Below are 72,089 nucleotides of genomic sequence, written 5' to 3' on the forward strand. Positions count from 1 at the left end.
TGAGCATGTGCAGATTGCCAATAATTGGAATGATCACACTTAAATAAACTTGATGACCAGACAGTACTGGCTCTTGCTCCTATACTGTCATGCTGTTATGTAAAGAAAAAAAACAGCTTAGTCAAAAGTTCAGTCATTACTAAACTTCAAACTACATAGGTGCTAATCACTTTAGCTATCACAGACGTAGGAGAGAATTTATTCATTTAATAACACAAGTTTAACATGATTGAAATATTGAACAGTAGACTCACAGAGCAGAAAAGCACGTTACCAATACAGAAATATCAGACAGAAATAACAAATATAAGGTGGAAAAAAGTGAAACATTGATAGGCACAGATGGAGGATAAGCCACCCATAGGCTTTATTATTCCACTATACTTAACTAAATGAATAAAGGCTTGGACACAGATGTTTTGGAAAAATGAGGTCACAGCCTAATTTACTGATCAAATTATGATTGAATATTTAATTAAGTTTGGCAACAGGAAAAAGCAGTGTTTCCTCAGCCCAGTAATGATATTTAAATAAATGGTGCAGAATTCCACCCCAGTGCAAACCGGATTGGGTAGTACCACATCCCTTTAATTGGTCTAGTACTGGTTCCACCCTGAGATGGAGACCAGGTCCTTCCCTGCGGTAGTGCCCCATTAGCCGCTCTCAAAAAGAAAATGCCACCCAAACACTGTTGCACCAAAATAAGCCATAGAAGAGTACTGATATCCAAATTACCGGGTTCATAAAACCCGGGCCGCCACCATAAACTAAAGAAACAATAAAAGAGCCATAATGAAAGGATTGTACCCACTGAACCAAGTAAAAATAATCTCCTCAATCTGCAAACCAGGGTGGCTGATAACACACCCGTTTTAGGATAGGACAAACTTGAAAACTGCAGCATTCACTTTAGACCCTCTCCGAAACCACTCCCCGTTGTGTACACCTCTGAAATCTACACAAAATTTTCTCAGATGGATCTACAAGTGTTCTAGGCCTACGTTCCTAGAACACTTGTAGATCCTGCTTTATAATATTACAAAGCTCAATGTCCTTACACATTTCCAGTTCATTCCTCCTATGTAAAGCACTATTGAAATCAGGGGCCCCTAACTTCCCTTCAGCCATCCAAAGACAGTCTAAAAGACCACCCCATCTCATCCTCCTCATGCCAAACCACTATACTTCAGTGAAACCAAGAAAAAATAGGGCTCTATGAACGAATGGATGCATATTGGCCCAATATATATAGGAGTGACCTACAAACCATACTCAACAAAACTTCCCGTATAAGCTTGTTAGAAAAGAAGGTCCCTACATCAGTAATAATTAAGACATGAAAAAACCTAGCCAAGGAAGGGAAAACAGGTGTTGGGTGACCCAGATGAAGGTGAAAACCACAAAAAACTATTGTAGAGCAACATTGACAATAACTTAATTACCCCAAAGTGGCGGGAGGCTTAAGACTTTAGGTTCCCCAAAACAACTCGTAGGAAGCACCACTAACAAGATAACTTAACTCCACTCAAATAGCTCTTATAGGCTTATGACTTCCAATGATCTTACTGCTTTATGGAGTTTATAGAAGAACCTGCTGGTGCTGCACAATTCTCTGGTTCTATTCTAAATGAATGAGTGCCATACTGCTCAACTGGCAAACCTAAAGCAACCTAAGACTTATTAAAATACTTTCAAACTCAAACCTGGACAGTGTCAGAAGGTTTTTATAAATAAGTCACTGAGCCCACCTTTTGGTGACAACTTGTAAAAATCACTTAGCTAAAACTATAAGACAAACTAGCAGCTCTGTATGTGCAAGATCTGAATTTCAATGGCCCCTAGCCAACTGTAAATTATTTACCTATGCATTTTACATAAAATCAAATCAGACCTAACAATAACATTGTCAAACAAAAGTCCAGTGATTGTTGAATTTTTATTAATTGCCACCAACTCATCTACCAAAGAGGCCCCATAAAACTAGACAGCACAACTTTGTACTCCCCTTCCATACTGCCAGATACCACAGTAATCAAGCCCCTTAAAATTTCTGTCAATAGGATTTGTGGGGATCCCCTGGACCCAACCCTTCAATGCCTTTGAAAGAAAGAATGACTTGGTCTGATTGTCCAAGCTGCATAAATTAGTAAAATAAGGTATAGTATGCAAACCAAGACAGCAGACATTGTCACCTTGGAATAGCCCAGTTCATGCCAACCCCAAACCTGCCTTATCTCTTGATGCGAGAAAACTCTGCCATTTATTCCAAGCTGCAAATAAGGATTCAGCATACCCGGAGCCAAGGCCGTCAAGGCAAGTCCTTCGAAGCTAGTCTGATAACCTACCAGACATGACTGGGACAAGATAAGTAAGATGAACTAGCCGAGAGTGCAAGTGACCTAAACCTAGCTCATTGAACATGAAACAGAGCATCAGATATCTCATTCTCATTCTCAACACCCGGAATGTGACAATATTCCTAAGCAGACAAAGCAGGATTAAATGCCTTAGTAACTTTAAGGTCAGCATTGATCCCATTCTCTAGTTATTGATTACTTGCATGACACCCAAGTTGTCAAACCAAAAAACATGTTGCTGGTTGCTAAGCCTAAGTGCCCAAGAATCAACCACCATACAATCGGAAAAAATTCCAACGGCATCATGTTTGCGGTTAAACCATCATCCCTCCAGGAATCCGGCCAAAGCTCAGCGCACCATTCACCATCAGAATATGTGTCAAAAATGACAGAGCCTGAAGCATCTGTATATAACTGTAACTCAGAGTTGGCAACTGGTTGAAGCATCCCAGGGGAGAGCTCCAGGCACCAAAATGGACAGAGGGCACAATTCAGGTTTCCGGAATTCATGGGGCGCTGCACAGTATGACTGCCGCCTGTTAGTTTTATCTCAGTTTGTTTGCTCTATATCCTATATAAGTTACTGATCTGAGATCCGTTTTTACATTTCATGCTCCCTCAAGCTGCCCAAATTGCCGGCCCCTCCTTCCTCTGTGATCATCTTGTCACCTCCCCTTTTCTGTCAGATTGATTACATTCACTTCTCACCTCTTTAATTCCCTCCCCTATCTACCATGGGATCATCTCTTTACCCCTGTCCACTCCTTTCTTATTGGCTTCTGTCACCACCCCTCTCTGATCAACTCTTTGCCCCTCAACCTTCCTTTCTTATTGGCTTCTGTCACCACCCCTCTCCTCTCCTTTTCTTATTGGCAGGTATGAGTTAAAAAAAAGTCACTGTTTTGCTAGTTAAAGTAATGAGGTGTTCCTAGGCATGACCAGAAAGTGATATTTGAAAGGTCTTTTAAAAAATACTGTATTAGGAGACCTGAAATAATGGTGGTAGACAGAGCATGATTAGTACTCACATTAATATAGGTGCAATGTATATTTGCAAAGTAGGAGCATAGCTGAGAATGCAGCTTCCCATAGGTGTTCCCACTCCAGTGATAGCTGTTTAGGGCAGTAATTGCAGTAATAAGCTGGGTACCCTGGTGAATCTCACTCTTGCACATGTACTCTGTCAATTTAAGTTAAATTATCAGAATATATAATACAATCTGCTCTATTGACTAATAACAATGATTCAAATGAGATAAAAGTTAGATCCTAGGTGCTATACATAAATAAAGCAGTGCCAAAGGAGCTACCCCTTAATGTCAGATAGTGCATCACCGAAGCATTCCATTCCCCCAATGGGACCTCAATGGCCAGCGTGATATTGCCACTGTTTGCTGTTTTTCTCTTGATTTCAGTATTCCCCTACAGCAGGGGTCTTCAACCTTTGGCCTTCCAGCTGCCGTGGAACTAACATCCCAGCATGCCCTGCCACGGTTTTGATATAACAGTATTCTAAAACTGTGGCAGGGCATCCTGGGATATGTAGTTCCACAGCAGCTGTAGGGCCAAAGGTTGAAAACCCATGCCCTTCAGGCTGGCCATACCCCACAGGCACAATTGCTGCAGGCTGGCCATACCCCACTGGCACAATTGCTGCAGGCTGGCCATACCCCACTGGCACAATTCCTGCAGGCTGGCCATACCCCACTGGCACAATTGAGTACAGAGAGGGGGGGCGCTAAAACACACACTGTCTCCGGGCACGAGGGTTCCACGCTACTCCTCTGGAACAGCCATATATACAAAACCTTGTAAAGTCACTTAAGAAAGCCAAACAAATGCACAAATCCTCCTTTAACTCAAGAAAAATTGTAATCAAATAATGAGTCTTCTTAACACCCGCAGTGACCTTTTCTAACCGACGACAAGAAACCTTACACATAGGAATTACATGATGTGTAATATTAAGCAAACTTGACAATGGGTCTGATTCAGAGATGGACTGCAATGGGGGTGACGACTGAAATGCAAGCATGTCGTGGCTGTTTTCAGGGAGTGTCTCTGTCTGCAACTGCAATCCCATATGGAGTAGGGGTGTGCACCGGACACTTTTCGTGTTTTGTGTTTTGGTTTTGGATCTGGATCTTTCTTCGTGTTTTGGATCTGGATTGGTTTTGCCAAAACCACCCTTCCGTGTTTTGGGTTCTGGGTTTTGTGTTTTGGATCTGGATTTTTTCTTAAAAAATAAAAAAAAAACGCTAAAATCACATAAATGGGCCTTTTTTTGTTCCTACGCTATTAATAACCCCAATAACATTAATTTCCACTCATTTCCACTCTATTCTGAACACCTCACACCTCACAATATTGTTTTTAGGCCAAAAGGTTGTACCGAGGAAGCTGGATGACTATGCTAAGCGACACAAGGGGGCGGCACAAACACGTGGCCCATCTAGGAGTGGCACTGCAGTGGCAGACAGGAAGCCAATCAGCGTTATGGTGCCCATTTGCATGTAGCACGAACCCGGGAGATCCGTGCTACATGCATCTGTGTGATTGGCACAGAGCAATGACAGGTCCGTGAGACCCGTCTGTGCTGCTGTGGTAAAAAAAAAAAAAAAAAAACCTGTGTAAAAAAAGAAAAAAATGGCGTGCACCCCCCCAAAAAAGAGCAACCAGCCCCGGGCATTAGTAACCCAGTGCTGGGTGTGCTTAAATACAGGGGACAAACGACGTAGGGGTCCCCTGTACTTAAGCACAACCAGCACCGGGCTAGTCAGAACCAGCGCTGGTTGCCAAAATACGGGGGACAAACGACGTAGGGGTCCCCTGTATTCTGCGCAACCAGCTCTGGGCTCTGATCCGGTCCTGGTTCTGGAAATATAGGGGACAAAAAATGAGTAGGGTTCCCCTGTATGTTCCAGAACCAGCACTGGACTTTTTCTAGCGGGGGGCTGATGCCACAGCCAGGGGAGCCCTTTCACCGGGCCCCCCAGCCGCAGCATCAACCCTGACCGCTAGTCAGCCCAGGCCGGGGATCCCTGGAGAGCTGGGGAACCCCCCAATAAAGGGGTCACCCTCTCCAGGGCACCCCAGGCCCAGGCTGATAGCCCGGGGCTATCCCCGCCACCCCTGGTGGCGGTGGGTGGCGGGTTGATTGTGTGGTGTGGTGTAAATAAAGAATATCAAACATTGTCTTTACAAGTAGAACTGCAAGTCCCAGCTAGCCTGCCCCGCATGCTGGTACTTGGAGAACCACAAGTACCAGCATGCAGGGCATTAAGGGCCCACTAGTACCTGTAGTTCACCTGTAAAAAAAATGTTTAAAAAAACACAGGACACACACACCGTGACAGTATAAGTTTATTAAACATACATACACACACACACATGTACACATACTCACCTATGTAACCTGTAGCATCGGTCCACTTGTCCGGTAAAGTATCCCTAGGGGACCTGTGAAAAAAAACATACTCACCATCTCCTATGCGAGGTTCTGTCCTCTTCGTTCCAAAGTAGGCATCCCCGGACTTGGCAAAAAAAAAAAACGAAAACGCGATCCACGAACTTAGTACCGTTCTATAGAACGGTACTTCCCGAATGAGAGCTTAGCGGCGGGGTATCACCATGGAAACCCCGCTGCTAAGCGTTCATTGGCTGAGAGAGGTCATCTCCCGTCTCTCAGCCAATGAACGGCTCCCTCCATTGTAGTCAATGGTGGGAACCGCAGGGTAAACTTTAATAACCTTGCGGCTCCCAGCATTGACTACAATGGAGGGAGCCGTTCATTGGCTGAGAGAGACGGGAGATGGCCTCCCTCAGCCAATGAACGCTTAGCAGCGGGGTTTCCATGGTGATACCCCGCCGCTAAGCTCTCATTCGGGAAGTACCGTTCTATAGAACGGTACTAAGTTCGTGGATCGCGTTTTCGTTTTTTTTTTTTTTGCCAAGTCCGGGGATGCCTACTTTGGAACGAAGAGGACAGAACCTCGCATAGGAGATGGTGAGTATGTTTTTTTTCACAGGTCCCCTAGGGATACTTTACCGGACAAGTGGACCGATGCTACAGGTTACATAGGTGAGTATGTGTACATGTGTGTGTGTGTATGTATGTTTAATAAACTTATACTGTCACGGTGTGTGTGTCCTGTGTTTTTTTTAAACATTTTTTTACAGGTGAACTACAGGTACTAGTGGGCCCTTAATGCCCTGCATGCTGGTACTTGTGGTTCTCCAAGTACCAGCATGCGGGGCAAGCTTGCTGGGACTTGCAGTTCTACTTGTAAAGACAATGTTTGATATTCTTTATTTACACCACACCACACAATCAACCCGCCACCCACCGCCACCAGGGGTGGCGGGGATAGCCCCGGGCTATCAGCCTGGGCCTGGGGTGCCCTGGAGAGGGTGACCCCTTTATTGGGGGGGTCCCCAGCTCTCCAGGGATCCCCGGCCTGGGCTGACTAGCGGTCAGGGCTGATGCTGCGGCTGGGGGGCCCGGTGAAAGGGCTCCCCTGGCTGTGGCATCAGCCCCCCGCTAGAAAAAGTCCAGTGCTGGTTCTGGAACATACAGGGGAACCCTACTCATTTTTTTCCCCTGTATTTCCAGAACCAGGACCGGATCAGAGCCCAGAGCTGGTTGCGCAGAATACGGGGGACCCCTACGTCGTTTGTCCCCCGTATTTTGGCAACCAGCTCTGGTTCTGACTAGCCCGGTGCTGGTTGTGTTTAAGTACAGGGGACCCCTATGTCGTTTGTCCCCTGTATTTAAGCACACCCAGCACTGGGTCACTAATGCCCGGGGCTGGTTGCTCTTTTTTTGGGGGGGGGGCACGCCATTTTTTTCTCTTTTTACACAGGTTTTTTTTTTTTTATTTACCACAGCAGCACAGACGGGTCTCACGGACCCGTTAGTGCTCTGTGTCAATGACACAGATGCAAGTAGCACGGATCTCCTGGTCCGTGCGTGCATCTGTGTCATTGAAATACACAGCAGCACAGACGGGTCTCACTGACCCATCTGTGCTCTGTGTCACTGTCAATCACACAGATGCATGTAGCACGGATCTCACGAGTCCGTGCTACATGCAAATGAGCACCATAATGCTGATTGGCTGAGAGCCGTGACAGACGGCTCTGTCAGCCAATCAGCACTTTGCCCATTAAAGGCAAAGGCATTTTTTTTTAAATAGCCGCTCGAGGCAAAACCTCGAGATCCGACAGCAGATCTCGAGGTTTTGCCTCGGGAGAGGGATCCGGGGCAGACAGGGAGATCCGAGCTTGGGCTCGGATCGCCCCGGATCCCCGAAGTTCGGGTGGGTTCGGTTCTCAGGGAACTGAACCCGCTCATCCCTAATATGGAGTAAAAAATAACTTCACATCTGAGTTACTGCGGCCATTCTTCGTGATGGTAGGGTTACCTAGAAGTCTGATAATCGACTGATCTGCAACTGAGCTGTGCCTTTGTATGCAGTTGCTTTGATTTGTGAAGCCGCCAGTAAGTGTCTCAATACAAATCCGAGCAACTGCAACATTTGCAGACTTTCACACAGCCGCTGCATAACAATGTGCAGCTGCGGCAGCATTAGCGTACATCTCCGAATCAGGGTTAAAAACTGCAGCTGTTTCAGCAAAACAAAATAATTGAACAACTCATCCAAAAGATGTACCTTTTCACAAGACAAATAGCATATTCCTAAAAAATATATCAATCTTGATACTCAAATTGCAGGCCTTCAGTGTTTTCTAGTGCAATGGGAACTCCCATGACAAAGGAAAGTGCTTTTACCGAAAAATGTTGCTTCCCACAGACTTCACTATCAGCTGGCCCCACCAACAACAACTCAACTAAGTACCAGTACTTGCTTTAACTGCTGAAAAAGCCACAAGAGATTGAACAACCCATTGGTAGACACTAATCTAAGTAATAGAGGCCATCAACCCTAAAATCATTGCATTTAAAGGAATCTGGATGTAAAGGGAGTCAACAGGTGGATTCAATATCCACCTTGGCTTAAAACACCACCCTCCCAAAACCCCATACAATACACATATCCTACTCAAAAGACTGATAAACAATGGGGGAATCCACTGAGTCCTACATGTCATTTACTGCGCTCCCTTCTGGGTAAGACAGATGCTGTATCAACCAATACTTACCCAGCTCTTTCTTCGGCACAACCCATAATGAAGAAATACATAAACACACTAAACAAGGAGAAAGGAACATACATGTGCCCGCGCCAGACTTCTGCCTCCACTGTACCCTTAACAATGTCAGGAAAATCCTAAGCCAAATTAAGATTCCTCCTAGCTATTACCAAAACCAGATGAGATAATGGCAATGAAAACCATCATTAAAATCCTGCAACAAAAAGGCTGCCTGGGGGGTGGTGACTCTCAGGGACAGAGAGCTGCTGGAAGCGGGGGAGGGGACCACCACAGAGTGGGGAGGGGCAATGGGTAAAGGCTGTCACCAATCCCAGTATTTAATGGCGGCCAGGGAAAAAAAAGATGGCTGCATAAAATGTCACTGGAATGCATTATTGCCACACTCCTGTAGAAGAAAGGAGGCACCAGAATAGCTGTGAGTCCATCTCAACTTCTGAAGTTGTGGGGGAAGGATAGGGCAGCCATGCTCTATAGAGCTCAAAATGGCCTGCATGGGGGCTGGGCTGGCCTCAGGCACAGAGCAGCCTGGACATGGATGATGATTACTGGGAGGCTGGAAGAGGGATGCTGGTGTTAGTTGCAGCACCTCTTGCAAGCCAGGATTGAAGCCCACACTGGGAAGCTGTGGATCACAACGCAATCCTGACAACCCCTGTCAGGGGCAGATTGGCCATTACTTTCTGCAAGAAAAATCCCTGTGGGCCGATTGGTTGTGGGGCTGCTTTTCAATTGAGGCCCTGCTCCCTGATTCGCATCACCTGGCTCCTGTATGGACTGTATGTGTTTTACACAGGCAACTCAGCTGCCTGTCAGTGCCTGGCCATGGCTGAGCCTCTCACGAGAAGAGAGACCAGCCTATTAAAGCCCCACCCTCTCAGCCTGCCATTGGCATCATCATGTGGGACCGCGGGTGACTGACGGTGGTGGTTGGAGTGGCCACGGGGGGTAAGTTGCGGGGCCAGGGGGCTGCTCAGGGCAGTCTGTCAGCCCGATTGTCTCCTCTCCACTCTCCCATCCCCAGGCTGTGAAGTGTCAAGTTTAAGTTTAATGTCATAGCCTGAAAGGCTCTGAGTCTTAAATTAACTTCCTGGGGAGGGGGGAAGGAGACAATCAGGCTGACTGCAGCAGTCTGTGCAGTGGTAGGCTAGCTGGGGTTTTCTTTAAAATGAAATTTAAAATTCATGATGAGATGAGGGCAATGGGTCTGGGAGATGGAATCTGGAGAAGATGTCTGAGGTGGGGGCCCTGGGGAGAATGAATACTGATTACCTGAGGGGAGGGCTATTCTGTACTTATTAGAGAATAGAGATGATCTGTTTGTGGTGGGGAATGGTCAGAGTGAGCTAAGGGGAGATGATCTGTCTAAGGAGGAATGGGTTCTGTTGAGCTAGGGGGAGATGATCTTTCTGTGGGGGAGTGGGATTCTGCTGAACTTGGGGGAGATAATCAGTCTGTGGGGGAGGGGGTTATGCTTAACTATGGGGAGATGATCTGTCTGTGGGGCTGGGTCATTTTGTGCTAAGGGCCTGCAGGGGACTATGCTGTCAGGGGTTGTATTCTGAGGGGGGCTTTCATATGAGGGGTACTGTGCTTTGAGAGGGTCTGTGCTATGCTGGTGATTTTGCTGTGAGGGGATGTGATGATGTGTGGTGAGGGAGGCTGTGTTATGAGGGGCTAAGCTGTGAGGAGCTGTGCTGTGAAGGGGGCTGTCATATGAGGGGGGTTGTGGTGTGAAGGGCTGTGATGAGGGTGCTGAGCTGTGGAGGCTGTGCCATTAGGGGGAACTGTGATGAGGAGGGCTGTACTGTGAGGGACTGTGCTGAAGTGGGTTGTGAGGAGTGCTGTGAGAGAAGAGGGTTTTGCTGTGCTGTTAGAGGATGCTGTGATGTGAGGAGAGGGTTGACACTGGGGGCACAGAGGAGATGTGCTGGGGCAAAAAGGAGATGGCCTTGGGGGCAAAGAGGAGCTGGAGCTGAACATTGGGATGTATTAGAGAGACCCAGGCGGATGGTATTGGTGAGTGACAGGGGGATGGTGCTATCAAAATACAGGGGGATGGTACTAGTGAGAACCTCTGATGCATGTTGATGACATTGGCTTTATTCCTACGCTAGCAGGCGGCTTCTGGATCATGTGATCTCCTGCATGAATAGTGAATACCGACAAGACACTGCCTGTCCAGGGAGGATCAATTTCTTCAGAGGTTCCTTGTTGCATAGAAATCATATACAGTAGGTAACAAAATACTTATCACATGCTGTATTTATTCATATCCATCAGCTCCTGGAGCAGTGGGCATGCCCCCAGCATGATGGACACAAGGGGAGCAGCTTGCGGGCATGACATTTCACACGGGGGCACACCCCTTGCAGCAAGGCCACACCCACTTTTTCAGGTGCACATCTTTGGCGCATACATAGGGCCATTTTCAGGATTTTTTCCAGGGCCACTTTAAATTTCCAATCTGCCCTGACCCCTGTAGTACCCTACTGAAGCACTGCTCTGCATGTCGACAGTGGCTGTGCACCATGCAGACAGAGAAAGAGCGAAGACTAATTGGTTGGCTAAAATAGATTGAATACTGACTGCCCTAAATCAAATATTTAACCCTTAACCATCCTAAAGCAGTAAGATTACATAAAAACTGTATGCTTACATCTCCTCAAACTTAATTCACTTTTGAAATATTTTACAGAGCAAAAGACAATAGAGGAGTGACAGAGTAATTATACAATTCTTACTTCACATGTTACCTTTTCCTCTACTCTGCATCATAACCCATAACATCCTAAAGCTGACGTCCGACTTTTTAGGGAAACAGATGCAAATACATCACCCTCTATACTTTGTCATTGCCAGGCATAATTTATGATTTCCTTTAAAATACTAAATTCCCTTGAAATGAATGATTACAACAGATTTTCTTTAATAATTCTATTTCTAGTTTACTTTATACTTTTCTTTGGAGGAAATACCTGCAGCATAGAAAATGAAAGGATTTGCATGAACTTAGAGCTAAAGTATGAGGCAAATGTTGCTCTACAGATTGCTATGAATGGGACTTGTCTGAATAGCAAATGCAGTGCTTTAGTTGAGATACAAAAAAATGTGTCTTGCTTGGTGGAGGAATGAAGATAACTCCGTGTGACTAGGTGGCATGTCTTTGTTGTTACAAGATGAACAGTAGTCAACCGTGGCTAGTAATTTTAGCCAGACAAAGCATGTGTTAGGATTAGGGGTGTGCACCGGCCACTTTTCGTGTTTTGTGTTTTGGTTTTGGATCTGGATCTTTCTTCGTGTTTTGGATCTGGATTGGTTTTGCCAAAACCACCCTTCCGTGTTTTGGGTTCTGGGTTTTGTGTTTTGGATCTGTATTTTTTTGAAAAAAAGCATAAAAACAGCTAAAATCACAGAATTTGTAGGTTTTTCTGTTCCTATGCTATTATTAACCTCAATAACCTTAATTTCCACTCATTTCCAGTCTATTCTGAACACCTCACAATAGTGTTTTTATGTCCAAAAGGTTGCACCGAGGTAGCTGGATGACTATGCTAAGCGACACGAGTGGGCGGCACAAACACGTGACACATCTAGGCGTGATACTGCAGTGGCAGACAGGATGGCAGTTTGAAAAACTAGGCCCCAAACTGTACATAATGCAAAGAAAAAAAAGAGGTGCAAGATGGAAATTGTCCTTGGGCCCTCCCACCCACCCTTATGTTGTATAAACAGGACATGCACACTTTAACAAACCAATCATTTCAGCGCCAGGGTCTGCCACACAACTGTGGCTGAAATGATTGGTTCACTTGGGCCCCCACAAAACAAGCTGGCAATTAATCTGTCCCTGCACAAACTGGCTCTACGGAGGCAAGATGTCATCCTCATCCTCCTCATCCACCGATTCCTCACCCTCTTCAGTGTGTACATCCTCATCCTCACAAAGTATTAACTCGTCCCCACTTGAATCCACCACCACAAGTCCCTCTGTACGTTCTGGAGGCTGGTCTCCCTGGAAGAGCTGATAATTCATTTTGATGAACATCATCTTCTCCACATTCTGTGGAAGCAACCTCCTACGCCTTTCGCTGACAAGGTTCCCGGCTGCACTAAACACTCTTTCGGAGTACACACTGGAGGGGGGGCAACTCAGGTAAAATAGAGCCAGCTTGTACAGGGGCCTCCAAATTGCCTCTTTTTCCTGCCAGTACAGGTATGGACTGTCTGACATGCCTTCTTGGATGCTGTCACCGATGTAATCCTCCACCATTCTGTCAATGGTGACAGTATCATATGCAGTGACAGTAGACATGTCAGAAATTGTTGCCAGGTCCTTCAGTCCGGACCAGATGTCCAAACTTGGTCCTGCCTGCCCTGCATCACCGTCAGCGGGTTGCTTAGGATACCTAAGTTTTTTCCTGGCAGCCCCAGTTGCGGGAGAAAATGAAGAAGGAGCCGTTGACGTGTCACGTTCCGCTTCAGCTGACAGTGTGTTCACCAGCAGGTCTTTGCACCTCTGCAGGCTTGTGTCAGCCGGAAAGAGAGACACCACATAGGCTTTAAACCTAGGATCAAGCACGGTGGCCAAAATGTAGTGGTCTGATTTCAACAGATTGACCACCCTGGAATCCTGGCAAAGCGAATGAAGGGCTTCATCCACAAGTCCCACATGACGAGCAGAATCGCTCCGTCTTAGCTCCTCCTTCACTTTCTCCAGCTGCTTCTGCAAAAGCCTGATGAGGGGAATGACCTGACTCAAGCTGGCTGTGTCTGAACTGACTTCACGTGTGGCAAGTTCGAAGGGCTGGAGAACCTTGCACAACACGGAAATCATTCTCCACTGCGCTTGAGTCAGGTGCATACCCCCTCCTTTGCCTATGTCATAGGTGGATGTATAGGCTTGTATGGCCTTTTGCTGCTCCTCCATCCTCTGAAGCATATAGAGGGTTGAGTTCCACCGCGTCACAACCTCTTGCTTCAGGTGATGGCGGGGCAGGTTCAAGAGTGTTTGCTGGCGCTCCAGTCTTTGGCACGCAGTCGCTGAATGGCGAAAGTGGCCAGAAATTTTTCGGGCCACCCAAAGCGTCTCCTGCACGCCCCTGTCGCTTTTCAGAAAATTCTGCACCACCAAGTTTATTGTGTGAGCAAAACATGGGACGTGCTGGAATTTGCCCAGATGTAATGCCCGCACAATATTGGTGGCGTTGTCAGATATCACAAATCCCCAGGAGAGTCTAAGTGGGGTAAGCCACTGGGCGATGATTTCCCTCAGTTTCTCTAAGAGGTTGTCGGCGGTGTGCCTCTTACTGAAACCGGTGATACACAGCGTAGCCTGCCTTGTAACGAGCTGGCGTTTCTGAGATGCTGCTACTGGTGACGCTGCTGCTGTTGCTGCGTAAGGTGATACATCTACCCAGTGGGCTGTCACAGTCATATAGTCCTTAGACTGCCCTGTTCCACTTGTCCACATGTCCGTGGTTAAGTGGACATTGTGTACAACGGCATTTTTCAGGACACTGAGGACACTTTTTCTGACGTTTCTGTACAGTCTCGGTATCGCCTGCCTAGTGAAGTGGAATCTAGACGGGATTTGGAACCGGGGACACACTACCTCCATCAATTGTCTAAATCCCACTGCACTAATGGCGGATACCGGACGCACGTCTAACACCAACATAGCAGTCAAGGCCTCAGTTATACGTTTTGCTTCAGGATGACTGCTGTCATACTTCATCCTCCTCGCTAAGGACTGTTGGAGGGTCAATTGTTTAGTAAAAGTAGTGGTGTTCCTACTTCCTCTCTGGGATGATGAACGACTCCCAGCAGCAGCAACAGCAGCAGCAGCAGCAGTAGGCGTAGCAATGCAGGATCCTCCAGAGGAATCCCGGATAGGAGAGTCAGTCATGCCAGTGACATGGCCTGCAGGACTACTTCCGATCCTGACTAAGGAGGAAATTGACGAGGAGGGAGTTGACGGTGTGGTTTGCAGGCGCTTGGATACAACAGGACAACGGGATTTAGGTGTCCCTGGACTGCTTACGGTCTTAGCCAAAGTTTCTGAACTTGACTGTAACTTTTTATGAACGCGCTGCAGGTGCCGTATAAGGGAGGATGTTCCTAGGTGGTTGACGTTCCTACCCCTACTTATTTCACCTTTACATATGGTACATATGGCAAGACAGTTGTTGTCCGGATTTGGATAGAAATATTGCCAGACCAAAGAGGTGGAATGTTTGGTCTTCTGCCCAGGCATGACCGTGATGGGCTTTTTCATCCCACGGACAACAACTGTCTCCCCCGGAGCTGGATTTAAACAAACCACATCACCTTCAGAATCCTCCTCGCCAACTTCCTCCTCAGCGCCAGCTACACCAGTATCCTCATCCTGTTGTACTTCAACAGTGACATCTTCAATTTGCATATCAGCAAGTGGACTGTGGGTGCTCCTTTCAGCACTTGCAGGGGGCGTGCAAATGGTGGAAAGAGCCACCTCTTCCCGTCCAGTGCTGGGCAGGTCAGGCATCGCAACCACCACCACACTTGGACTCTCCTTGGGGATTTGTGATAGCTTCTTAGAAAGCACAGTTCTTCGCTGTGCTTTTGCCAGCTTAACTCTTTTGATTTTTTTAGTGGGAGGAGGGCTTCCATCGTCATGTGAAGCTGAACCACTAGTCATGAACATACTAGGGATCGACCTTAGCCGTTCCTTGCCACTCCGTGTCGTAAATGGCATATTGGCAAGTTTACGTTTCTCTTCAGCTGATTTAAATGTCTTTTTCAAGGTCATTTTCCTGACCTTTGCCATTTGGGATTGTATGTGCCCTCTACTATGACATTGGGCATCGGCCTTGGCAGACGACGTTGATGGCATGTTATCGTCTATGTCATGACTTGTGGCAGCAGCTTCAGCACTAGGAGGAAGTGGTTCTTGATCTTTCTCTATTTTATTTTTATCGGAGAAAGTTTGGTCCTCCATTTATGTTATATCGATTTGATATATACGTGCGGCTAAACACAGAAAATAATTTTTTTTTTGGTTTGGACTGGAGTGTACTTTTGGGGGTTACAGCACCCTTAACGGTCAAGCCAGCCGGCCCTTTACTTATGACACAGGCGCACGCTTGGCACTACTTTGTTGATGCACGTGCGGCTACTGCGCACACAATTCACAAACACAGAAAATAATTTTTTTTTTGGTTTGGACTGGAGTGTACTTTCGGGGGTTACAGCACCCTTAACGGTCAAGCCAGCCGGCCCTTTACTTATGACACAGGCGCACGCTTGGCACTACTTTGTTGATGCACGTGCGGCTACTGCGCACACAATTCACAAACACAGAAAATAATTTTTTTTTTGGTTTGGACTGGAGTGTACTTTCGGGGGTTACAGCACCCTTAACGGTCAAGCCAGCCGGCCCTTTACTTATGACACAGGCGCACGCTTGGCACTACTTTGTTGATGCACGTGCGGCTACTGCGCACACAATTCACAAACACAGAAAATAATTTTTTTTTTGGTTTGGACTGGAGTGTACTTTGGGGGTTACAGCACCGTTTAACGGTCAAGCCAGCCGGCCCTTTACTTATGACACAGGCGCACGCTTGGCACTACTTTGTTGATGCACGTGCGGCTACTGCGCACACAATTCACAAACACAGAAAATAATTTTTTTTTGGGTTGGATTGGAGTGTACTTTCGGGGGTTACAGCACCCTTTAATGGTCAAGCCAGCCGGCCCTTTACTTATGACACAGGCGCACGCTTGGCACTACTTTGTTGATGCACGTGCGGCTACTGCGCACACAATTCACAAACACAGAAAATATATTATTTTTTTAGCACTTGGGGGGAGCACCCCTGATGGACAGAGCACCCCCTGGACAACACTACAGCACCCCTTTAGGACTGGGACACTGCACAGGACTTTGGAGTGGACACAGCCCCTATGGAGAACTGACTGCACAACACAGTCCAGCCAGCCCCTATGGACTTTGAAGTAGTGGACACAGCCCCTATTAACAACAGCAGCACAGCACAACACAGCCAGCCCCTATGGACTTTGAAGTAGTGGACAACAGCAGCACTACACTACACTACACTACACAGCCCTAACTCCCACCCTCCCTCTTCACTGTCCACAGCCGAGTGAGAAAATGGCGCCGACGCGGGTACCTTATATAGGATCCAAAACCCGCGAGACTCGGAAGGCGGGATGATGACGTTTTGCCTCGATTTCTGATCCGAGTCAGGCGGGAAAAGTCGAGCCTGACTCGGATCGGACTCGGATCGGGGGGGCTCGGGGGGGTTCGGATTTCTGAAATCCGAACCCGCTCACCCCTAGTTAGGATGTATTGTAGAGTAACTATGCAAGGTTGCTCTATGTGGTTAGTTGGGAGGTGCAGTGTCCATGTCATAATAATAGAGGAGCTGTGAGAATTATTAAACTCCCTATCGTCAGATAATGTGTGCAACCATAAACATATTATCGCAACTTAACTAAAATAAAGAGACAGACCAAGTATATGTGATCAAAATAAATGGTCAGCTTAATTTATTTAACAATCAGAGTAAGGTGGAATAAGAAAGAATGGCAAGTCATCTGACGCCCCACTTGACTTAAGCAAGGATGTAATGCACTCACTGAAAAGGGCTACTATCCCAATTCAAGTGTAAGAGTGATGTAAAAAAAAACTTGCAAGGGCCGATATCCCTCTCTGGCAAGTTAGACGGTATCCAGCCCTCATCCCAATGCACTATTTTAGCCCACTCCGACGAGAGGTGCCGCTGAACCCAGTAGGGTAAAATCAGCTTAACCAGTGCATTGAAGGGGGCGCACCGCCAATTACTGCAGCAAGGTGGACGCTTTATATAGACTGCCATTTTTTCTCGCCATTGAAATAAAGCCGACACAGGACACAAAAGGAAAAATTTGGGGAGGGAGGATGGGAGATCAAGTTCAAAAGAGGCAGTGTAACTTTACAGACCTACCCACACTCCTACTAACCACACCCCTTAACTCAACACTCACCAATCCTTACTGAGTGTTCACTTGACAATCATTAAACTACCACTCCCGATATAACTTTATTAACTCCACGTATTCCTCGCCTAGGGGTTTATATGCCCTTTGATCTATCCGAACCTTGGTTATGTTAATATTGGACCTAGCTGCGCCCGCATATTGCTTGATGCATTCCCGGACGAGGCCACACCTGAAGTTCCCGCACTCCCATGCTGCTGAGACAGCAGGGGTGTGAGAGCACCCACCACCGCCACCAGCAGCCCTGCAATGGCTGCATTGTCTAGGGTGGCTGCACCTGCATGACCAGACTGGCTGGCTGGGCTTATATCATTACTAACAGAATGGGTTACAGGGGCTGCCATGTGGGATCCCATAGCAGCAAGCAGACCATGCTGCCCCTGATTTAATCCCCTGTTCCTGTAAAATGGCTAGCAGCCCGTGGGAACTAACAGATGATCACAGTCATCTGTCATTCCGCGAGGTGAAAGTATTTTGTCACAACATATACTTGCACCTGTTCGTAAGTCGCTTTCTTATTTTGCCAAGTACATGGATGCTATGGAGAGCGGTGCCAGGATGTATGTAAGTATGTGAGCGTGGGTTAGGTGTTTGTAATAGTTTTACTGTGTATTGTTTTTTTTTAACTATTTATTTTACAGTAAGGGTACGGATGCCGGCCGCCTGCCACAAGTACCTAAGGGCATGCATGCTGACACCTGTAGTTCCACTGTAAAATACAATAGTTTTCAACTATTTTGCACATTATTACCCCTGTACCCACAGTCCAGGGGTGTGGGAAAGAGCCCCAGGATTCAGACCAAGCCTGGTGTTTTGGGAGAGGGGGGCCCCCTTTTTTGGGGGGTCCCCACCTCCCCAGAGATCCCCGGCTTGGCCTGACTGGCTTTGGCCATGGAGACCGGATAATAGGGTGCTGGTTCCTAAATTATGGGGAACCCTACTCATTTTGTTCCCCGTAATTTATGGAACCAGAACTGGCTGACCAATCCAGGGCTAGTTATGCTTTTGCGGGGGGATCCTACGTAATTTGTTTTAAAGATTTAACACTTCTTTAACAGATTGACCACACAAGCAGCCTTCACATATCTCTCTGATATGTGCAGGCTGCTTGCGCGGGAGAGTTTTGCAGGGAGAAAACTCTGCAATCTTGGATGAGTAATCTCATCAAAACTTGCTACTCTGGGGAGAAATCTCGGTCTGCTTCACCATCGGAAAACTCATAAGCTAAACTCACTTCTTAGTAAATTTGCAAGCTTAAAAACGGGAAAATCACCCGAGTTTCGGCGGTGCAAATCGAGTTTAAAAAAAACAAACTCGATCAGACTCGAATCTTAGTAAATTTATGCCTAGCAGTCATTGCTGGATCATTAATGTTTCATGTTTGGTTTCTGCATCTCCCTATTTTGCTGTCTGCAAGAACTTTGGATTCTAGTACCTGTTTTGTTCCTGCAAGCTTCATATTCTTCTAAGTCAAATGAACTCTGTCATTGATCATGTTACAATTCTGCTGTGTGTTTCTGGATTGTTTACTTTTGAAATTCACCACACTATCATCTTGCTTTTTCTTTCTGGACTCTGGGCCTGATTCAGAGATGGACAGATTTGCAGAGCCATCTCAGATGCAAATGCAGAAGGATCTGTCAAACACCTCTATGCTGCATTTGCGATCCCAGCATTGCAACCAACGTCGCAGGCTGGAATCACCATCGCAACCAATAATTTTAGCATAAGTATTATTAGTTTGTTATTTTTTTTTTATTATTTTAACCACTTGCCTGGCACGGTGGTATCATATGCGACCATACCAGACTGGGCTTTCCCTGACATGGTTGTATCTGATACGACCAGTCAGAAATGGCCACTAGGCGGCTATGGGAAGTCAGAGGGACCTTCTGGTCACTCTACACCAGCGGCTCCCCCTCCTGTGTTTCCCGATCACTGCTGGCCACAGTGATCGGGCACTGTCGGCACCCCCCTCCCAGCGCCACTTCAATAGAGGAAGCAGCCAGGGCTCATGTAGCCCCGGCTGCTGCTGTGACCCGATCACTGTGGCCAGCAGTGATCGGGCAGCCCGGGTGGCCCCACCCCCTTCAGTGAGAAGCAGCAGCGGTGGCTCTGGTAGCCGCCGCTGCTGCTATGTATCGGAGCCGCCAGCAGGACACCCTCCCGCTGCAGCTCCGGGAACACACAATGATCAGTGTGATCACTGTGTAGAAGCAGCAGCGGTGACTCTGGTAGCTGCCGCTGCTGCTATGTATCGGAGCTGCCAGCGGAACACCCTCCCACTGCGGCTCCGGCAACACACAGTGATCAATGTGATCACTGTGTAGAAGCAGCAGCGGCGACTCTGGTAGCTGCCGCTGCTGCTATGTATCAGAGCTGCCAGCGGAACACCCTCCCACTGCGGCTCAGGCAACACACAGTGATCAGTGTGATCACTGTGTAGAAGCAGCAGCGGCGACTCTGGTAGCTGCTGCTGCTGCTATGTATCGGAGCTGCCAGCGGAACACCCTCCCACTGCGGCTCCGGGAACACACATTAATCAGTGTGATTACTGTGTAGAAGCAGAAGCGGCAGCTCTGGTAGCCGCCGCAGCTGATATGTATCAAAGCCACCAGCGGAACACCCTGCAGCTCCGGCACAAAAGTAATCACATAGTGATCAATAGCTGAGTAGAAGCAGCAGCGGTGGCTCTGGTAGCCGCCACTGTGCTATTTGTCCGGGCCGCCAGCGGGACACCCTCCTGCTGCGGCTCTGGCAGTGATCACATAGTGATCACTGAATGTATAGAGAAAGCAGCGGCGGCTCTGGTAGCCGCCGCTGTTCTAGGTATCCGGGCCACTCCATCCGGGCTCTGCTGCACCTCCTCCTCCCGCATGATGCCCATTTTTATAAGGGCCAGGCCATACTTTTATATATATATATATATATGTGCATATGTGTAATCCACACAGTGGCAGTCCGGAATAAACAAATCATACACGGCTGATTAGGCGCATATGTGTATATAGATGTATGTGTATATATATATGTATGTGTATATATATATATATATATATATGTGTGTGTATATGTGGTAGCCGCCGCTGTTCTAGGTATCCGAGCCACTCCCTCCGGGCTCTGCTGCTCCTTCTGCCCCATGATGCCCATTTTTATAAGAGCCAGGCCATAATTATATATATATATATATGTATCTATATATATGTATAGCTATGAATATGTATATATATGTATATATATATATATATATATGCATCTATATATATATAATGTGTATCTATCTATCTATCTATCTATATATATATATATATGTGTATGTGTATATATATATATATATATATATATATGTGTGTAATCCACACGGTGGCAGTCCGAAATAAACAAATCACACACGGCTGATTAGGCGCATATGTGTATATAGATGTATGTGTATATATATATGTATGTGTATATATATATATATATATGTGTGTGTATATGTGGTAGCCGCCGCTGTTCTAGGTATCCGAGCCACTCCCTCCGGGCTCTGCTGCTCCTTCTGCCCCTTGATGCCCATTTTTATAAGAGCCAGGCCATAATTATATATATATATATATATATATATACATATATATATACATATATATATATATATATATATATATGTATCTATATATATGTATAGCTATGAATATGTATATATTAGGGGTGAGCGGGTTCGGATTTCTGAAATCCGAACCCCCCCGAGCCCCCCCGATCCGAGTCCGATCCGAGTCAGGCTCGACTTTTCCCGCCTGACTCGGATCTGACATCGAGGCAAAACGTCATCATCCCGCCTTCCGAGTCTCGCGGGTTTTGGATCCTATATAAGGTACCCGCGTCGGCGCCATTTTCTCACTCGGCTGTGGACAGTGAAGAGGGAGGGTGGGAGTTAGTGCTGTGTAGTGTAGTGTAGTGTAGTGCTGCTGTTGTCCACTACTTCAAAGTCCATAGGGGCTGGCTGTGTTGTGCTGTGCTGCTGTTGTTAATAGGGGCTGTGTCCACTACTTCAAAGTCCATAGGGGCTGGCTGGACTGTGTTGTGCAGTCAGTTCCAAAGTCCTGTGCAGTGTCCCAGTCCTAAAGGGGTGCTGTAGTGTTGTCCAGGGGGTGCTCTGTCCATCAGGGGTGCTCCCCCCAAGTGCTAAAAAAATAATATATTTTCTGTGTTTGTGAATTGTGTGCGCAGTAGCCGCACGTGCATCAACAAAGTAGTGCCAAGCGTGCGCCTGTGTCATAAGTAAAGGGCCGGCTGGCTTGACCGTTAAGGGTGCTGTAACCCCCGAAAGTACACTCCAGTCCAAACCAAAAAAAAAATTATTTTCTGTGTTTGTGAATTGTGTGCGCAGTAGCCGCACGTGCATCAACAAACTAGTGCCAAGCGTGCGCCTGTGTCATAAGTAAAGGGCCGGCTGGCTTGACCGTTAAGGGTGCTGTAACCCCCGAAAGTACACTCCAGTCCAAACCTAAAAAAAAATTATTTTCTGTGTTTGTGAATTGTGTGCGCAGTAGCCGCACGTGCATCAACAAAGTAGTGCCAAGCGTGCGCCTGTGTCATAAGTAAAGGGCCGGCTGGCTTGACCGTTAAAGGGTGCTGTAACCCCCGAAAGTACACTCCAGTCCAAACCAAAAAAAAATTATTTTCTGTGTTTGTGAATTGTGTGCGCAGTAGCCGCACGTGCATCAACAAAGTAGTGCCAAGCGTGCGCCTGTGTCATAAGTAAAGGGCCGGCTGGCTTGACCGTTAAGGGTGCTGTAACCCCCAAAAGTACACTCCAGTCCAAACCTAAAAAAAAATTATTTTCTGTGTTTGTGAATTGTGTGCGCAGTAGCCGCACGTGCATCAACAAAGTAGTGCCAAGAGTGCCCCTGTGTCATAAGTAAAGGGCCGGCTGGCTTGACCGTTAAAGGGTGCTGTAACCCCCGAAAGTACACTCCAGTCCAAACCAAAAAAAAATTATTTTCTGTGTTTGTGAATTGTGTGCGCAGTAGCCGCACGTGCATCAACAAAGTAGTGCCAAGCGTGCGCCTGTGTCATAAGTAAAGGGCCGGCTGGCTTGACCGTTAAAGGGTGCTGTAACCCCTGAAAGTACACTCCAGTCCAAACCAAAAAAAAATTATTTTCTGTGTTTGTGAATTGTGTGCGCAGTAGCCGCACGTGCATCAACAAAGTAGTGTCAAGCGTTCGCCTGTGTCATAAGTAAAGGGCCGGCTGGCTTGACCGTTAAGGGTGCTGTAACCCCCGAAAGTACACTCCAGTCCAAACCAAAAAAAAAATTATTTTCTGTGTTTGTGAATTGTGTGCGCAGTAGCCGCACGTGCATCAACAAAGTAGTGCCAAGCGTGCGCCTGTGTCATAAGTAAAGGGCCGGCTGGCTTGACCGTTAAGGGTGCTGTAACCCCCGAAATTACACTCCAGTCCAAACCTAAAAAAAAATTATTTTCTGTGTTTGTGAATTGTGTGCGCAGTAGCCGCACGTGCATCAACAAAGTAGTGCCAAGCGTGCGCCTGTGTCATAAATAAAGGGCCGGCTGGCTTGACCGTTAAGGGTGCTGTAACCCCCGAAAGTACACTCCAGTCCAAACCTAAAAAAAAATTATTTTCTGTGTTTGTGAATTGTGTGCGCAGTAGCCGCACGTGCATCAACAAAGTAGTGCCAAGCGTGCGCCTGTGTCATAAGTAAAGGGCCGGCTGGCTTGACCGTTAAAGGGTGCTGTAACCCCCGAAAGTACACTCCAGTCCAAACCAAAAAAAAATTATTTTCTGTGTTTGTGAATTGTGTGCGCAGTAGCCGCACGTGCATCAACAAAGTAGTGCCAAGCGTGCGCCTGTGTCATAAGTAAAGGGCCGGCTGGCTTGACCGTTAAAGGGTGCTGTAACCCCCAAAGTACACTCCAGTCCAAACCAAAAAAAAAATATTTTCTGTGTTTGTGAATTGTGTGCGCAGTAGCCGCACGTGCATCAACAAAGTAGTGCCAAGAGTGCGCCTGTGTCATAAGTAAAGGGCCGGCTGGCTTGACCGTTAAAGGGTGCTGTAACCCACAAAGTACACTCCAGTCCGAACCAAAAAAAATTTTATTTTCTGTGTTTAGCCGCACGTATATATCAAATCGATATAACATAAATGGAGGACCAAACTTTCTCCGATAAAAATAAAATAGAGAAAGATCAAGAACCACTTCCTCCTAGTGCTGAAGCTGCTGCCACTAGTCATGACATAGACGATAACATGCCATCAACGTCGTCTGCCAAGGCCGATGCCCAATGTCATAGTAGAGGGCACATACAATCCCAAATGGCAAAGGTCAGGAAAATGACCTTGAAAAAGACATTTAAATCAGCTGAAGAGAAACGTAAACTTGCCAATATGCCATTTACGACACGGAGTGGCAAGGAACGGCTAAGGTCGATCCCTAGTATGTTCATGACTAGTGGTTCAGCTTCACATGACGATGGAAGCACTCCTCCCACTAAAAAAATCAAAAGAGTTAAGCTGGCAAAAGCACAGCGAAGAACTGTGCTTTCTAAGAAGATATCACAAATCCCCAAAGAGAGTCCAAGTGTGGTGGTGGTTGCGATGCCTGACCTTCCCAGCACTGGACGGGAAGAGGTGGCTCTTTCCACCATTTGCACGCCCCCTGCAAGTGCTGAAAGGAGCACCCACAGTCCACTTGCTGATATGCAAATTGAAGATGTCACTGTTGAAGTACAACAGGATGAGGATACTGGTGTAGCTGGCGCTGAGGAGGAAGTTGGCGAGGAGGATTCTGATGGTGATGTGGTTTGTTTAAATCAGGCTCCGGGGGAGACAGTTGTTGTCCGTGGGATGAAAAAGCCCATCACGGTCATGCCTGGGCAGAAGACCAAACATTCCACCTCTTTGGTCTGGCAATATTTCTATCCAAATCCGGACAACAACTGTCTTGCCATATGTACCATATGTAAAGGTGAAATAAGTAGGGGTAGGGACGTCAACCACCTAGGAACATCCTCCCTTATACGGCACCTGCAGCGCGTTCATAAAAAGTTACTGTCAAGTTCAGAAACTTTGGCTAAGACCGTAAGCAGTCCAGGGACACCTAAATCCCGTTGTCCTGTTGTATCCAAGCGCCTGCAAACCACACCGTCAACTCCCTCCTCGTCAATTTCCTCCTTAGTTAGGATCGGAAGTAGTCCTGCAGGCCATGTCACTGGCATGACTGACTCTCCTATCCGGGATTCCTCCGGAGGATCCTGCATTGCTACGCCTACTGCTGCCGCTGCTGCTGTTGCTGCTGCTGGGAGTCATTCATCATCCCAGAGAGGAAGTAGGAACACCACTACTTTTACTAAACAATTGACCCTCCAACAGTCCTTAGCGAGGAGGATGAAGTACGACAGCAGTCATCCTGAAGCAAAACGTATAACTGAGGCCTTGACTGCTATGTTGATGTTAGACCTGCATCCGGTATCCGCCATTAGTGCAGTGGGATTTAGACAATTGATGGAGGTAGTGTGTCCCCGGTTCCAAATCCCGTCTAGATTCCACTTCACTAGGCAGGCGATACCGAGACTGTACAGAAACGTCAGAAAAAGTGTCCTCAGTGTCCTGAAAAATGCCGTTGTACACAATGTCCACTTAACCACGGACATGTGGACAAGTGGAACAGGGCAGACTAAGGACTATATGACTGTGACAGCCCACTGGGTAGATGTATCACCTTACGCAGCAACAGCAGCAGCGTCACCAGTAGCAGCATCTCAGAAATGCCAGCTCGTTACAAGGCAGGCTACGCTGTGTATCACCGGTTTCAGTAAGAGGCACACCGCCGACAACCTCTTAGAGAAACTGAGGGAAATCATCGCCCAGTGGCTTACCCCACTTAGACTCTCCTGGGGATTTGTGATATCTGACAACGCCACCAATATTGTGCGGGCATTACATCTGGGCAAATTCCAGCACGTCCCATGTTTTGCTCACACAATAAACTTGGTGGTGCAGAATTTTCTGAAAAGCGACAGGGGCGTGCAGGAGACGCTTTGGGTGGCCCGAAAAATTTCTGGCCACTTTCGCCATTCAGCGACTGCGTGCCGAAGACTGGAGCGCCAGCAAACACTCTTGAACCTGCCCCGCCATCACCTGAAGCAAGAGGTTGTGACGCGGTGGAACTCAACCCTCTATATGCTTCAGAGGATGGAGGAGCAGCAAAAGGCCATACAAGCCTATACATCCACCTATGACATAGGCAAAGGAGGGGGTATGCACCTGACTCAAGCGCAGTGGAGAATGATTTCCGTGTTGTGCAAGGTTCTCCAGCCCTTCGAACTTGCCACACGTGAAGTCAGTTCAGACACTGCCAGCTTGAGTCAGGTCATTCCCCTCATCAGGCTTTTGCAGAAGCAGCTGGAGAAAGTGAAGGAGGAGCTAAGACGGAGCGATTCCGCTCGGCATGTGGGACTTGTGGATGAAGCCCTTCATTCGCTTTGCCAGGATTCCAGGGTGGTCAATCTGTTGAAATCAGACCACTACGTTTTGGCCACCGTGCTCGATCCTAGGTTTAAAGCCTATGTGGTGTCTCTCTTTCCGGCCGACACAAGCCTGCAGAGGTGCAAAGACCTGCTGGTGAACACACTGTCAGCTGAAGCGGAACGTGACACGTCAACGGCTCCTTCTTCATTTTCTCCTGCAACTGGGGCTGCCAGGAAAAAACTTAGGTATCCTAAGCAACCCGCTGGCGGTGATGCAGGGCAGGCAGGACCAAGTTTGGACATCTGGTCCGGACTGAAGGACCTGGCAACAATTTCTGACATGTCTACTGTCACTGCATATGATACTGTCACCATTGACAGAATGGTGGAGGATTACATCGGTGACAGCATCCAAGTAGGCATGGCAGACAGTCCATACCTGTACTGGCAGGAAAAAGAGGCAATTTGGAGGCCCCTGTACAAACTGGCTCTATTTTACCTGAGTTGCCCCCCCTCCAGTGTGTACTCCGAAAGAGTGTTTAGTGCAGCCGGGAACCTTGTCAGCGAAAGGCGTAGGAGGTTGCTTCCACAGAATGTGGAGAAGATGATGTTCATCAAAATGAATTATCAGCTCTTCCAGGGAGACCAGCCTCCAGAAGGTACAGAGGGACCTGTGGTGGTGGATTCAAGTGGGGACGAGTTAATACTTTGTGAGGATGAGGATGTACACACTGAAGAGGGTGAGGAATCGGTGGATGAGGAGGATGAGGATGACATCTTGCCTCCATAGAGCCAGTTTGTGCAGGGACACATTAATTGCCAGCTTGTTTTGTGGGGGCCCAAACGAACCAATCATTTCAGCCACAGTTGTGTGGCAGACCCTGGCGCTGAAATGATTGGTTTGTTAAAGTGTGCATGTCCTGTTTATACAACATAAGGGTGGGTGGGAGGGCCCAAGGACAATTCCATCTTGCACCTCTTTTTTTTCTTTGCATTATGTACAGTTTGGGGCCTAGTTTTTCAAACTGCCATCCTGTCTGCAACTGCAGTTTCACGCCTAGATGGGTCACGTGTTTGTGCCGCCCACTCGTGTCGCTTAGCATAGTCATCCAGCTACCTCGGTGCAACGTTTTGGACATAAAAACACTATTGTGAGGTGTGAGGTGTTCAGAATAGACTGGAAATGAGTGGAAATTAAGGTTATTGAGGTTAATAATAGCATAGGAGCAGAAAAACCTACAAATTCTGTGATTTTAGCTGTTTTTATGCTTTTTTTAAAAAAAATACAGATCCAAAACACAAAACCCAGAACCCAAAACACGGAAGGGTGGTTTTGGCAAAACCAATCCAGATCCAAAACACGAAGAAAGATCCAGATCCAAAACCAAAACACAAAACACGAAAAGTGGCCGGTGCACACCCCTAGTATATATATATATATATATATATATATATATATATGCATCTATATATATATATAATGTGTATCTATATATATATATATATATATATATATATATGTGTATGTGTATATATATATATATATATATATATATGTGTGTAATCCACACGGCGGCAGTCCGGAATAAACAAATCACACACGGCTGATTAGGCGCATATGTGTATATATATGTATGTGTGTATATAGATATATAGATATATATATATATATATATATATGTGTGTGTATATACATATATATATATATATATATATATATACATGTGTTTGATATAGATATATATATATATATATATATATATATTGATAGATATCGCAGAGCCTCTGATTAGGGATGGCAACCGACGATCGATGGTTTGCAAACCATCGATGGTCTGACTGAAAACAAGTGCTTTGCCATTGCTGGTGGGCATCAATGTTGCACCATCGATGGCAACCCTCAATCGATATTTAGGAAACATCGGCAGTTGTGGTCTACACATATCTCCTCGACCAATCGCTAAACAATTGATGGCTTCTAACGATGGTTGAACCATCGATGTTACAGCTGTCAATGGCCATCCCTACAGTATAACATAAAATTTGCTATTTTTATGGTATACTGTGTTTTACAAAAATATTTTTTTTCAAATAAAATAGTGAATGATAAGTTTAAAATTATGTTCTTGACCTAATTCAATCATAAAAGAAACCGACAATTTTGGAGCGGTTTTTGGAAAAAGAATTAGTCAGTTAAGTGGTTAATACAACGCCAACATTTTCTGCAGTTCTGTACAAATTACTACATATAAAACATTCAAAAAGTTTGATTTTAATATTCACACAAATAGAATATGAGACAATAAGAAGAACTTACAATCAAAAGAGAAAGAGTGCTTTTATTTATAAAAAAACAAATGGTTTTATGATACTGTTCTACTCGTCTTTGTTTTTATCTATTTTTTATTCCAAAATGGCCTTATCTGTGTGGAGTTTGTATGTTCTATCTGAGTTCTTTGGGGTTGACTTCCACAATTCCCCCAAAAATACGCTAGTAGGTTATTTGGTTTCTAACAAAAAAAAAAAATAATTCTATTGTGTACATGTGGTAGAGAATATAGATTGGAAGTTTCAACGAGGACATTGAATGATGTGAATTACTAAATAATCTCTGTAAAGTGCTGCCTCAAGTGTATATGCTATATAAATAACTGTTAATAAATAAATAAACTAGTGTTTTGGACCCGTCATTTGCTGGTAATCTAGCTATTGTGCAGGGTTTGTGTTCTCTCTTCCACACCTTCCTATCCCTCTTCACCTATTCCTATTCTTCCCCACTCTTGAACCGATCTCCCTCTATCCTTCCCACTGTTATTCTTCTCCCGCTAACCCCCACCCCTTCTGTTCCTCCTGTATCTGTTAGGCACACCTGGAATCTGCATCAACTCCAAGAACCTAATGGGGACATCCTCACCTATAACAGCCACAATTCCCTTAAAGATGTACACTCTCACTGGTACTAGGATGCCACCAAGACTTAAACTCAGGATAGTAGGAACTTATACGAAGAACCAGGTGGCTACGGATAGTGAAGCTAGAGTGGTGAAAAGAGGCAGAATATGTGAGACAGGTGCTTTTGCTGGGTAGCAAGAAACAGGATAAAGGCCAGGAACTGTGTGCAGACTGAATATGGACCAGGAGATGCATAAGTACTGATAGACTGCAGTGGAAATGGAGGTGTATTAGTGAGCAGGATAAACAATGAAAACAGGTATGGCCGGGAATTGTAAAGAATGGCAAAGGTCCAACAAGATCCAGAGACAGGCATAGCTTACTCTGAAACCAGGGATCTGCAGGATGCCAGTGAACAGGACAGGTCAGGAACACAACAGTTAAATCAGCTAACTTGCAGCGTAAGGACACTATAACCAGCAGTGAGTCCTCATTGGCTTTTAATCTGGGAACTGCCTAATCAGGAAACTTGCATAGATCAGTCCCCTTAATTAGAGGAATTTTACTACAGGCAGGGGTGAAAGCAGCGGTGACAGCGTTCCAGTTGCTAGGCAACAGCTGGGATGAGCATGACATGTGGCTGGCATGATGTACTCACCCAGTTTCATGGTTGCCTAGCAATGGCTAGGACTTGCAAGGGAGTGTGAGCTGCTGTAAGCAGTGTGATGGCTCATAACAGTATCCCCCCATTCTATCCCAAAATACTTCCATCTACCTCTAGCCTTCACCCATTCCTCCCAGCTTCCCCTATTATTTTCACAATTTTTTTTAATTACTCCTATTCTTCCCCCATTCCTCTGATCTTTCCTTATCTTTCCCACTGTTCCTCCCATCTCTCCCTAGTCTATCCCCATACGTCCTGTAACCCCCTGTTCTTCCCCCTAATTATTCCATCTACCTCTATCCTTCCCCATATTTCTCCCACCTTCCCTATATTCTTTCCCCTATTTCTCCTGTCTCCCCCTATTCTTTTCCCTGTTCCTCCCATTTTCCTCCCATCACCCCCTATTCTTCTCTCTGTTCCTCACATCTTCACCCACTTCCTTCTATTCTACCCATAACCTCATTCCTCATGTCTCCCCTTATTGCTCCTGTCACCCACTATTGTTCCCATTATTCCTCCCATCCCTGCCTATTCTATTATCCCTTCCTCCTGACTCTCCATATTCATCCCATCTTGCCCTATTCTACCCTCTATTCCTCACATCTAGTCCTGTTGCCTTTATCTCTCCCTATTCTCCCAACAAATCATCCCATCTCACTCTATTTCTTCTATCTCCTCCTATTATACCCTCTATTTCTCTCAACACCCTCTATTGTTACCATTATTCTAAATCTCACTTTCTCTTTGTGCCCCCATACCCCTGCCCCACCTTCACGCTCTCACCCCACTTCTCTGTCTCCTTATTTCTCTTTCAACAAAGGTAGAGCTTGAGGAGGTAGGGCAAGAACCGTGTTTTCTAATAGGTAGGTGGAAGTAGGGTGGGAATACTATCTGTACATCCAGTGAGCTGTGGGAAAAATAAAAGCAATATAGAAGCAGGTGATAATTGGTGAAGGCAGCGCCACTGAGAGGGGGCATACTACTTACCCAAGCTTGTTTTAGTGGCCTGGTGAAGGCCTGGTGAAGGCCTGGGTCCACCGCCACACCCTGAAAGGTAAATGTCCTCGTGTCATCAAGATGGAGGTAGTGTGTGGGAAGATAGGGCAACGGAGGTGAGACAGAGGGAGCGCCAGTGGTCCTGCACTCTATAGCTCTAAGCTTAGGATGTATGAGGCCTTTCCTCCTCACTATTGTACAATTGCTATACTATAGATAGTAGCTAAGAGCCTGATTCAGAAACGGATGCAATGCCGATGTTTATGGAGTTGAGCGATGAATGGTGGTCTGCATATTTCAGTTGTGCTGCATTACCGTCAAGTTTCATTACTGATGTCACTCGCAGTGAGGATTATTCACAAAGTGATTGACAGGCAAGGATCATTGGTGAGTAGCAATGGGGTGGGATTGACTCAAACACAGGTGTGTCATGACCATTTTCAGGGTGTGTCTCTGCTTGCGATCCCATACGCTGTAAAAATGGCTCCAGTGTCTCAGTTCCGGCACCCATTCTGCGTGACCATAGGGTTACTCAAAAGTCCAATAATCCACTGATCTGCGACCGATGGTATGTATTTGTATGCAGTCGTTTGGATTTGCGAAGACGCTGGTGGGCGTTTCAATAAAAATCCTGGTAGCTGCGACTTTTGTATACTTTTTGCACAGCTGCTGCACACACATTAAGAGCTGTGGCAGCATTAGTGTTCATCACTGAGTCAGGCCTTCATTTCTCCTCTTCCTATGTGTTGCATGGATTCCGGACAAATCTAATATTTAAAAAGGAGGAGATGTGTTGTGTCAGCCCCAATCCTATGATATATGAAACTTACTATTGCTGCTGGGTACTGAGGCAGTGCAGTGACCAGGAGTGTTTCAAGGCTGGAGGGGTCCTGTGTGGAAATGTCGGTGGGCCCCCTCCTCCCTGGAAGACATTGCACTGGGTTATACACTGACACATGCACAATATATTTGGGAAAATGACATTAGTGCCATAATTCTAGTGATTTTTTCAGAGAAATAGAAGCAATGGCCCCCAGGTAAGTAAATGTAATGGGTGCAGTACACACCTTGCACCGGTATAAACAAGCCAATGGCAGTGACTTTGTGGTGGCCTGATTTAACATACACAGAATTAGATCAGTTTGTGAGGTCCACTTACATTCTGCAACTATCTACTTTTAAATGTGTAGATTTCTACTGGGTTATCTTGCTATATAACAACAAAGTAGATCCTCCAGGATATGGGCACAGTGTCCGAGATGATATTGAGAGGAGCACAGTGTGAAATAGATGACTCTGGAGAGATGTTCCATTGATGTCACTTGTAAATCCCCACACAGTCCTGACTAAACAGACAAGACTGACAGCATGCGTTTGACTTGTTAAGTGCATATAACAGTGAAGACTGACGTTTCTGCTTTAGAGATTCACAAACTAAGCAAGAGCAATATAAATCTAAATGCAGTTTTACAGTATATTGTGTGGACATATTAAAAAATCTGCATCTGCTTGTGACCGAATAAATAAAATGAAATAAAGCATAAGCCTTTCTGCTTCTAATACTGTAGCTCAGATGCACTACAGCAGGCATGTCAAACATGTGGCCCGAATAAACATTTTATCAGGCCCGACAGTGTGGGGTCCACATATATATAATATGCTGCCCACACCCCTGCCACGATCGGAGCTCAGCTCCGATCGGTCAGTGTTTACTTTATTTAAAGCTGGCAACGCTGGTTTCTGAAGCGATCAGAAGCCTCTGATTGCTTCAGAGGCCAGCGTTCCCAGTGATGCAGCACGCAGGTGATGTCATGACGTCACCCGCGATGAGAGGAGCCTGCACCTAATTAATTAGATCCAGTCAGTGGCAGCGTCTACACTGGACGGTGGGAGTGAAGACGGCGTGGACTGGAGCGGTGCCCAGCGGCCATCGTGAAGAAAAGTAAGTACTGTACAGGTGAGTGGGAAGGGGCACAGCATAAGGGGCATTATTGGGGGCACAACATAAGGGGCTCTACATAAGGGGCATTACTGGGGGATCTGCATAAGGGACATTACTGGGGGCTCTGCATAAGGGGCACTTCTAAGGACAATACTGGGGACTCTGCATAACGGGCATTACTGATTTCATTGTTTCCTTGACACAAAAATGTAATTGTAAGCTTAGTTGTGCAGAGTAACTGCATGTACTCACTATGCAAACAGAAATATTAATTATTATTTTTAAGTTTAACATGACTGAAAATACATGGGGCCATATGAAACATACAGTACATCTGTGTATATCTATACAGTGCTTTGTTATGAAGCATATTGCTCATGAGAGGTAATCATATTTCTGAAAATTTTGTGGCTGAAAACAAAAAAGAATTGTTTGTCAGCATATATGTCTTTTTTGCAATTGGGCAGGATGTGAATACATAGGTTACAAATGCAAATGCATTGAATGGAACATCTCTGTAGGGTCATCTATATCATACTATGCATCTGTCAATCTCAAATCTGACACAGTGCACATTTCCTTAAGAATTCATTTTGTTATTATATAGCAAAATGAACCTCTAAAAAAATATATATATATCAAGAGCGAATAGTGGCATCATTTAAATCTGACCTGTCATCCCCACTTGATGCCTTTGTCATATCAGATTGTTTTAGATGTATTAATTAAATAATGAAACTCTTTATCTTATAGGTATCGCATTTCTTACTGGATTGAAACTGCACATTTATTTTCCATAAAAGAGCGCTTTACACATCAGCTTCTATTACATTTATAGCTGCTTTTAAGTTTTTTTTTGGCAACCACATCAGCGTGCCTCTCTCTTCCTTAATTCCAGATCATTTATTCTTATTTGGAAGAATCTTTATTAGAAATCTATTCATGAGGGTATCTCCTCTTTTTAAGATGGTAATAGATTTGCATGGCAATAAAAGTTTCAAGATGTTCTCGCATCTCAAAATAGAAAAGTTCTTAATGATAGTTTTTCTAATCTCACCTGAACAAGCATTTCATTATGATATGAAGGCTGTTCTGTCTTTGTTGTCCTCTTTTCTAACTTTAGAACTCAGCAACTTGTTCTTATCCACATACAGTAAATGTCCTTATTATAGACTTTACCTAATAGAGATTGAATGTAGCCTTCATTTACAAAAAAGTTCCATAAGAGACCCACTGAGTTTTAAAAGCTGATTGTGATGAACAACTCCTCTGAATATACTGTAATCGACCATTAGAGATATTTGTACAAAAAATTACAGTCAAATTTTTGAAAAGTACAAATGGAAATCTTTTTAACCTCAATAGATAGGATGGTATAAAAAAAATGAATGAGCATATCATGAATAGTGTTAGTCATCCAGAAATGTCCAGAAGTCCATCAGAAAGAATTGTCATATGTTCAGCACTACCCAGAATTCAAACTTTTGAAAAAAAAACACTATAAGAAGGGGCCCAAACTTTAAGGACTTGTTATTCAGAACCAACATGAAGGCTGGATCTGAAACATCTGACAATTGGTTGACCCAGCGTAAAGACTGTTACAAGTGCCTGGGCTGTATTACCTGCCAGGCTATCATCACAGGGCAGTTCTTTTCTCACCCACACAATGGGAGTAAGATATACTTGAAACACCAGCTAACTTGCCAGATGGACCATGTGATTATTCTTCTTACTTGCACTTGCAGCCTTGCAGATGTGTCCTCATACACTATTGCTGCTGTTGCGCCAAACAGCCCTTCTCGGCAGGCCAAGTACTATCAGACTTGTCTTGCACTGACCGTCTTTTTAGGTATTTTTTACCTGAAAATGTATTTCAGCTGCAAATGGATGTGACCACCTGCTTCATGAGACTGTACTGATTAATTTGATATGCAACACTTGTATATCTGTGTGTGTCTGAGTCTGAATCTGTATATGAAGTGATATGATACAGTGGCTGCTGCTTTCTTTCATGCCAAGGTCCATTGTGCTTCTTATACATATTCTTTTGCTCACAGATATACAATTGTCACATATCAAATGAATCAGTGTAATCTTGTGAATAAGTTTGTAACATCCGTTTGCAACTAAGATGCATTTTCTGGCAAAAAAGATGCTTGGTTCAAGCCGAGTAAGATGAGACCTGGCGGCTCACTCGCACCAGGGGTCTCACATTACATGGCATATGGAGGCTAGGTGTATAGCCCAACACAGGTCCCCTTGGTCTAAGCTACTGGGGAATTTGTTAAACCCGTTGCAGCACAGTTTCTAAATGAGAAACATCAGGTATTAACATTAACATACATGATTATCAATTGGTTCCCCCTACTAAGAAGAGGTGGAAACCGAGGGTGGACCCTTCTTAAATGCGAGACTAGATGGATCTATCATCTGGACACGGTTGCCCCAATGGGTCTTAAAGCGCATAACCATCTCAAAATATTGTATTTATTTATTTATTTATTAATTACCAGTTATTTATATAGAGAATATTTAGCCATTCAACTATCCCAGTGACGCTTACAACCTATGTTCCTTAATACATGCACTCACACATACACACAAGGGTTATTTTGTTTGTTGGGAGCCAGTTAACCTACCAGTATATTTTTAGAGTGTGAGATGAAACCAGAGTACCTGGAGGAAACCCACGCAAGGACGGGGAGAATATACAAACTCCACATAGATAACAGTTCCACAGTGAAAATTAGTTCTTTACACATGACCATCATTATACTAACTGGTATCTGCTCTTGTATCTTTAATACCATACTTTTTCTGTAATAAGTGGAGTTTGTTTACGCACTATTGCTCTTTTTATTTCTATGCTTTGATGCCCTTGGTTGAAATGTTAATTAGTTTTTTATGCATTTTTCATGTAAAATGTATTATATAGTTTTGGCTTTTATCTGTTCCTATGTTTATTATGTGTTGGTAATGGGAATGCACTGTCTGAGTTTTTTTGTCTAAATACATTATGTACCATACCTATACAAAGGTGAGTTTTTCACCATCTTTGTAATAATTATTTCATACAATATATCATTTATGTAATGTATATAATTTATCTATCCCTTATAGTTTTTTTTCAGTATTTTAGATAGGCGGCACTTCAGTGTCTGTCTTATATGTGAGTTACCTCAATTGACACCACATGTTTAATGTACTGGGCTCCAGTAGAGATGACTTTGAGAGATGAGGCAGTGTGTTATAACCCCTGAAGATTAACAAACTATTTAGTGTGTCTGTCAGGAAGCCCTGTTCTCAGCCTTTGGGCACTTCCATTATTTCCATTCCAGCATGTGTTCAACAAGCGGGTACTTCTGGGATTTGCATTCCAACTTGGACTACCTGGCAGCTGCCCTAATGTGAACGCATTACCTATGAAGTGATGAGTAAACAGGATGCTAGTACAGATGTGTCTGCCTACATCTATCCTCAATATGCCACCTGGCGCAACATAACTGGCATTAGCGAGCTGCCAGGTCCGGTGGATCTCCACTAGTACTAGGATGCACAAGGAGACTGTGCTGAATAATTTGATATGTGACACTTGAATATCTGTGTGTGACTGAGTCTGTACACAGAAGTTGGTGTGGACTTGACAGAACTTGGCTGCATCGTATGCTGATTCCTAGACTCAGTCTCACACAGACATCCAAGTGTTGCACAAGGCGCTTGACATACTTATGCATTTTTTTATTCTAATATATGAGAGTTGGCTTTGAAGTTTACCTAGGAGCAATAGGTGAGCACCAAAGGTGGCAATGTCATTTGCGGTGGTAGTACACAAGGTGCAGCTCAGCCTTTGGTTGATGTGTATATATTTTAATAGGGTTTATTATGTTCACTTGGGTGATATTGGTATGTTTTCACTTGGAAATTTGGACTGTCTTGACAAAGGTCTGTAAGCAGTCTGAAACATTAAACAGGAGGGGAGGGTTAGGGTTTGGTTGTGGGAAAGGTGGGTCAGGGGGAGGGCTAGAGGTTTGGTTTAGGATACTTACTAAATTCTGATGGAATTCTGACTGTCGGGATGCTGCTGTTAGTATTCAAAATTGTGCAATAGTTTGCTTGGACACCAAATAGTCCTATATACGTGGGCGTCCCAGTGAGAGAGGGGGAAATTAATGCTTGCAATTTCCATCCTCTTCTTTGTAAAATATAAAAACTGACATTGGATTGGATGTTCCACGAGGTCTATGGCTGGGACGGATGACTGCGATCTAAATGGAATTGATCTCAAACTTATATATTTTCCGCACATTACCCAGGCAACTCCCTAGCTCTCCCCTGAACAAATTTTACTCTGTCATCTTTAAGTATGTTTGAAAACTGCAGAAGCCCAGATTGGCTAAGAAAATTATATCCTTACCCAAGGCAGAGATAGTTTTACCAGACTGAATGTGTGATAAGATAGACTACAGATTGGTTTATGCCTGATAACCCAAAACCGTGGGTTCTTTTGGAATGGGAAATGTCTAGGCCCCACTCCTTGATTGATTTGCTGTGGCTTCCTTTGTGTTGCTGACCACAGAGTCTTACTTTTTCTAAAGTAGTTTCTAATACCATCGTATACTGGCATAGGATGTGTGCTCCTTGGAGGAGATACATTTGCCCTCCCCTACTCTTACACTGGAAAGGGATTGCTCACCTCATCCCTGATTTTACACTTCACCAACTGGCTGGACATAGGACTCCTCATTTTCAAGGAGGTTCCCATTCTTAAAATGCCTTCCATATCCCCTCCTGTGTCTTTTATAAATATATTCAAATGAGACATTTGTTACACCTATCCCCACATATTTTATGATGCCTTCACATGTGCTAGTAAAACTTTCCCTGACTACTCATAGTGGCAGTTTCATTTGGTAGATATTGACAACTCTCCCACACCCTATCAGATGATGATTGGTTCACAATTTTTTTTTATTTCTTAATGTGTCACTCATGCATAAATGTATTACAAATGACTACATAGATTGTACCTGACTACAGAACAAAATAAGGCCTATAATTTCTAAATATTGTTGGCAAAACTGTGGCCAAGTAGGGTGTATTTATTATGTGTTTTTTGCGAACGTCCTCTTCTCGAGTCTTTGTGGAGGAAAATATTATGTTACCTACTCAATTGCTGTTGCTCTTACACTTTTATTATTATTATTATTATTATTATTATTATTATTTTATCAAGGTTTTTATAGATCATCGTGATTAATACATTATGGGGCATATTCTCATAGCTGCTAAGGGTGCGATTGCTCTAAACTGCCATTTTATTTTAGTGACAAGCCTGACTTTTATTCAAAATAAAGTAGGGGTGAGCGGATTTGGTTCTACTCAGTTCCGTTCGGATTAAAAAAACAAATCTTATTGGGTATCAGCTGTCACAAGTTTTGGATAGCCAATAAGATTCGGTTTTTTAATCCGAACGGAACCGAGTAGAACCGAATCCGCTCACCCCTAAAATAAAGTGCAGAAGCACTATGAGTTTGAAACTGGATTGTAAATACTCTTCCTTTGCCTCCTCCCCCCTAATGAGATGGTTTAGTTGGAGTGATTAGTGGGAAAGTAGACGAGATCAAGAGGGCTTTGGTAAAACTGTGTACATATCAAGCTGTTTTATTCTCTCCTGATCCTTGATTGTAATACAGTACTATTTCTTTTGATTTAGTGAAGTCATCTCGGTTAAAATAATGATCATTGATCTTCCATTCTATTCACCTGTAATTCATTTGCTCGTGTAAGTATGTATATTTGCTGTGTGGAACACGGTCAGTATCCCGACTCCGGTGGTCAGAATTACGGCACTGGAATCCTGACACCTGTCAGAATTCTGGTGCCGGCATCATGACTACCGGAATCCCAAAGCTAAGTAGCAGGGTTAGGGGGAGAGTTAGAGTTAGTGTTAGGTTTAGGAACTATGGGGAGGGTTAGGGTTAGGCACTAGGGGGAGGGTTAGGGCTAGGAACTAAGGGGGTAGGCTTAGGTTTAGGGTGCATGGAGGGTGAGGTTAGGTTTAGGCACCAGGGTGGGAGGGATAGGGTAGGGATAGGGGGAGAGTTAGGATACTGATGACAAGTGTCGGTATCCTAACCCTGTCAGGATGCCGGCATCGGGATTATGACCACAGGGCTTCCAAGCACCAGGATCCCATACCCGTACCTTGCTGTGTGGCCTCCATACCCTTGGGCTTATCTTTATTTCTTCCCTCCCTCTTTGGCCTTCTGTATCCCATTCCCTTTCCCTTTGGTTTTGTTTTCAATTGTGCTAATTAAAACATAATAAAAATGAATGTTTAAAAGAGAAAAAGATTATTGGACCATTGTCACAGCACACCTAATTTCAAGGTGAGTGAAGAATGTTGCTCAGAGTCAAATGACAAGTTTGATGTATACATTATGTCTTTTGCCAGCTAGAACAAATTGACCAGATCAACCACCAGATCATATTGAGTTAGCAGAGTAAATAGAGAGCAAATAATGCCCAAAAGAATAAATATAATCAACATAAAACTGATTTCTAAGTTACCAAATGCATATGCCTAGTTTGCCTATAATGGTAAATAAGAGATTTGACACTAGCGAAAAGCAGACTATGGGACTTATTTTTGTTTTGCTACACTGTATATACAAATGGGTTTACCACTGGCAATTTCAGTCCTAACCACTTTGGTACTAAGTTTTGCTTGTACTGCTGCAATGGGGTGCTTGTTCTGAGAAACATTACAAAAATAATGGAATCAAGTATTTTTAATGTACCCATTTAATTTATTCTAGTTATTATTTCTTAAAAAATAAATAATTGTATTTTAAATAAAAAATAGATTAGGTACAAGCTGGGAATGGACCTTGAAGTATATCTGCAGCCTTTATTTTTTACAATGTCTTCACCTATAAACCCATACCATTGATCTTGAAAAGGACCCCACTGTTTGCTAACTTGGTTTTAGCCCTGAAAAGTATCAATCCATTTATATAGAGTATTTAGACACTCTTACCTTAACACTGAGGTATAAACAAAGTTATTTGTTTTTCCATTAGGAGCCAGAATGACAAGGCTGCTGGAAGCCCCCACTCGTGAACATGTCACATACAAAAGTCCATGGAAAAAGCAAGGAGTTTGCAAGTCAATACCTGCTACCTTCAATTAATGACCTTGGGCCTTATTGATGGTCATTACAAAAGAGAGTTGGATTGGAAATTGCAATCTATTGAATTCAAATGACATGTCTGTTGGTATGAGTAGGTTGCGAGGAATGAACACATTCTCTCCTGTATCACATTCTGTTATGATAGTGGCTTCAATGACATGAGCTGTGAGAGTTTTTATGCAAAGTCTTGCACCATTCCAAAGCTTTGGAGCATCCAAGTTTCTAAGCAGCATGATTGGTGCACCGAACTTCAACATAATTTGTGCAGAGGTATCCCTGGTGGTTCCTTGCTGTTTAGAAATTGAGTTGGAAAATGCTGAGACTATGGTATATGAAAATGTGCTTGGAGGAAATTAGTAACTGTCAGTGCATGTGCAGTGTGACAGTTGATCCACTGACTCACTGCTCTTCTGTTGGAGCTCTGTCTGCCCACCCACTGGTACATATCAGCCTGTGCCTTCAGATCATTGCAGTTTTAGGCACTGGAAGACATCCTGGTTTAATTGCGTAAACTAAAATTTAAAATTAGAGACTTCACAACCTACTAGGTGGGCACCATGTAGACCTCCATGGCCCTGACAAAATAAAACATAGCCAAAAACCTAATCCTGTTCAAACTACACCACCATGCCAAATTTGGTGGAGCTAGGTACAAAACTATGGCCACACATAAAGGACAAATAGACAGACACACACACACACAGGGTCTCATTCAGACCCACTCGTGAGCGCTGTATGCTCGCAAGTGGGTTGATGTTACCCAAATGCGCATGCACACGACGGAGGCGCATCAATCATGCGCATGCGCGAGACCCGGCGAGCGACGGGGAGTGACAGCACGATGGTGAGTGACAGCACGCCCCCTTTGGTGGGCGTGCCGGGGGCGTGGCTGCCCAGATGGAGGCGTTCCCATGGGAACGCCTACCGTCTGGGTCCGGCCCCACTGACATCACTAGTGATGTCAGTGGGAGTGTTTTTGGCTCTGATAGAGCCAAAAGCACTCCTGGGCTTGCGGCAGCGAGACCCTACCGCAGGGTCTCGTCGCAAGTCCGATGGTCGCGATGGTCTTGACCATCGCGACCATATTTTTGGCCGCTCGCATAAGCTGTGGGTCTCCACCCACAGCTTTGTGAGCGGCCAGGAGGCCGCTCTATTTTAAGCTAGGCTGGCCCTGATTCAGAGCGAGCGCTCTGGTCAGAGCGTCCGGCTCTGAATCAGGCCCACAGTGTCTTACTTATTATATAGATGATACTTTTTTTTACATTTTATTTTTAGTAAAGTGAAAACTAATCTGAGCTTTCAATTTCATTATACAAACTGGCTCACGCATGCACACAATGACAAAAACTAGCCAGGAAAAGTGGTAAGTAACTTTTATCACTCTGCGCCAATACAGTAACATTCAGCTGCCCTGCAAATATCTTTATTATTACTTTAGTTCAAAAGGTAATATATTCGCCTTGTTATGCCTTTATGAGTTGAATATTGATAAATACATGTTTTAACATACTGTAAATCATTTTGGATGTTTTGTATCATTTTTAGTGCTCATAATTAGAGTGATTGAAGTGACTAAACCACCGTTCCTTAAAATTAGAAATTGAACCTTAGGTCAAGAGTATTTGACATAAGTAATAAAAATATGAAATCTACTTAGACAGCATTACAGTACAAATTAGTGTTTTAAAAGTGCTAATTGCTTCATTCCTACTGCTGTGCTAGTGTCCTCTCTTCCCATGTTGCTTCAGGGAAATGACACATCGGCCTATAAAGGAAAACACTTGATTACAGAGACTTCAAATGATTCCTACAAACGGAGGCTTGTAAAGCAATTTTTAATGACATTTTACAAAGGAAACTAATCAATTTAAGAAGTCTTAAATTGAAGTTTAAGAGGGGTTATTTAATACAGCCATATTTATGTGCAGCCTTTTTTCTTTGTGGGAACCCTGGAGCTGACCTGTTGCTAGGAGCCCACAGTAGTTGAACTCCAGCAACAGGGTATATTGTTTAATTGTTTTGTCTTGGTTTCTACATATCTAAATCAAATGTCGCAGAGTCAGAAATGTATGTTAACTTTTAGTGCTTGTGACAGACAAAGAAGGTTACTGAGTGTACACGGCAATTAAGAAGTTGACACGCAGATTCAAAAATAGAAAAACATTTCTTCTCTTAAGGTTTGGAGCAACAATTAGAATAAGCTTCTAATGTGACAGATCGCCTCAAGCTACAGAAAAATGACAGACACTGCAAATTGGTTGCCAGCTCTATCCTAATTACCAGGAAAGAATCACTTTGCCATACATTTCCTCTTAGAATTAGTTTAAAATTAAATGCAAAAGGCAGCTCATGCTACATTAAGGGGTGGATGTTGCAAAGATCTCTTTTTTTTCACACTTCAACATTAACTGTTTTTTTTTATTATATATTTATGAGTGGGTCTGTGACCGTGTTTCTATGTGATGGATGCTGATATATAGTTGAGTGAAAATAAAGAACATTCACAACACATAATGTAATTAGTAAATCGCATTTAATCTATAATGCCAAAAATCTCTACTTATCAGGTGAAGTAAGTTGTAGTGCATACTTGATTAAAAATGGATCTACATACAAATAGCAATAATACTATTACTTTTCTTGGGAACTGTGTATAGCATAGTTGCTAGCTGTGCTTGGTTTAAATATTTAACATTTTTACTATGACAGATGCACTTAAAATTTTATTGTTCAGTAATAATAATAATAATAATAATAATAATAAAAAAATAATGTGTAGTTAATGCATTACTTTAATACCCATGTGCAGAATATTTTAAAAACCCCTTCACATACTTTGAATTAATACCCATCACATATTACATTAATACCCTCCTACCTGAAAATGACACTAAGGGGTATATTTACTAAAATGTGGGTTAATAGAAGTTTAGGTTTTGCCCAAAGCAACCAATCAGATTCTACTTATCATTTATCAAGCACCTTCTAGAAGATACTTGCTAGAATCTGATTGGTTGCTATAGGCAACATCTCCACTTCTATAAACCCACACTTTAGTAAATATGCCCCTAATACTTTACACCACATCACTTCTCTGCAGACAATCCCTGTGAGTCACTCTCTCTTTTTCCGAAGGGAGCAGCAAAAGGTAGGCAAGCATGTTACAACCTGGCCAGATATTAAATAACACAATACACTATTGACAGTACTACCAGACAGCTAGTGTATACTGGCACAAAACCTGCAAAATAAGTCATGCCCCGAGGGGCAGATGCCTTTTTGCACAACCTGCCCATGATGGCCTCTGTTTGCTTGGGATATAGTTGGCATGCCAGCTGTCAGAATAACGGTGCTGGAATCCCGACAGCAGTCAAAATCCCAGCTCCAGAATCTCAACCGCTGACAACCTGATGCTAAGTATTAGGGTTTGGGTTAGGTTTAGGAGTTAGGGTTAGACACTTGGGAGAGGGTTAGGGTTAGGCAGCGGGGAGGAGGGTTAGGGTAAGCGGGAGGGTTAGTGGTAGGATACTTACCTAATTCTGTCAGGATTCTGAATGTTGGGATGTTGCTGTTAGTATTCTAATATTCTGGTATACTGACCGCCGGCATCCCTACCGCCAGGATCCTGACCACAGGGGTCCCGTACCCAACCCGATAGCGCCTATTGTTCAGATTCAGAATAATAATTAAAACACAATAAAATGGGCTTAGGTAGAGAGAACTTTGTTTGCTGTGAAATCACCTTAATTTTATAAGGTACAGTAAATGATGTATCTGATGTAACAAATGTCTGCATATATACACAGTTATAAAACCAGTGTATATCAGTTTGTCTATCATATACTTTGTATTATATATTTTATTGCTTAGATTCAGCACAAATTACACTTACTAATAATGTCACCAAAATTTGCATCAACATTATTTTGTAATTGAAAAATTGCATTGTGTTATGCTAAAATGTTACTAAATATTATATATATATATATATATATATATATATTAGCATCTGCTCTTTCTTTTCATTATACCTGCACCTTTACAGCATTTTAAAGATTTTCTACCATCAGTTGGCAACAAGCAACCTATAACAGGGGCTCACCGTCCCATTGTTGAATTTTCTGTTAACCTTTCTGCTCTATCCCTCACAACAGTAACCTTATACTTTGTCTTCCCCTGGTTTGAGAGCTTATGGATAGATTAAACTTTTTATTATCCAAAAGGACCTGAACAGTACATTTGAGCTATCTCAGCATTGCTTGTATGAAACCCCACAACTGTGAGGTATCACTTTAACTGTGTCTCCAGTGTAGTCTCTGCAGACTGCTGCAAAAAGCCACGGTTGGTTGGAACTAAATGACACATCATGTTTGGGGCAGAGAGACAGTCTGACTTATGTGCATAAAAGAGGTTATAAAAAACCTTCAAAAATGGGCTGAATTAGTGCTGGGGAAACAGAGAGAAGGAGTTAAGTTTTTGGCATATACTGAATTAGCAGAGAGGAGCTTTGGGGTGGAGCAGTGAAGACTGACTGGAGTAAGAGATAGAGCCACCACTCACACCAATGTTAGTGCACAGCCTGCTATGTAGCCTATCCTATTCAAGTGAACAGGGGCCCAAAGCACCTCCCCACCAATCATCTCCGACCATGCACATGGTGCCACTTCTATCTCTTACATTGATGAGGTCAATAAATTTAGTTTATGTCATTGCTCAGCTTTGACTTGATGGATCGAGATGAAACAAAGTGCAGGTTATTTCTAGGAGTTTCCACTACAAAATAATGCTGGTTCAATGGAAATCGGTTCAGTAGTTTTTACGTCAACTGGGAACGAACAGACAAACACAACATTTTTATTATATATTAGTATAGATAGATAGGTGGATTATATTTGCAATTATTATCAATTTGGCATTGAAACCTGTGTATACCAAATCCACAAAAGCATATAGTACATGACTATTGGGCATCAGCAGTGGTTTTACATAACAAAAATAAACAGTACTAGGCATCAGACTTAATGCTGTTATGTAATTCACAGTCGATGCTATTGGGTGTCAATGTCACGCCCCTACCCTAAATTTATAATCATTACTTAATCTTTAAGTCTAGACTGGCAGTGGAAAAATCAGGGTGAAAAAGAAAGTAGGGTCCACCTAACTGACCACTAACCAGCCCCCCCCTTCCCAGATTTTTTCAGTAGCCTAGATGGAATTACTAGTGCTGGTTTAAAAATGGAGGAGCTCACACGTTTGTTTTAATTTTTTACTTTTCTATTTTAACCACAAAAACAACAACAGGGTTGCATGGATTGCACAAAAAAATAGCCGTGTGGATTTGCAGCAACATCTACAGGGATCGATGACAGGTTCAGTTTAGAAGGTCAAAATGATGTTTAGCGAATACAATGGTTTCCAATCCCCACAAAGCCACTGCTTAATACATTTTGCACCATATGCCCGGAATTGTTAGTTCTGTGGCTATATCAGTTCATGAGATCGCAGGTATCAAACTCTCAGGTACCATCTCATCTTTCAAAATAGGGGGGGAGTATTTTCTTTATAATATGTACATTTAGAAAAGAGTTAAAAAAGTAGACTTGTAGAGAAACAGACATATATTCACATATGCACTGAGAAGCATATTGAGCATTTATTTAATTCTTCTCACACTCTTCAATGTTAGCAACCACCGATAATCACTGCACAGATGTTCCTCACTTAATGCCCAAAATTCCGCTCTGACTGGGTTTTGAAACAAATTGGTCGATAAGCGAGGAACATCTTATAGGAGAGGGTGCCAGCGCTGCTGGGCTGTCTAATCCCTGCTAGCTAGAGTGATCGGGACACAGCAGGAGCAGTGGCTCACGGTTGGACACAGCAGAGGCCGTGGTTCATGGTAATTGTTGCTATTTCCAGTGGCAAATGCAAGATTTTGAAAGGGGGGTTTTCAAATCCTTGGTTACCGAACCAATGAAAAGCATCTAGCCACAAATAAATATATATATATATAGATAGAAACAGCTTACACAAAATTTAGGACCACTACAGTAAAATATACCACTCTGCCTATGACGGGGTACACACACACTGATTGACACAGACACACACATAAAGACACACATACCTCTATCATTAAAAAACATGAATGCAGCAGGCAAATAAATACAGACAGCATGATTTATTAAAGACACCCCTCCCCCCAGTAGTGTCCCTTATACAATGCCCCCAGTAGTGGTTCCCCTATGCAGTGCCCCCAGTAGTGCCCCTTATACAGTGCCCCCAGTAGTACCTCATATACAGTGCCCCCCTATGTAGTGTCCCGAGGAGTAGTGGTCCTCCTATCCAGTGCCCCTTATACAGTGCCCCAGTAGTGCCTCTTCTACAGTGCCTCCCAGTAGTGCCCCTTATACAGTGCCCTCAGTAGTGCCCCTTATACAGTGCCCCCAGTATTGGTCCCACTGTGTAGTGCCCCCAATACCGTGCCCTCAGTAGTGCCAGTGCCCCAAGTAGTGCCCCTTATGCAGTACCCCCAGTAGTGCCCCATTTACATTGTCCCTCTATGCAGTGCCCCCAGTAGTGCCCCATACAGTGCCCTCAGTAGTGCCCCTTATACAGTGCCCCCAGTAGTGATTCACCCTATGCAGTGCCCCCAGGAGTCACTCCCCTATGTAGTGCCCCCATTAGTGGTCCCCCCTATGCAGTGCCCCTTATACAGTGCCCCCAGTAGTAGTCCCCCCTATGCAGTGCCCCCAGTAGTGGTCTCCCCTATGCAGTGCACCCAGTAGTGCCCCTTATATAGTGCACCCACTAATAGTCTCCCCTATGCAGTGCCCTCACTACGCAGTGCCCCTTACATATATAGGACAAAGACACAATAAAAAAATCAATCACCTGACTCCCCACGCCTACTGCTGTCCACTACTCTGTCCTCCCGACCCGCTCTGCATTTTGGGAGAGACATCATGACATCTCTCCTATTACCCACTGTAGGAGCCAGAAGGTGGAGCTCATGAGTGAGCTCCAGCCTGCCTCCGACAGTGGGCGTAGCAGCCAATGAGAGCCTGCCTGACTCTCATTGGCTCCTAAAACAAACACCCCACCACCGGCGTTCTTGTTACTTTTTAGTGCGGACCGCACTCAATGTGGACCGCACTACACTTACTGATCGGTGGGCAGTACCCAGAAACCCCCCTTGCGTGTGCGTATGATTTCTGTTAAAGTCAAGGCTGCCGGGCAGACAAGCCTGGTGAAGTTGCTGCCGGGCTGCCCGATCACAGGTAATATCTGAGAGTTCAGTAAACAGACAGGCCATTAAGTGAGGAGCACTTGTACAGGAGTAAGAGGGAGAAGTAACCACTAATCAATAAACAGGTCACATTATCACAACTTACTATTTATTGCATAGACTGCAGTTCTCAGATTACTGCAGAGTAATCATAGCCAGGGCAGCTAATAATGTCAAGGAAAAGGGAGAAAAATGGAGAAGTAACTGTGACGGTATTGTTATATCTGGCACATTTTGACATCAAAATAAGCCACAGGCATAGGACACGTACAAGGATGTATTTCATACTTTATTTATAAACCTATAAATGTAGAAGGTTTAAAATATTTGAATAAACTATTTTGAGTTTGACTGTTTTCACAAAACAAGATCATATATATATATATATATTAGGGGTGAGCGGGTTCGGATTTCTGAAATCTGAACCCCCCGAGCCCCCCCGATCCGAGGCCGATCCGAGTCAGGCTCGACTTTTCACGCCTGACTCGGATCTGAAATCGAGGCAAAACGTCATCATCCCGCCTTCCGGGTCTCGCATGTTTTGGATCCTATATAAGGTACCCGCGTTGGCGCCATTTTCTCACTCGGCTGTGGACAGTGAAGAGGGAGGGTGGGAGTTAGGGCTGGCTGGGCTGTGTAGTGTAGTGTAGTGCAGAGTAGTGTTGTGCTGTGCTGCGCTGTGCTGCTGTTGTCCATAGGGGCTGTGTCCACTACTTCAAAGTCCATAGGGGCTGGCTGTGTTGTGCTGTGCTGCTGTTGTCCATAGGGGCTGTGTCCACTACTTCAAAGTGCATAGGGGCTGGCTGGACTGTGTTGTGCAGTCAGTTGTCCATAGGGGCTATGTCCACTCCAAAGTCCTGTGCAGTGTTCCAGTCCTAAAGGGGTGCTGTAGTGTTGTCCAGGGGGTGCGCTGTCCATCAGGGGTGCTCCCCCCAAGTGCTAAAAAAATATATTTTTTCTGTGTTTGTGAATTGTGTGCGCAGTAGACGCATGTGCATCAACAAAGTAGTGCCAAGCATGCACCTGTGTCATAAGTAAAGGGCCGGCTGGCTTGACCGTTAAAGGGTGCTGTAACCCCCAAAGTACACTCCAAACCAAATAAAAAAATATTTTCTGTGTTTGTGAATTGTGTGCGCAGTAGCCGCACGTGCATCAACAAAGTAGTGCCAAGCGTGCGCCTGTGTCATAAGTAAAGGGCCGGCTGGCTTGACCGTTAAAGGGTGCTGTAACCCCCAAAGTATACTCCAAACCAAATAAAAATATATTTTCTGTGTTTGTGAATTGTGTGCGCAGTAGCCGCACGTGCATCAACAAAGTAGTGCCAAGCGTGCGCCTGTGTCATAAGTAAAGGGCCAGCTGGCTTGACCATTAAAGGGTGCTGTAACCCCCAAAGTACACTCCAAACCAAAAAAATATATACTTTCTGTGTTTATGAATTGTGTGCCCAGTAGCCGCACATGTATCAACAAAGTAATGCCAAACGTGCGCCTGTGTCATAAGTAAAGGGCCGGCTGGCTTGACCGTTAAAGGGTGCTGTAACCCCCAAAGTACACTCCAAACCAAATAAAAAAATATTTTCTGTGTTTGTGAATTGTGTGCGCAGTAGCCGCACGTGCATCAACAAAGTAGTGCCAAGCGTGCGCCTGTGTCATAAGTAAAGGGCCGGCTGGCTTGACCATTAAAGGGTGCTGTAACCCCCAAAGTACACTCCAAACCAAATAAAAAAATATTTTCTGTGTTTGTGAAATGTGTGCGCAGTAGCCGCACGTGCATCAAAAAAGGAGCAGCGCCAAGCTTGCGCCTGTGTCCCATAAGTAAAGAGCTGGCTGGCTCATTTCTTAAAGGGTGGTGTAACCCACAAAGTGCACTACTCTCCAGCAAAAATAAAAAAATATTTTCTGTGTTTGTGTGCGCCTTAGCAGCACATATATATCAATATAACATAAATGGAGGACCAAACTTTCTCCGATAAAAATAAAATAGGGAAAGATCAAGAACCACTTCCTCCTAGTGCTGTTGCTGCTGCTGGGAGTTGTTCATCATCCCAGAGAGGAAGTAGGAACACCTCTACTTTTACTAAACAATTGACCCTCCAACAGTCCCTAACGATGAGGATGAAGTACGACAGCAGTCATCCTGAAGCAAAACGTATAACTGAGGCCTTGACTGCTATGTTGGTGTTAGACGTGCGTCCGGTATCCGCCATTAGTGCAGTGGGATTTAGACAATTGATGGAGGTAGTGTGTCCCCGGTTCCAAATCCCGTCTAGATTCCACCTGCATCCTCAAAGCAGCAGCGACAAGCGTGCATCTGTCTGTTAAAGGGTGGTGTAACCCTCAAAGTGCGCTCCACAAACAATAAAAAAATTCTTCTTTTTTTTTCTGTCTTTGTGAATTGTGTGGGCTGTAGCCGCACTTGCATCCTCAAAGCAGCAGCGACAAGCGTGCGTCTGTCTGTTAAAGGGTGGTGTAACCCTCAAAGTGCTCCAAAAAATAAAAAACTATTTTTTTTATGTGTTTGTGACTTGTGTGCGATGTAGCCGCACGTGCATCAACACAGTAGCAGCGCCAAGCTTGCGCCTGTGTCATAAGTCAAGGGCCGGTTTGGACATCTGGTCCGGACTGAAGGACGTGCCAACAATTTCTGACAAGTCTACTGTCACTGTGTATGATACTGTCCTCAAAGCAGCAGTGACAAGCATGCGTCTGTCTGTTAAAGGGTGGTGTAACCCTCAAAGTGCGCTCCACAAACAATAAAAAAATTCTTCTTTTTTTTTCTGTCTTTGTGAAATGTGTGGGCTGTAGCTGCACCTGCATCCTTAAAGCAGCAGTGACAAGCGTGCGTCTGTCTGTTAAAGGGTGGTGTAACCCTCAAAGTGCGCTCCACAAACAATAAAAAAATTCTTCTTTTTTTTTCTGTCTTTGTGAAATGTGTGGGCTGTAGCCGCACCTGCATCCTTAAAGCAGCAGCAACAAGCGTGCATCTGTCTGTTAAAGGGTGGTGTAACCCTCAAAGTGCGCTCCACAAACAATAAAAAAATTCTTCTTTTTTTTCCTGTCTTTGTGAATTGTGTGGGCTGTAGCCGCACCTGCATCCTCAAAGCAGCAGCGACAAGCGTGCGTCTGTCTGTTAAAGGATTACATCGGTGAGCATCCAAGTAGGCATGTCAGACAGTCCGTACATGTACTGGCAGGAAAAAGAGGCAATTTGGAGGCCCCTGTACAAACTGGCTCTATTTTACCTGAGTTGCCATTCCTCCAGTGTGCACTCCAAAAGAGTGTTTAGTGCAGCCGGGAACCGTGTCAGCAAAAGGCGTAGGAGGTTGCTTCCACAAAATGTGGAGAAGATGATGTTCATAAAAATGAATTATCAACTTTTCCAGGGAGACCAGCCTCCAGAACGTACAGAGGGACCTGTTGTGGTGGATTCCAGCGGGGACGAATTAATACTCTGTGAGGATGAGGATGTACACAACACTGAAGAGGGTGAGGAATCGGTGAATGAGGAGGATGAGGATGACATCTTGCCTGCGTAGAGCCAGTTTGTGCAGGGCCAGATTAATTGCCAGCTTGTTTTGTGGGGGCCCAAACGAACCAATTATTTCAGCCACAGTCGTGTGGCAGACCCTGGCACTGAAATGATTGGTTTGTTAAAGTGTGCATGTCCTGTTTTTACAACATAAGGGTGGGTGGGAGGGCCCAAGGACAATTCCATCTTGCACCTCTTTTTTTTCTTTGCATTATGTACTGTTTGGGGCCTAGTTTTTCAAACTGCCATCCTGTCTGCCACTGCAGTGTCACTCCTAGATGGGCCACGTGTTTGTGCCGCCCACTCGTGTCGCTTAGCATAGTCATCCATCTACCTCGGTGCAACCTTTTGGACATAAAAACACTATTGTGAGGTGTGAGGTGTTCAGAATAAACTGGAAATGAGTGGAAATTAAGGTTTTTGAGGTTAATAATAGCATAGGAGCAGAAAAATCAACACATTCTGTGATTTTAGCTGTTTTTATGCTTTTTTTAAAAAAAATACAGATCCAAAACACAAAACCCAGAACCCAAAACACCGAAGGGTGGTTTTGGCAAAACCAATCCAGATCCAAAACACGAAGAAAGATCCAGATCCAAAACCAAAACACAAAACACGAAAAGTGACCGGTGCACACCCCTAATATATATATATATATATATATATATATATATATATATATATATATATGCGTGTAATCGTTAAAAAAGAAATACCTAGGGGTATATCAGATTCTAGCTATTATCTTCTAGAAAGTGCTAGATAAGTTAAGTAGAATCTGGTTGGTTGCCAGATGTGGCAACATCTCCACTTCTAAAAACCCACACTTTAGTAAATATACCCCTTATTGGAAAATAATATTATAGAGTAATTACAGTATTATACAATTTAATTCCTCTTCGCTATGCTTTTGCAGTAGAAATATTGTATTTTTGAAATTGTGAAATATCTAAATGACACTAGCCAATATTATTGTAAGAGAGCAAGCACATTATTTAAAATAAATATTTTGGTGCCTACATGTGTATGTGTGTGACTGTGCAAACTTATTTTTACATTTTTTAAGTATGTTAATCGTGTTAGTCTATTCAATGTGGAAATATGCTTTATGGTTCTCCTTTGTAGTAACCTGTAAAATTTTTCAAAGAGTCAGAATTTATGATGCTCCAAATTTTCATTACCCTTAAAAATTTGCATATAGATGTCTCTTATCTGTTGTGACAATAAATTAAAATAAGAAAAGACAAAGCTATTTAAACAGCTTCCCTGCCAGGTCTTCTTTTTGTTCTCCCAATACAGCCTGGTAAATTTATGTTTAAGTATCCCAGACATAAGGCTAGAGAACTTCTGTTCAGAAGTGTGGGAACGTTACATGGGAAAAAGCTTTTATTAAATGTCTAAAGAAGTTGGGGCAAGCACACAAGAGAGGTCAGACTCCACCAAATGAGAACCAAGCTGAGTGTATTCTTCTGACCTTTTAGAATTCAGTCTATGTTCAGATTGTAAAGGGCATCTTAAATCAATATAAAAAGCATATCTGCCAACCCTTGCAAGAGGGGAAGGAGTGATATCCTGTAATCATGGACTTGTAATTGTAGTGCTAGTTTTCAAACATTATTGGAATTATTCACCTGTAAGAAATTTCCAAATGTCTACATATAGTGTGTTATTGAAAAAACTTGTAACAAAAATAATATGCTTTTATTTTATCACATGGTTTAGTTTGTATTTGACCTTAATCTTTTTGCAAATTAACAATTCCTATTTATGACAAATGACCTCTGGGAAATATAATTTACATTTATGGTATTTTTCCTAAATAGTGGCTTACTTGCATGTTGATTGTAATGAGTTGTATAAAACTCCCCTACCTCTTATCAATGTTTCATTGAGAGGAGCTGATCTTTGCAATCCAGATTTTTATGTACTTAGTTACTTACAGTATATAAACTACCCCTTATATTATCCATAGTGCCCCTTGTTTTGTAGAGCTCTGCAGGTGGAAACTATGGTTGATCATGAAAATGTATTAATAAAGGATTTTAACATAATGTGCTTTTAGATAGCTGATTCTGTACCTAAACATATATATTTTCCATAATGTCTCTGAATTATATAATATCTTGATTGTATTGTATACATTGTGTACTGTACGTATGGGTCTTGCTGAAATTTTCAGTATTAAAAATGCTGCAAAGACTTTGTTTACAGTTTTTGTCATCTTATTTAGAGGCAATCATTTTTATACCATCTGTAAAATTAAATAAAATAGATATTTATTATGACTACTGGATATCCCTGATAAAAGCAGCAATATATAGGTTTGTAAGTTATTTTATATTGGGGAAAACAATTTTCTTTTTTTAATATTGACATCATGAGTCTGCTTTTTATGAGAGTTTACTTTGCAATCTGTTTACTCAGTGACAAATTATCACATATTTGTTAAAACAGACACTGTGTTGAAAAATATTTATTTTTATGCATTTCACAGTGTCATACATAATTCACATGTTATGCTGATTGACAATCACAGTTCTATTGCAGGTAATAATGCTGGGGCTGTGAATCAGTAAGACTTTGCAATTTTGATGTGGAGATGGATTAATCAGAATACAAGAGGAAATAATAAGTGAATGATTGATAAAGGCGCAATGGTAAATGCTAACAGGTTTCTGTCACATACTAAAATTACATCTAAAATAGGTTGTCCCTTTAAAGAGAAAAAAATGTGTGGTGTATTAGTGCATTATAATACAGAAAACATTACTCTGCAACATCTTTCTGACAGTACCCATAAACCACACACCATCCCTTTAGTATTCCACCAGTGCCAGTTTCTATGAAGTCTGATAGCATTGGTGGTGGGTATCTGTTGACTATTCCCTTCAAACGTAGGGCTTCTATTGATCACAGTTTTTCTAGGAAAAGACCAGATTTTGTCAGTAGATTGTTAATATCATAATGACTCTTGCAGCACAACAATTTATAGAGTAAGTAGGAGTACCTTTCTACTATTATTTTTAGAGATGTGCGGGTCCGGTTCTTAGAGAACCAACAACCGAATTTAGGGGTTCCGAGTCGAACCAAGTCCGAGTTTGGAATCACTTTGAGGTACAGCATCAAACTGAGTTCCAGTTCAGATCTACCTGTGGTTCAGAACTCAAATTTAAAATCGAGCTCAGCTTTTAGATTGCTTGCTAAGAGGTCAAAATGACGTAATTTTGGCTTTTACAAAATTACAGAACCAAAACCAAAACAAGTGACGGTGGTTTTGCAAAAACAAAAACAAAACACAAAAAAGAATCCGAATCCAAAACCAAAATCAAAACTTGGTGGTTGGCGCGCAAAAAATGTATTCTATCTATCTAATGAGCTAAGCAAGATGTATGATACAAAATTGGTCTGTTTTTTAGTTTAGGGAAAAAAAATGTTGCTAATCCATTATATATGGTAATAGCCCCTATTAGTAGTACATAGACAGAACAGAAGAACTATATGTGCAAATATAAATAGGAGAAATGAAAATATTGATGAAATATTTTACATTAATGAAAATATTTTACATACACTGCATTTTATGTAAAAATGAAGTGAATTAATAAATATACAATGAAAATCAAAATTATGAATTCCAAATAAATAAAATAAATTAAACTAAATTTAAATGAAGAGTTCACATATATTTAAACTTAAATGGATAACCATAGGAGATAGGGATTGAGGATGAAGACAGAATTTTTCAAGGATGGCTTATGGTTGAACTTAGGTTCTTTATATCCTGCATCAATGTATATATAACAATATATATATGAAAGAGTAAGTCCTTTTCTTCAGCTATACATAAAGTTGGGTGATAAAATGTCATAGCCTATAGTCTGTCTCTCAAAGTTATCAATTAAAGAAAAAACAAAATAGAGGCGATGAAAGCCAATGCAACCAATAAATATATATATAAATTAATACAAAATACGTATGAAAATAAAAATAAAATAAATAATGTAAAAAGTTTGAAAATATAAAAGAGGTATGTGACAATGTTATCATTAGCATTTTAGGAATTAACCTATATCAAAATCTAGATTTAATCCATAGGGTGCAAGACATTTGAGTTTATAAATCCATTTCACTTCTATTTTTGAAATTTTTTAAAGTCTCTCCCCTCCAGTCTTTGCACTATTTGGATTATATGGCATTTTAGACCAATGGGATATTTGCCATGTTTTAGGTGAAAATGGTTAGAAACGGTATGGGTAGTAAAGCCTCTTTTTATATATATTCTCCCTTATTCTTTTTTTAATTATTAATTTTGTCCGGCCCACATATTGCTGTTTACATTGTCAATCCCAATAAATATATGAGTCCTTCTGTGTGACAGCTGATCTTATTCTTTATTAAAAAGATACTATTGTTGGTGTTAGATTTGAATGAAATTATTAGGTTTTGTGGTCATATTTCTTGTACTGTATTTGTACATCCCATGATATTGTTAAAAAAATGGTATTCATTACTTTGTTGATGTGTGGTCTGAAATGAATATGGGATATAGTAGCAGTTAATATGTTTTTAAGGACCTGTGTCTTTCTCTAAGTTATTAATGGTTTAGTCTTTTAGTCTTATTATTGGTTTAGTAAACTCTTTATCCAAAGTTTATAAGTGCCAGTTTTCTTTGAGAATTTGTTGTAAGTGTTTAGTATTACTGTTATATTGGGTAATGTCAACAATCATGGATGGATTGATGGACTCTTCTTTGGGTTATACTTTAAGAACTCATTTCTATTCACCTATTTTACTTTGTTCAGTGATCTGTTGACATCTTCAGATTTGTATCTTATTTCAATGAATCTATTCTACAGAGAAGCACTTTGTTTTTCAAAGATACAGTAGTATCACTCATGCAATTCCTCTTAATCCTCTGAAATTGTCCCTCAGGGATATTTTGAATATATTGAGGGTGATGATTGCTGGAAGTCAGTAGATAATTGTTTCATTATCATATTACATATTAAACAAATCCTTTCAAACATCTAAAAGATTACATCATCCACATAACCAGATAAAAACCAAAATGGAAGCATGCAGAGATTGTAATAGATCTTTGATTATACCATTTAAAAAAAAATATGTCTAATTTTGTGTTAAGTACTTAAACTTGAATATGTAAAACAGCATTTTATGCAGCTTAGCTTTTTACATGCATATTACTCCAAATATATATATAATAAAGACATTAAAAAATATATAGCTCACATAGATGAGAGCAAGGCCAGTGATAGGTTTCTCCTCACCCAGGGCCATCCTGTTCTACACTCCCACTGCCCTCCCCGTCCACCTCCACCACTACCCTCCCCCACTCCCTCCCCTTGAGGTAATATATGAATAACTCCAGCATGCAGGTGGAGAGCTGGGTTCTTCTGGAGCTGGTCAGGTTGCGCACCTGGTGCCACACTGACAGAATGTGCCTTAAGCTGGCCCTGGATGAAAGAGACAGAGAAAGAGAATGAGAAAGATACACACAACACACAAGGCTGTTAAAAATAAAGCAACCCTACTTAGTATCCCTGTTTATTGAAAACATACTTTGTTAAAATTTTGCCACCACATCATAGACATGCAAGCTGATGGACCACACCACATCAGTTGTGTTCAAAATTGCTAAGGCAACCCTTTACCAAATAACTTCCTAATCAGATGCTACTTTTAGACATCTTGTCCACCCAAATCATCGGACCTCATCCCATGCATTATGTGGATGTGGATTTTTTTAAGAACTTTATATATTAGAGAGGAAGTTATACCCTGTGAGATCGAAAATACAGCATTAGAAGTCATGTTCTAGCAATTCCAACGGACAAGTTCCATTCTGCTATATAGAATATTGTACTTTGAATTAAAACTGTTGTTGATGACAGTTTAGGACATTTTGAACGATAGCAGCATTCTTCAAGTGATTTGTATTACCACATCGCCACCTGGTGACAAAGGGGCTGATACGATTTTTGGTGCAGCTGTGTCTGCATCCTCATACTAATGCCGCAGCTGAATCTGAGCATACTGAGACGCCCATTTGCAACAGCTCCAATGATTCATAATCTTTAGATACACCATTGGTGCACCATCAAAACGTGCACCAGTCCTATGACAGGTATAATTTCTCTGTCTGTCCATGGTGTCCTGAGACAGCACAGTCGCTGACAGAGACATGACTGTGACACTACCATGTCTGACTAGCCACCCCATGATATCTCCCAATAACACCTACTGAATCTCCAAGTATTTAATATGCCTAATGGACATTTACATACTTAATGTGAATCAGCTAACACTGGCATTAAAATATTAAGACAGTTGTCTTGTTCCGGTTAAGTTAATTGGTTAGTCTTGTTGTGGGTGGAGCTAACTGTGTGTTTTGTGTTAGTTCAATTAACTAGAACATTCTGATTACGCTTTGATCGCTTGCCATCCGTCTCTAGTTGTCGGCTTTTGGGCTTTTTTGGAAAGAGCAGCTGCAATGATTGGATTGCATCAATATGATTGCTTCTAGCCCAATTAGTTTAACCCACCAGTTATCAATATGGGTGCTGTGGCATTCTGGGGTGGAGCTGGGCAGATGCAGGGGTATCACTAGTTGGTGGTAAGTGACCAAATCAATTTATTTATGATCAATGTAATAGGTAAAAGCATTGCTAGTTGCTGCCAATCATAAAATATATGGACAAACAGAGCTCAACCCTGTCCAGCACTACATTACTTCAGCTAAGGATGACAGGTAAGCACAATTTACTTAGTTGAATACATTTTTCCAAATTTGTCATTAAGAAACTTTTGGACTAGGGGTCATTAAAAGTATATTTTTCCACTTTACCAACCATTTGATGAAATTAAAAGAATAACCATTACCTAAGGTATACAAACTCATGGTGGCATGGTAATAACCTCAATCCTTAAATATAGGTAATAAATTATATTGATGGAATCATGGTTTTCACGTTGAATCTTATTTGCTATTAAAATGTACCTGCCAACTAAACACAATGGAGATAGAAGCTTTTTTGGCTGATCCAGTATTAATGACAATAATACTGTATGTTAATTTTGTGGCAAAAATTCATATGCTGGGGTTGGGTATGGGATGCCAGCGCTGAGGATCCTGGTGGTTAGAATCCCAACAATGGCATCCCGTCAGGGTTACTGTAGCTACCCCTAAATCTAACTCTACCTCCATGCAGCCTAAACCTGATTCTCCCCCAGCCACAGCCTAACCTTAACTGTCCCTCTAGTGCCTAACCCTAACCGTCTCCCTAGTGCCTAACCCTCTCCCTAGTGCCTAACCTTTAACCCAAATACTAACCCTTCCCCTAACCCCAATACTTACCGTTGGTCTGGATGCTGGCACCAGGATTCTGACTGGTGCCGGAATTCTGGCACTGGCATTTTGGGCACCGGCATCCCAACCGCCGGGATCTCAACTACAGTACATCTCATTGGCTGCCCTCTCATAAATATTGGATTTAGTATGGGAATTTATGTATGTATAATATATAAGTATATATATATATATATATATATAACAGAAAGGGGTACAATGGCAGCACTGATGGGTCCTTTAAGATAAGAATCACTCTGACAAGCTGTGTCAATCCTTGTTCAACATTGTGGTCACATAGACCTTATCAATACCGTTCTTGATAAAGGTCTATGGAACCGAAACGTTGAACAAGGATTGACACAGCTTGTCAGAGTGATTCTTCTCTTACAAGATCCGTGAGTGCCGCCATTGTACCCCTTTCTGCTGTCTGCATAAGGTTATTCATTAACCTTTAAGAGGGCATATGAGCCTGGGCATTTTGCTTACCTGTTACAGTGGAGTGGCGGTATTTTGATTTGTTTATATATATATATATATATATATATATATATATATACACACATTGTGAATATTAATTTTGCCCCCTAAAATCATAAGAAATGTAAAATATTTATTTTATAAAATTATCATATTATCCATTTTACTCAGAGTGGATCCACTATAGTAACATCAGTATGCTAATATATTGTTTTTATGATGGATGCATGGATAAAAGAGCAAGACAAGACATTAACTAACATTAATTATTCCATTCAGACCGTCAAAGAACACAGTGACATTTGGAAAATCATCCACCTACACATATCCAAACTCACTGACAAATCAGCTGCACAGAGTTTCCAAAAGTGACAAGAAAATTTGCTTTATGATTAATTCCAGGTCTAATATTAGCAGAACTTTGGTTGCATTCTGGTCCACTAGACTGTGTCATTCTAATACATTTCCCGTGCAACTTACTGATGAACAGTTTTTGAGCATAAGGCATATCTTCATTTAGCAAGCACAAAACACTGCAAAAAAAAAAAAAAGATTTTACAGTCCTACACAGTTATAATATTTAAACTTTGTCCTTAAAAAATGTGCTTATTGAGTTTTTGGGAGAATGTAATAATTTCTAAAGAATTCTAATATAATATATAATTAATAATAAATATCTTGTAAAGGTCAATCATATGCAAGAAACATGAAAGTCGGGGAGTATACTGTATGCCTTCCGTGATGTATGTGCCCACTAAGCAGGGATTTTTAAAAATTCGACTCCTAAGGGGGAAAAAGAGCTAATATGTTTCCTCCCCCTGTGCAATGTCCTGACTGACTGACTCATGGTGACTGCAGCACAGTTCAATATTCAAACACCAACTGTCATCTCAAGTGCTACCAAAATCACTTGCAGCCACAGGAAGGAAAATAAAGGCACTCTCCAGTTTTTGTGTAAAATATGGAAAAGTCAGCCACACATTTTTTTTTACATACCCAGTGGTACACTATTATTCGACGTTTCGGCCCCTCCAGGAGCTTTCTTGAAAGTGGTTACACTTTTAGCAAACACAGATATTGTCTCAATGCTGGCAAGATCATGTAGGAGAAAACCAGAGCTGCCTCCCAGGCCCCCATTTTATACCTCATGTCAAACAGGAAGTGTCATGCTGATGTGACATGCTTTTTCACCTTGAAAGAGGGGCTTATGAGCCCCGAAACATCGGGAACTATGATGTTGTTGTAATCAATACTATTTTGCTATTTATTAAGAGACACAGAGTGCCGCTGTTTGTTTTCATCGAGCTGGTAATTATTGTTTTCATGGGGCACCGGTGGAGATTATTCACTTGTGGGAGTGCCTTTGCTGTTGGAAGATAGATAAATAGTCAGAGAGAGATAGAGATATATAGATTTTAAATAACTGTTATGCTTTCTACAAAGGCACATCTATGGAAACATTTGCCCTTGAAAAGCAATACAATTGCCTATGCCCTGTGTTTGTTTCTGCAAAGCTGCATTTCTGCTACCTTCACTGCAAGCCAATAATAACTGTGATGTAACACGTTCTGCTTTATTTCAGATATAGAGGTGTCATCCTCTTAAGCTTTACAGATGTCACCTGACAGTAATAGCAATGTACCAGATAGCAAGATGGACATTTTATTAAAATATATACACTTTATCTATTTCACTCAGATTATTCAATTCTGAGCTTGCCACTGTGTACTGTTCAAGACATTAGTGGGGTTATCTAAGTATACCTTGCAGAACTATTTGTACACAAATCTCTAGCTTCACTTCTCTCTGGCCTGGTCTTTCATGGTATAGCTACTTTCTGTCATACTTACCTATATTTTATGTGGTATTCAATTACCTAAAAAAAAGTTAAACACGTGTTTAAAAAAACCCTATAGAATGTATGTTTTATTATGTGCTACAGTTTGACATTGATTTAAATCAGTTCTGCAATCTTAGCCTCACCTGAAATTGTGGTGGGTTTGTTCCCTACATACTGAAATTAAGTAAAATAGTATAAAAATGGGAATTCTTCAAAAATATTTTTTTAAATAATTATGAAAAGTGCAAAATGTGCATCTTCTGCGATTCTTATAGATTGTGTGTCTGTGTCTTCCTGGTGTAGCCATGTTTACAGGGATGCACATGGATTGGCGGGGCAAAATCTGAGAAACAACATTTTTCTTCTGAAAGGAGCTGTGTAGGTTGGGGGTCTGCTAGTGCATGCTAGGTGCCTGAATGCCTTTGTTATGTACCCCCATACAAAAATTACATTTAGTTATTTGGAACAACATTATTTAAAGAGCTAATGGGTGGTGATTGCATGAATTATATGGGTATACTGTACTACAGGAGGTGTGACCATGTAATTTTGCACCTTACAGATGAACTTTTTACATTTCTAGGTGGTTTTCAACTAATTTGTGTAATCTTGTAATTTTCAGAGTTTTGTTTTGGTTTGTAATCATTCTTTTGCCCTCTTGGTCCAGATTTCCAATTGCATAACAACTTTGCTATGTGTCTCATATATCTCCTATTCTTTGACCTACATAGTCTTGTACTGAGGAATTTAACATTTCAATTGACAACCTCTCTACTGTGGCTCACTCTCCCTTTACTTCCACTGATCTTAGCTCTCTGCTTTTCTCACTGTACTCATCAACGGGATGTAGTTTATATCCTGGCTGTCGGGATGCCGGTGCTCAGAATCCCAGCTACACTAGTCAGAATCCCAGCTCAAGCATCCCAACCGCCAGTATCTCGACAGTAATATTGGGGTTGGGGGGGGTTAGGGAATAGGGTTAGGCTGCGGGGGTAAGGTTAAGCTGAGAGGGGGTTAGGTTTAGGGTGCTGGGAGGGAGGGTTAGGTTTAGCGGTAGGGTTAGGATATTTACCAACAGGTGTCAGGTCACTGGGATCCTGACAGGATGCCAGCATTGGGATTCTGATTGCCAGGATCCTGAGCGCCGGCATCCCGTACCCAACCCCTCATCAACACTTAAAATTCTATGCTGCTGGTGTAAAATTCTACCTCTCCACTTCTGACCTGTCCCCTTTCTTTGCTATTTAGCATGACCAATTGTCTCTCAGATATTTACATATGGATGTCCCATTGCCAACTAAATTTCTACATTTCCAAAAAAGTTCATTGCCTACCCCCTCGCTGTCTCCTATCAGCCATTCCTCTCTCCTAGCTGCCTTCACTTCTATATATTTAAATTTGACAACAAGACTGATCTTCCTTTCTTGCTACTCTATACCTACAGTACCATGCCTTCAGATCCAGTTCAAATTACTCACCCTTACTGTACATTTGAAGCCCCTAATAACATAACCCCTTCATACATCTCAAGCCTCAACATTAAATACAGTCCCTCCAGCTCTATTAAAGGACTTTACTTCTGCCATTCCTTGCCTCCAATAACTATCTCTCACTACCTCCTACAAGACTTTCAAATCTTTATGCTCACCTCTTTCCAAACTTACCCTTCTGAGCACTCTGGCTCTTACAAAAACAAGACAAATAATTATCATGTACTAAAAAATATTCAAACTCAGAAAAGTGACAGTCTCAATATCCCCACACTCTCTTTGCAGTGTAAATGATTATATACTTTTCCAGTAATTCCATCCATTTCTCAGTTCATAAAACAGGGATGTGCTAAACAGTCAAATAAGAACAGTCAGAGAAATAGTAAAGGCCTGAGTGCTAATGTGGTACCCCACTAGAACTCTGTTTCTTTTATGGCCCCTTGGACCCTTTAGGGTCATCGGCTGTGACAACCTTGCATTTACAAGTCCTGGAGCTGCAGGGGTTAATGATTCCCCTTACTTAGTGATGTCAGCAGGAAAACACCAGGAGCAATAGGACCCAGAGGATGCGAGTGGCAACGCTGAGAGACCATGCTGCAAGGAGTCTGGTGGTTGTCTGTTCATGTGGACTGAGGGGAGGAGTCTTGAGACCGGGAGGTTGAGGGGCCCATCTACCAAGTGTGTCATGAGGAGAATGCTACGCGGGGAGGATGTGTTGTCTGAGGGAATGAGTGGAGTGCTTGGTGTGGATGGACAGTGCTGAGCAACCGCGTGGTGATGAGACCAGCAAGGCAGAATGCAGGAGTGGCTAGCCGATTACTTAGCCCTCCATTATTTCAAGAGAGAGAGAGAGAGAGGGAGAGAGAGGCAAGTGATTGAGGTGACACGGGAGCCAATACTGACATCTTAGGAAAGCTTCAGGAGGGGAGTTAGTGGAGACACAGCCACACAGTCAGTAGTCAGGAGACATAGCTACACAGTCAGTAGCCAGGAGTGGAGGACACCTCAAAAGACACTCACAGCCTGTTATAGCGTTACACAGCTGGATAGCCATTACAGTCTAATAGGGCCCATACACCTAGACGATTCACATAAGATCCGATTCATCATACAATTTCCCTTCAATCAGAGCCAGTCCAGATGTCCCGTTTTGGTGCTATTTTTACACATGTTTTTCATGAGATCAATTGTAAGATCATTGCGTCACTATACGACGGATCGTGTAATCGTTTGATCGTGTGCATCACCAAAACCATGCGATCATGTGATCGATTGGTTCTATATTTAAATAGAGGGCTGTGCTTAACTGGGGGTATACAAAAATGCCTGCCTCTTCAGCTCAGTGCACTCCTGTTTGCTCTTTGATTAGTGAGGCTTGATTTTTGCCCTGCTGAACGCTCCACATTGCTAGCTGCTGTGCATTGCTTTGTATTGTCTTGCTTTACAAAGTGCTTTTTTCTGCTCTATTTCCGGTGGTCTATCCTTCTTTTTTGTGGTGATGGATCCCTGCCATTATAGAGTACTGCTGTCCTATGCTGTGGTGAAGCTGAGTGAGGAGAGGGAGAGGGCCCAGCATATGAGGAGGATGAGGTCGTGCTGGACAAAGGACTGGCTGCTGGAGAGGGAGAGTCAATTCTATATGCCCATGCTGATGGAGATGAGGGAGAACTATTGTAGAGAATTATTGTATTATTGTTAAAATGTTATTAATTGTGCATAATTGTCTATGGCAGGGGTCTTCAACCTTTGGCCCTCCAGCTGCTGTGGAACTACAGAACCCAGGATGCCCTGCCATAGTTTTAGCATGCTGTTATATCAAAATGGTGCCAGGGCATACTGGGATGTGTAGTTCCACAACAGCTGGAGGACCAAAGTTTGAAGACTCCTGATCTATGTGGTCAAACATCTATCCAAATTTGTAGCAGAATATGTGTATTTATAAACATAGCCGGTGGAGGGTTTAATGACCGATGGTCATACAAACAAAAACAAAGGTGGCTGCTAGGCACATAGGTGGGCAAGGAGCAGGGATGGGCACTATGCATCTATATATTATTAACATTGCTGACCACTGGCCATTGTGGGGGGCACCTATCACAATAGGTAGATGGTGGGTAAGGAGCAGGGATGGCCAAATAGGGTGTGGCCATTGATGGAAAAACAGACAATTTCACTATCTGCACAGCAACAACCACTATGCATCTATATATTATAAACATTGCTGACCACTGGCCATTGTGGGGGGGAACAATAGGTAGATGGTGGGCAAGGAGCAGGGATGGCCAAACAGGGTGTGACCATTGCTGGGCAAACAGACAAGTTCAGTCTGTGCAGGGCAACAACCGCTATGCCTAAGAACAACATTGGTGGCCAGTGGCCTTTGTATATACTATACATACCTGCACAATCTGCTCTCAAGATTCAATGCTGTTCCTGTATGTTCAGGCACTGTCTGCAGTGGTCGTACACAGGAACTTGACACAGCATACCCAGCCTATGCTTAGAGTACAGAACAGAGATCCTAGTCAGCTTGAAACACAGAGAGGAACTGTATTAGCAATTGTGCTACCAGCTTGCCTTCAGTCCATTCTTGTCACCCGGTGGCTATCTGTAATATTGCTGGAAAATATTCAAATAGGAGAACACCTGATGAGGGGCAGTGCTTGGGAACTTTACCAAAAGGAACTCAAACAACAACAGTCTTCAGCCCTAAAATTATTATTATTCATTCTTAGTTAATGGAGACAGAGGGTCTCATTCAGACCCGGTCACAAGTGCCGATGTGCTCGCAACCGGGTTGGTCCCCACAGAGCATGCGCACGACAGAGCCGGCTCCATCATGCGCATGCGCGAGACCCGGCTAGCGATGGGCGCTCTGTTGCTAGGGGCCTCGCAGCAGACGGGGTAAGCTGTCGATGTTGAGTGACAGCTCGACTTGTTTGCTATGCGGGCCGGGGGTGTGCCCGGCCAAACGGAGGTGTTCCAGTCAGAATGCTTGCCATTTGGGGGTGGCCCCACTGACATCATTGATTATGTCAGTGGGGAACTTCCTGCTCAAACAGAGCAGGAAGTTCCCTGGGGCTTACGAGTGCCCAGACCCAACCTTAGGGTCCGGTTGTAAGTCCCGATGGTTGCAATGGTGATGACCATCGTGACCCTCACCCTGATCGCAAGCTAAGCTGTGGGTGGTAACCCACAGCTTAGCTTGCGACCTGGAGGCAGCACTTCAAAACAAGAAGTGCCCGCCCTCATTCAGAGTGAGTGATTGCTTCTTGTGATCAACTCTGAATGAGGGCCAGAGTGTACACAGTAGATAGGCTGTTTTATTCTATGCTATATAGAGATGTAGCCGGCTACATCGTTGCCACAATGCATGCGCACGGGCACACGCATTGCGGCATTGCAGTTTATGGAGGGTGCGTGCATACACATGCGCACGCCATAGACGCGGGCACACTAGTTGCGCCATCCATGCTAGATGGATATGCGTTGCAACATATGCATTTTCACCGTGAATGTAGTACCATATTTACAAGATGCATCTATTGTAACCTTAATTATATATATATATATATATATATATATATATAAATATATATATAAAGCTCACCCCCGTGTTTTGTTTTCGGGTTGTGGTTTTGGATCTCGATTTTTTTCTTAAAAAATGAATAGAAAATAGCTAAAATCACAAAAAAATTGGCATTTTTTTGGACCTACATTATTAATAACCTCAATAACACTTATTTCCACTCTTTCCAGTCAATTTTGACCACCTCACAGCTCACAATATTTATTTTTCATCTAGTTGAAGGGCCAAAAGGTTGCATCCAGCTTGCTGGCTCAAAACTGATTGATATAATTATTAATAGAGTTGAGGACTGTGCAAAGATTATGGTTGGGATACCATTGAGGATTGAAGAATTGATAGTTGGTGCAGCCCCTGGCTGTAAAATTGATAATACTTTAATTAAAAAACAATTAATTGGTGCAGCCCCTGGCTGTAAAATTGATAATAAATAAATGAAAAAACAAATCATTGGTTCCTAAACAAACCAAAACATTAATTTAAAATGTCAGGCAGCAATGCCCCAATCAGCACATAATGGAAAGGAAAAAGGTGCAAGATGGTCTAGTACAACGGCATTTCTGAGGACATTAATAAGGTTTTTTTAATGTCCTTTTACAGACTTGGAATTGCTGTTCTAGCAAAGTGGAATCTAGAAGGGATCTGGTAGCGAGGACACAGGAACTCAATTAACTGTTGAAAACCCACTGTAGTAATGGTGGATACTGGATGCATATCTAATACCAGCATAGCTGTTATAGCGTCAGTAATCCGCTGTGCAACTGGGTGATTGCTTTCATACTTGTTTGCCCTTGCAAACGATTATTTGACAGTTAATCCTGGTCCCTTTCTGGGATGAAGATCCACTCACAGCAACAGCAGCAGCAACAGGCGTAGTCATCAAGGATCCTACTGAGGAATCACGGATAGGAGAGGCGGCAATCATGCTTCGAATAACAACATTGGATACAGCAGATCTACTCCCGATGACGAATGAGGATGTTGATGATGCTGGTGTTGGTGGTGGAAATCGAAGGCACTTGGATCCCACAGAGAGGGAGCAGGTAGGTGACACTGGACTTGTTACATTTTGAGTTTTAGAACTTGGCGACATACACTTTTATATTTGATGAATGTGCTCCAAGTGATGTAACAAGGAGGAGGTTCCTAGGTGGTTTAGGTCCCTCCCTCTACTCACTCTTGCTTGGCAATGGTTACATATGGCTTGACAACTGTTGTCCGGATTGGGATGGAAATAATTCCACACATGAGAAGTGGATTTTTTTGTCTTTTGCCCCGACATGACAACAATGGGCTTTGGCTTTTTCAATCCATGGGCAACAGCTGTTGCCTTACTTACACAAAGAACATCCTCGGCATCAACATCCTCATCAGCAACATCTTCATCATCATCATCCTCATCATCCTTAGCACCTTCAACTACCAAAATATCCTCCTCCTCCATGTGCAATTCCACAGAAGCATCCTCACTAACTACGTCTGCAATATTCTGACTGCCCTTCCCCACATTTACAGAGGGCACACAAATGTTGGAACTTGGAGGATCCTCCAGTACACTAGTATTTAGGTCTGGCTCACACATGGCAACCGCGGACACACTTGCAATCTCCTCGGGGATTTGTGATTTTGATTTATCAGGGCACACAATTGGTTTTTCCGGAGCTGTCTTACTCTTCTTAACAACTTTACATTTTTTAATGGTACCACCACCACCACTACTACTACAAGCAAAAGGGCTATCAGAACCAGCAGTCAACATAAATAAAGGCCAAGGCCTTATCCCTTCCTTGCCACTTCGTGTAGTGAATGGCATATTGCCAATTTTTTGTTTATCTAAAGACAACTTCCCTTTTGTTTTTTTTCTTTACTACAGTAAAAGTAGCTTTACCATATCCATGGCATGACTTAAGCCCTGGGGCATGGGCCTACATAGTGGACAAGGATGTTGATGGCCTTGCATTATCATGATGACTGCTGGCAGCAGCTACAGCATGTGGTTCTTGGCCTTGCTCTCCTGTCATGTGACAGCCCTCCATATTTTCTGCAGTCTTGAAGCAGTGTCACAAGCACCAATAGTGTAGCCATGGTGCGGTTACAAAATTCACACACGTTCAGTCGTGCGCACACAGAAAAAAAATATACAAAAGACACAATTTTTTTTTATTATTACTTTTTGGGGGAGTCCAGAACTTGGGCCCATAGCACAGATTGATGATGACTGGAGTTGGGCAGCACTAGGTTGCAACTTGCATTGCTGGCTGTATCTTGTTCTTGTGCGGCTAAGCTTCACATGCACACACACAGAAAAAAATACAAAAAAATACACTATTTGTTTTATTTTTTGGGGGGTCCAGAACTTGGGCCCAGAGCACAGATTGATCATGACTGGAGTCGGGCAGCACTAGGTTGCAACTTGCATTGCTGGCTGTATCTTGTTCTTGTGTGGCTAAGCCTCACACGCACACACACAGAAAAAAACTATGCAAAAAAATACACTATTTGTTTTATTTTTTTTTCGGGTCCAGAACTTGGACCCAGAGCACAGATTGATGATGACTGGAGTTTGGCAGCACTAGGTTGTGTTGCTTTATCTTGTGCGGCTAAGCCTAACACGCACACACACACACAGAAAAAAATAGACAAAAGACACAATTTTTTTGGGGGGGGGTCCAGAATTTGGGTCCAGAGCACAGATTGATGACGACTGGAGTCGGGCAGCACTAGGTTGCGTTGCTGTGTCTTGTGCGGCTAAGCCTAATACGCACACACACACACAGAAAAAAATAGACAAAAGACACTATTTTTTGGGGGGGGGTCCAGAACTTGGGCCCAGAGAACAGATTGATTATGACTGGAGTCGGGCAGCATTAGGTTGCAACTTGCGTTGCTGCTGTATCTTGTGCGGCTAAGCCTAACACGCACACACAGAAAATAAGTAGACAAAAAACACTATTTTTTTTTTCAGGTCCAGAACTTGGGCCCAGAGCACAGATTGATGACGACTGGAGTCGGGCAGCACTAGGTTGCGTTGCTGTGTCTTGTGCGGCTAAGCCTAATACGCACACACACACACAGAAAAAAATAGACAAAAGACACTATTTTTTGGGGGGGGGTCCAGAACTTGGGCCCAGAGAACAGATTGATTATGACTGGAGTCGGGCAGCATTAGGTTGCAACTTGCGTTGCTGCTGTATCTTGTGCGGCTAAGCCTAACACGCACACACAGAAAATAAGTAGACAAAAAACACTATTTTTTTTTTCAGGTCCAGAACTTGGGCCCAGAGCACAGATTGATGACGACTGGAGTCGGGCAGCACTAGGTTGCGTTGCTGCTTTATCTTGTGTGGTTAAGCCTAACACGCACACAGAAAAAATAAAAAGACAATATATTTTTATTTATTTTTTCAGTTCTAGAACTTGAGCCCAGATGGACACAGCAGACAGCACAGCAGTGACAGCACCATATGGATCAGCAGTGCACCAGCCAGGGACACAGCAGACAGCACAGCACCAGCACAGGTAAGTAGTACTACCTCTCCCAACCCTACACTACACACCCTTCCTGTTCAGTCTCCACAGCCAGAGTGAAATGGCGGCCGCCGCGAGGTCCGTTATATATACATAGAGACGAAAGCTCGCGAGCCACCTTCGTGGGGAAGGGATGTGGCCTCGCAGCACACAGAGTATCAGTATTATTCATGTATAATGCAAATGGGAATAATGCAGGACTCGGTGTATAAGTGTCGGCTGCCTGTGTCACTGTTCTAGTCACAGGATGATATACTGGATGTCTGCACTTTTGAATTTGCCATCATTAGCTTTCCCTGCGGTGATGGCACTCACAGCCCCCTCTGGCACCACACGCACGGACCCGGTTACACTTTTCACTAAGTGTGGTGCCAGGGCTAGTAACCTAAAGCTACTGTGGCCTATCATCAAATCCCAGAACACTCCAAAGCATCCCCTGAACTAATGAGATATGGCTATTTCTGCTCCAGACCTCAGACACAGACCATGCAAATACATATTGCCAGATGCTGCAGAACCTTTTGGGAGGCCAAGCTGTCCGTCACCATCACACCATATACTACAAATGAATGAGGAGTGCAGAGCGATGGCTGATACATCTTGGGAGGCTTTGCAGCCACCCTGGACACAGAGGAATGGCTCACCTCCTGGTGTCTGCTCTCCTTGTCCTCTGCACTAGATGAATGGAGGCTCGCTTCTCTGCAGTTACTGGAGTGCAAACGGAGAGTGGCAAACAGGGAGTGGCAGCCAAGCGTGGTACTGGCTCCTCCAGTTACTCTGTACAATTGCCCCATAATACAACCACAACCCCCCGCACACACACACAGTTTTTACCCTAGCACCCACACAACAGGGTGAGCACTCGTTACCATCCTATATTTCCTACTACAGACAGGTTTATTAAAGTCAGTGAGTAATGATGTGAGACAGATCTGTCGCAGAACTAAGGGCCTAATTCAGACCCACTCGCAAGCGGCTGTCCGCTCGCAAGTGGGTCGATGTTGTGCACTGCGCATGCGCACGACGCCGGGAGATCCGTGGTGCGCATGCGCCAGACGTGATGAGCAAATGAAAATCCTTCGCTCGTTGTGTCTGATCAAAGGGGGCGTGCTTTCGATGTTGATTGACAGCACGCCCCCTTTGGTGGGCGTGCCTCCCTGACGGGGGCGTTCCCAAGGGAACGCCTACCGTCAAAAGCCGGCCCACTGACATCACTAGTGATGCCAGTGGGAGTGATTTTGGCTCTGATAGAGCCAAAATCACTCCGGGCCTTGCGGTTGAAAACCTCAACCGCAGGCTCCGGCTCGCAGTTTCGAGGGTTGCGATGGTCATGACCATCGCGGCCATCAAACTGCACGCTCGTATAGGCTGTGGGTGGTGACCCACAGCTATACGAGCGTCCAGGAGGATGCTCCAGAATTATGGAGGGCGGCCCTCATTCAGAGCGAGCGCTCTGCTCAGAGCGTACGGCTCTGAATGAGGGCCTAAGTCACCTCCAGCAGCAGGCACTGAGTAATGAATAATTTTATGATTAAACAGAGCTGTTGTGAAATCCCAGAACAGGCATGGTAATACACATCATCTTCCCCTACAACATCTCAAAATATTGTATTCTAATTTGTTTCCACTTTGAAGACCACATTTTCAAATAAGCTGAAATCTATAAGTACTAAAATGTGGTACCAGTAGCAAGATCATTGAAAATAAAGCAGATTTGGGCAGGTCTGCTTTGCCATGTTGTGTATAGAATTCAGATTTTACAATAAATAGTGCAAGCTATTTCTGTGACAGATTTTGTTTTTACTGGGTAAATTAAATGTGTATTTGAGGCTATTGCTTATTGTTTTTGTCTAACATGAATAAATACACTATAGCGCTGCTTTCATAACATATTTATCAATAAGATACTTGTATTCCTTACATTGTATCAAACTGATAAATGCAAATTGATAATTGCCTTCTTCTCTGTCCTATTCTGTGTATAACAGCTTCTCCCTGTATCTTCCTCCCTCCTCTCCACATGTGTATTCCTCTCCCTTCCCTCAATGTTTGACAACCTCTTTTTCTGTCTCCCAAATTCCTCCCCTCCACATGTGACAGCCTCCCTCTTTGCCTCTACCTCTCCCATGTGACAGCATCTTTCTATGTTTTCCCCTGTCAAAGACTCAGCCCCCCCATCTCCTCAGTCTGTGAACTTCCGCTCCCTATTCTAGTTTACCCCACCCAACAAAGAGTATCTCAGTGCCAGTCATACAATACAGCCCCCATAGGTTTCTATGGGGGCTGCAAGCTGTCAAATTAACCAAGCTCTAGAGTGTTAAACATTCTGGAGCTTGGCCTCAATATGATAAAGCCATCTCCAGATGCCATTATCATATAGAAGTCTATGGGCAGGGCCGTCTCTTCCATTGGGCTAGTTGGGCAGTTGCCAAGGGCCTGAAGTTTCTAGGGGCCCACCAACCCGCTCTCCTGCAGCAGCGGCCAGTTGGTATATTAAAGCCAGTGCACTTTATCCCTCCGCTCCTCCTCTCACCCACCCAACCCACCCCCCCCCACCCCAGGTGACGAGTACTCACCTCTGTCCTTCCACTTCCTCCGCCAGCTTCAGACCAGTCAGACAGTCTCTCTGAGTGTGAGAGACGACTGCTGACTGGCTGAGCAGCAGCAGCTCTGCCCAGGCCAGGCAGTTTGGGCTTTGCCTTGCCTTGAGAGCTGCTGTTGTGTGCCGCCCAGCCACTGCCGCATATACTCCTGGCCCCGGAGGACCCATCCCGGTCTCTGCCTCCTCAGAGGAGACTCCTCTGCCGCTGTCCCGACTCGGACTCGCGACCTGGCCACATGTGCATGCACCCACCCGCACTGCAAAGGTAAGGGCTGCGCTGCGGCTGAGCAATAAGCCCCAGGGAAGTGTGAGAGACATAACTGCTCATACACAGCAGCCTATCTCCAGTGCTGCTGAGGGATATTTATTTACTTGTGGGAACAAAAAAGTTGCAGTTACTTGATTTGACCGCAAGGGTCGGCTTCTCAGTTCCAACTCCACTCCTCTGGTTACCAGGAGCAACCACTAGCGCTCCAGCGCCTATGTTTTATATATGTCATTTTGGAAAGATTGCACAACTCTTCTTTTTTTTGGGCAGCTGCAGCCTATCAATTACCCAGACACAGTATACATAGTGAGCGCCAGGGTCAGCCAAACTTTTCTATTTTTTTTAATCAAATGTCTGACTGATTTTGTTGAAAGTACTGCAAAATCTAAAT

Source organism: Taudactylus pleione, unplaced genomic scaffold (genome assembly GCF_031769625.1).
Source record: "Taudactylus pleione unplaced genomic scaffold, aTauple2 ptg000129l, whole genome shotgun sequence".
NCBI lineage: Eukaryota > Metazoa > Chordata > Amphibia > Anura > Myobatrachidae > Taudactylus > Taudactylus pleione.